This window comes from Macrotis lagotis, chromosome 5 (genome assembly GCF_037893015.1).
Source record: "Macrotis lagotis isolate mMagLag1 chromosome 5, bilby.v1.9.chrom.fasta, whole genome shotgun sequence".
In the NCBI taxonomy this organism is placed as follows: Eukaryota; Metazoa; Chordata; class Mammalia; order Peramelemorphia; family Peramelidae; genus Macrotis; species Macrotis lagotis.
The window spans coordinates 29922847-29994935 of record NC_133662.1 but is presented as its reverse complement, the minus strand read 5'-3'; the positions used below and the strand labels follow the sequence as shown (position 1 = coordinate 29994935).

Genomic DNA, 72089 nt, shown 5'->3' with positions numbered 1-72089 from the left:
CTTGAGTCTTGTATATAAAGATCAAATTTTCTGTTCAGATCTAACCTTTTCATCAGGAATGTTTAATAGACTTATATTTCCTTGAACATCCATCTCCCCCTCCCCCACCCCCGAAAGATTGAGTAGTTGATTTTTGACTGTTAAATGCAAATTCTTTTGTCTTTTTTGACTGCTATATTCTAAGCCCTCTGATCCTTTAATGCAAAAACTGCTAATTCTGAATGTGATATTCCTTGGTACTTGAATTTTTTTTTCTGACTGCCTCTAGTATTTTCTCCTTGATCTGAAAGTTCTGGAAGTTGTCTCCAATACTCATTGGAATTTTCATTTAGGGAGCTCTTTCCAGAGGTGGTTGGCAAATTCTTTCAGTGACTATACTACCCTTTCATTCTAGGATATCAGGGAAGTATTGCTTGAAAATTTCTTGAAAAATTCTGTATGGTTTCTTTTTATCATGGCTTTTATTAAGTACAAGAGTTTTTAAATTATGTTTTCTATTTTTCTAGGTCAATTGTTTACAATGAGTACATGTATATTTTCTTCTAATTTTTCATTCTTTTGAGTTTGTTTTATTAATTATTATGTCTTATAGAATCATTAGCTTCCACTTGCCCAAATTTTTAAATAATTATTTTCTTCATTTCGTTTCCAAGTTGCTCCACAAAGTGGTTGATTTGGTTTATAACTTCACCAACAGTGCACTAATGTCTCATTTTCCTTACATCCCTTCCAACATTTGTCATTTTTCTTTTCTGTCCTATTAGGGAAAAAAATAATATTCATTAATTAAACTTTGAGTTCAAAATTATCTCCCTTCTTCTCCCCCCCCATTGAGAAAGCAAACAATTTGATATAGGTTATAAATGTATAGTCATGCAAAACATTTCCATAAAAGACATATTATGAAAGAAAACAATAGACAACTCCCCAAAAAATAAACCTAAAGAAAAATGTATCAATCTATATTCAGATACCATTTGATCTTTTTCTAGGGATGGGGATCATTATTATACCTTCACAATTATCTTGGGTCACAGCATTGCTGAGAAAAGCAGGCATTCTTAAGTGATCATGCTGCAATATTGCTGTTAATTCGTAGAAGATGCATTTCCCTTTGCATCACGTCATGCAAGTCTTTTCAATTTTTTCTGAGAATATCTTGTTCACCATTTCTTATAGCAGAATAGTATTCTAAAACAATCATGGGTCATAATTTGTTTAGCCATTCCTCAACTGATGAGCACTCTCTCCATTTCCAATTCTTGTAGCTAGAAAAGAGCTACTATAAATATCCATGTACATAGATGGTCCTTTTGAGTTTTTGTTTTTCATCTGTTTTGGAATACAGACCTAGAAGTGGAATTGCTAGGTCAAAGGGAAGACAGGGTTTTATAACATTTGGGGCATATTTCCAAATAGCTCCACAAAATGACTGTATCACAACTCACCAAAAATGCTTTAATGTCTCATTTTCTCTACTTCCGTTCTAACAGTTGACATTTTCCCCTTTTTTTGTCCTATTTGCCAATCTAATAGGTACTAGAATTCAGAATTGTTTTAATTTGCATTTCTCCAATCTATGGTGAGAACATTTTTAATATGGCTATAGATAGCACTGATAACCTTATATGAACATTGATTATTTATTGATAGGGGAATGACTGAGTTTTTAATTAAAGTTGACTAAGTTCTCTATATTTGAGAAAAGAGATCTTTATCAGAGAAATTTTTTCAAAATAATTTTTACCTAGCTAAAATTTCTAATTTCCCAATTTCCTTTTAACCTATTCTGCTTGTCTCCATTTATTCTATTCTCTCTTTCCTTTTACTCTGTCCCTCCCCTTCCTCAAATTCTCTTATCCCTTTCCCCCTCCTGTTTTTCTTTGGACAAGATAGAATTTTATACTCATTTGAGGATGCATGTCTTTCCTTTTTGATTCAATTCTAATTAGAGTAGGGTTCATGCATACCTCCTCCCCTCCCTCTTCTTCTACTACACTATTTAAAATATTTTTCTTGCTTTTCTTTTTTTTTTTAGGTTTTTTTTTTTTTTTTTGCAGGGCAAACGGGGTTAAGTGGCTTGCCCAAGGCCACACAGCTAGGTAATTATTAAGTGTCTGAGACTGGATTTGAACCCAGGTACTCCTGACTCCAGGGCCGGTGCTTTATCCACTACGCCACCTAGCCACCCCCTATCTTGCTTTTCTTAATTGGAATAATTTACCCTTTTTATATTCCTCTTTCCTTTTATCCCTCTACATTCCTCTTCTATCCTTTACATTTTTTTACATATCATCTCTTCATGCATAATTCACACCTCTACCTTTAGTCTATATATCCTCTTTTAAACTGCCCTGGTAATGAGAAAGTTCATATGAGTTATCAGTATCATTTCATGCAGAAATGGAAACATCTGTAAGTCCTTTATCATTTCCCTTTCCTGTTTACCTTTTTATCCTTCACTGAGTCTTCTATTTGAAGTTTGAATTTTCTGTTCAGATATGATTTTTTTCTTCAGAAAAGTCTGAATGGCCCCTATTTCATTGAATGTTCAACTTTTCCCTGAAAATATTTTACTGAATTTTTCTAGGTAGATGATTTGTGATTGTAATATAAGCTCTTTTGCTTTGCAGAATATCTTATTCCGAGTCCTATGATTCTTTTAAGGTAAAAGCTGCTAAATTCTTGTGTTATCCTTGGTTGAAGCTCCACAGTATTTGAATTGTTTCTTTCTCACTACATGTAATATTTTCTCCTTGATCTTGGAGTGACAAAATTTGGTTATAATATTCCTGGGATGTTTCATTTGGTGATTTTTTTTCAGGAGGTGATAGGAATATTCTTTCAATTTATATTTTCCCCTCTTTTTCTAGACTATATGGGAAGTTTTCCTTGATAATAACAACTTGAAAGATTATATATAGGCTCTTAATTTTTGATCATGTCTTATAGATGGTCCAATAGTTTTTAACTTATTCCTCCTGCATGTGTTTTCCAGGGCATTTTTTATAATAAAATATTTCACATTGACTTCTTTTTTTATTCTTTTGATTTTGTTTTATTGTTTCTTGATTTCCCAAAAAATGATCATCTTCCAATTATTATCTTCAATTCTAATTTTTAAGTAATTATTTTCTTCAGTAAGTTTTTGTGCCTCCTTTTTCATTTGACCAATTCTATATTTTAGGATTTTTTTTCTTCAGTAAAATTTTGGATCTCTTTTTCCATCAGGCCAATTACTCTTAAGATATCTTTCTCTTCAGTTTTTTCTTTTTTTTTATCTCTTTTACCATTTGGCCTACTCTGGTTTTAAGGTATTTTTTCCAGTATTTTTTTGTGTCTCCTTTACCAAACCGCTGCCTCATTTTTCATGATTTTCTTGCATCACTTTCATTTCTCTTTCCAAGTTTTTCTCTGCTTCTCTTACTTGATTTTCAAAATCCTTTTTGAGCTTTTCCATGGGCTAAACCCATTCATATTTTTCTTGGAGGCTTTGGATGCAGAAACTTTGACCTTTTTATCTTCTTCTGAGTGTGTATTTTGGTCTTTGTCACCACAGTAATTTTCTATGATCAGAGCTTTTTTTTCTTGTTAACTCATTTTTCTTTTTCTGGCGTAAGTTAGTTAAGGTAGAGTTCTACTTCAAGGGTGGAAGGCACACTGTCTCAAGCTTTTGGAATTCTGTTCAACTGTTTTCTGAGATAATTCTAGGGACCTGAAAGTTTTCAGTTCTTCCATGTTATGATCTAAGAGGAAATATTTGCTATTCTCCCAACCTGTACTGTGATCTGTGGGTTGTCACAAATACTCTTTTCTACCCTCCAACTGTTAGGGCAGTTCCTGTTCCCCTGAAGCAGTTAGCTCTTCTGTGCTACTCCTGCTCTTCATCCTTAGATTCCTACCCAAACTGTGACTCAGATCTAACTATGGGTAAATCAACAGAGTCTTGCCTTAGTACCAACAAAGAGATTTCTGTAATCTCCTTCTGATCTCTTTACTTTCTGTGGATTGAGAGTTTAGGAAGCAACTGTTACAGCTGCTGATTGAATGTCTTCCAAGGCCCTCTGGTGTTGGACTGTTCTGTTGTGGCTTGCGCAATATTGTGTTTCACTTTCCCTGTGGTGTGACACTTTTCCTAATGACATTGCAAGTTTTTTGAGGCTAGAAACTTGTTTAATTGTCTTCTTGTAGAGTCTGCAACTCTAGAATTTGTTTGACATCATTTAAAGGAATTTGAAGTGGTTTGGGGAGAGCTCAGATGAGTTCTTGCCTTTAATCTGTCATCTTGACTCTGTTGATTCTTTTTATCACAATTCCCTTCCTTAATTCTCATTCCTTTACCTTGTTTTTTTTAACCTCTCTTACTTGATTTTTAAAATCCCTTTTAACCTCTTCCAAGGGGACTTTTCAGGCTTGTGAGCAATCCATATTACTCTTTGAGTCTTCACATATAAGAATTTTGATATCATTTTTCTATTCTGAGTTTCAGCTTTGATCTTCCTTGTCAATGTTGTAGCTTTCTATAGTGAGGGGCTTTCTCTGGGGTTTTTTTGTTACCCTTTAAAAGGTGAGCTCTGCTTCTTGAATACAGGCCACCCCTGTCCAAAAGTGCTAGAGGTCTGGTCACTGTCTTTCTGAACTGGAATTTATGGGATTGGTAAGATTGCTGATCTATATTGTGGGTAAGAGGCTCCTACTGATTTTCCTGAACATGGTTTGGAGTGTATTGTGTTACCCTTTTATTCAAGTGAGACACACTTTTCCTGCAGTTTTTCTGTTATCTTGGGCTTGAAAAATGTTTCTTTCCATTGTTTTGCAGACTGTCATTACAGAATTCTTTTAGAAACTTGATTGAATGTTATTTCCAAGGAAAACTCTGAAGAGCTCAGGTAACTTCCTGATTTCTATCCACCATCTTGACTCTGTCCCCACAGAATGGAAAGTCACAGAGGAACACCTGCCAATAACACTAACTTTCACTTGGTAGCCATCTTTCAAAGAGTTATATAAAAACCACTTAGAGAGAACACTATATTGCATGTCATAGCTTATAGAGAGTCTCTGGATACTGCAGAGGTATTGGGCAATTGCTTTCTATTATGTCTTCTCCTGCAATTCCACATATCCTCTGATATATGGTATTCAGCTCACATTCTCTTTTGAATTTTGGGAAATAGCTGTAAGGTGGAATCCAACATTTCTTTCTAATGCTAATCCTCCTGTATTATCCAATGGGTTAGATTGGTTCTTAAGTAAGAAAAAACTCCTGTGTTTAAATAAATCTTTCTCAGCTTGTGGCTGAATTTTCAGTTCTGAAAAGGGAAGGAAACCAGAATAGGTATCTCTTTGGCAAGAGCTGTAGTTCTCCCTTCATGTCTCTAGAGCTAGACTGGCAGACAAGAAACATTAAGGCCTGAAACCATTCCTCTTTTCCATTAATCTTATTGACCTCTGGCTTCAGAAAACATTGACTGTAAAGCAGGAATTCATTCTCACTTTTAAAGGATTCTAAACACCAAAACAGCATTCAGGTTATCTAGAGATCTGGTTGTTCCTGTGTTCCCCAATATTTTAAGGTGGTCTTATTAATTTTAATAGACAATCATAATATCAATTAATCAATGAATGAAAAATGTTTTAAGTAATTATTATATATCAAGCATTATATTAATCCCTAGAGACAAAAGTAACTTGAAGATAAAAGATAAAAGTAACAGTCAAGATAGTCTCTGATCTCAGGATTTTTTAAACTCATTTATAATATTTATTTTGATTTCTATTATTTGTTTATTATAATGTAATGAAGGGGGAAAAGCCACACAGAGATGATTGCTGTTCAGGAGAGGGGATTTGCTCTATAGGGAGGATGGATCAGCACCATAGCAGAATAAAGTAACATAGTCTTCTAGGACTAATGGCAGATATTATTGCTACAGATAAGATTGTTGGTGGGAGTTAGGGAGAAAAATAGTTCCTCAAAAATGTTATATGTCACTAATATCCCCTACCTCAAATCCTGCATTCCTTTTAGACAAAACAATGCTATGAAGAAAGCTAGAAGAAGGTGGTCAGAGTCAGGGAAAAATTAGTTCAATCAGTGTCAGAAGAGATTTAGTCATTGTATGAGGAAACCAGGGTGATATAATAGTAAGAATTTTTGTTTTGTTATATTTTCATGATTGCCATGAATTAATTATCTGCTGGCAAGTTGACATATAGAGAGTTTTTTTAATGTCTAACACAAAAACAGATACCTACAGAATTCACCCTTAATTTTTTATAGAAAAGTTCTAGCTTCTTCCCAATCTTCTCTCCTTCCCCCCTCAACCCCACCCCCATCTCATATCCTTTTAATCAAGCAGAGGAGTAAGGTATGAATCAGCAAGACATTCAGTAATTAGGTTGAAGTGAAAATATGGAGAAATGTGTGGGCAACACATACGAACAGTGATTTTCCTTGGTCAGAACTGAAAACCTCAGAAAGTGAAGACAAAGTTCATGAACTGGAAAGGTTCTAGTTCAAAATTTTCCATGTGAATAATCAATTTTTTTCTTTAAATAAATTATTTATTTATTTTTCCAACAATGTGAAAAGATAGTTTTCAAATTACATGTTTTTTAAGGATTTGACTTCCACATTTTTCTCTTTCCTGCCTTTCCCTCCCCTGCCTTCTCTGGACAGTGAGTAATTGAAGTTATACATGTTTCCATATTAATCATATTGTGGAAGAAAAATCAGAACAAAAGGGAAAAACATAAGAGGGAAAAATATAAAATATTAAATAAATATGAATAATTGAGACTAGTACACTGTGCTCTGAATTAAGACTCCACAGTAATTTCTCTGAGTGTGGATTGTATTTTCCATCATAATTCTCTTAGAATTACCTTTGATCATTTTACTGCTGAGATAAATAAGCCCATCATAGTTGATAATCACACAGTGTTGTTTTTAACATGTACAATGTTCTGCTTCTGCTGTATGCACTTTTTTCAGGCATTTCTATAGTCTGGTTGCTCATGATTTCTTACCAAATAGCAGTACTCCATCACATTCCTGTATTGCAATTTATTCAGCTAAACCCCAATTGAAAGAAAGAGTTGCTAATATACATTTTTGTTCTCATGAGCAACTGATTTTTTTTCAGTAAACTGATAATTAATATACATTTTTAATTTTTCCTATGTATTAGGCACAATGCTAAGTTCTGGGAATAGAAATGTAAAATAGGAGTAGTTCCTGTGCTCAAGTAGCTTATATTGTTGGGGGTCAGGGGAGAGCAGTATGAACATGTGTAAGTATATTCATAAAAATACAAGACAGATCTTTTGGGTGCAGAAAATTAGTAGTTGAGAGGAGGGTCAGTAATTTTCATGAAGAATGTTATATTTGAGCTGTTTTCCTAAGGAAAGAAATTATTATAAGAGGCACAGGTGAGGAAGAATGTCATTATAAGTATAGAGTAAGCATTTTGGTTAAGGAAAGAGTATGGCAATAAGAGATGGAGTGTCATGACTGAGGAACAGCAAGAGGTCACTTTGTTGGTACAAGAAAGTAAAGGAGTAGAGTAATTTTAAATAAAGCTGAAAATATGGCTAGAGTTCTGAAGGACTTTAAATATTAAACAGAGGAGTATATATTGATTCTAATGACAAGAGGGACACTTTGAAGTTTATTGAATTGGATCATTAGCTTGAACGTTTTCTGTCTCTTTTTTTTGTTATAAAATGAGAAGAGTAAGGACTCTAATAATCTGAAATAGGAACTATAGAACATTCAAAACATTGAGTTCTGATAGCACACAAATATATTTACTTTGACCTGTGAAAGTTTCATTTTAGTTGGCATTCAATGATTATTTATAGCTATGGTGAACAGTCATCCTGATTTTCCAAGAGAAAAAGAAAGAATATAAATATTTAATGAACCTTTGAAAAAGAAAAACTCTGACAAAATGGGTATCAAAATTTTTGGCATTAAAAAAATGTTCATCATGATTGTAAACACATAGTTTAAATGATTTTGACAGGTTGTTTACACAATTCTCTGAAAACATTTATTTTTATTTTTATCAGAAACCCATAGACTTGTTTAATGTAATTCATAAATACAATTATATTTCCAGAAACTTGAAGGTAGCAAAATTTTTCGTCACCATATTTGTGATGAAATTGCTTTGCTAACATCATGTGAGGGTGGAGCCAAGATGGAGACAAGAGAGGATTGTCTCTTAGGTGCTCTCTCTTAAAACTTAGAAATGAAGGACTAAATTTTCAAGGGACAGAACCCACAGAGGGATCCAGTGAAGCAGTTCTCCATCTCAAGGTAACCTGGAAAAGAGCAGAAAGGCTCTGCTCCCCAGGGTTGTAGGGGCAGCCAGCCAGAGGGGTGACCCCCCAGAGGGGTGGCTGGCCAGAGGGAAGGAACTTCAGCCTCCCAGAGGTAGCCCCAGGGTGCTGGGAAATGCTGCTCACAGCAGCAGGGGACTTTCCTGACCTACACCCCAGGGCACAACTTTGGGGATCAGCAGGGGGGACCTCTGCCACAGCAAGGACCTGAAGCCCATCCCTCAGGGCACACAATGAGTAGTGTGGCCACAGCAGCCCAGATCCAAGAACAGAAAGCAGAAACCAGTAAGCAGGAACCCCCAAAGCATGAGTGCAGAATCTAGGGAGGGAGCATAGAGAGACTGCAGAACTCTGTCCTCTGTCCTTGGAACAGGACTCAGGGGTTCTGAACACATCAGATCCTGATCTCAGTCTAGGTGCTGCATAGAACTGAAGGGCCCCCCCCCACCTTAGTCCCGTGGCAGAGGGGGGCACATATGGTCATTCACAGACAAGGAGGGAAGACAGAGCCTCACACACTGAGATCCTTGTGGGGGTGTCCCAAAGCACCCCGAAACCAGGCTCAGGCTGAAAAAATGAGTAAGCAGAGAAAAAAAGAGGAACACCATTGAGAAATACTTTGTCCGTGATCCTAAGAAGGATCAAAACATTCAATCTGAAGATGAGGAAGTACAAGTTCCTGCATCTAAAGACTCCAAAAAATATCAGAAATTGGGATCAGGCCATGACAGAGCTCAAAAAAGACCTTGAACATCAATTGAAGGAGATAGAAGAAAAATTGGGAAAAGAAATGAGAGATATGCAGGAAAAACATGAAAATGAAGTCAGCAGCTTAGTCAAGGAAATCTAAAAAAATGCTGAAGAAAATAGCATGCTAAAAACCAGCTTAGGTCAAATGGATAAAACAGTTCAAAAAGTTATTGTAGAGAAGAATGCTTTAAAAAGGAGAATTGGCCAGATGGAAAAAGAGATAAGAAAACTCTTTGATGAAAACAAATCCTTCAGACAAAGAATAGAAGTCAGGAAGTTGGCTGATTTTATGAGAAATCAGGACTCAATACTTCAAAACCAAAAGAGTGAAAAATTAGAAGAAAATGTGAAACATCTCATTGAAAAAACAACTGATATGGAAAACAGATTTAGAAAAGCTAATTTAAAAATTATTGGAATACCTCAAAGTCATGATCAGGAAAAGAGCCTTGACATCATTTTCAATGAATTACTACAAGAAAATTGCCCTGATATCCTAGAAGCAGAGGGCAAAATAGAAATGGAGAGAATACACCAATCTCCCCAAGAAATAGATCCAAAAAAAGCAACCCCCAGGAATATTATAGCCAATTTCCAGAACTCCCAAGTCAAAGAGAAAATATTATAAGCAGCCAGAAGGAAACAATTCAAATATCATGGAGCTGCAGTCAGGATCACACAGGACTTAGCAACAACTTCATTAAAAGCTCATAGGGCTTGGAATATAATATACCTGAAGGCAAAAGAGCTTAGTATGCAACCAAGAATCAACTACCCAGAAAAACTGAATGTCCTCTTCGAGGGAAAAAGATGGACTTTCAATGAACCAGGGGAAATTCAAATGTTCCTGTTGGAATGACCAGAGCTGAACAGAAGGTTTGATCTTCAAATACAGGACTCAGGTGAAGCATAGAGTTTGGAGGCGAAGGGTAAAATATGAGGGACTTAGTGATGATGAACTGCATGTATTCCTGTATAGAAAAGTGACAATGATAATATGCATATAAACCCTCTCAGTTAATAGAGCAGGTAGAAGGAGCTTTCATAGATGAAGCACAGGAGAAAGCTGAATTTGAAGATAAAATGTGGTGTAAAAATGGAGTCAATAGAAAAAAAGGAAATGTAATGGGAGAAAGAAAAAGGAGAGGGGGAATAGGCCAAAATATTTTATATAAAATTTTTCTTTATTACAATAAGATATTGTAATGATATGAAGGGGGGAAGGCAAGGGGAATGAGGGAATCTTCTCTCTCATTAGAGGTGGCTAGGAGAGGAAACAGCATATATACATACATACACACACACATATGTATATATATATATATATATATATATATATATATATATATATATATATATATATATACACTCAATGGGCTATAGACATCTGGGGTAAGAAGGAGAGAAGGGGGACAGGGGGAAGGGGTGGGGATATGAGTGATGGAGGAGAGGATGGCCCATGGTGGGAGAGTGGTAAGACTACCTTGAGCAAGTCGGATATTTATACAAGAAGGAAATACAAGAAGCCTTCCTAGACATCATTCTTTCAAATTCCTTAGGTCAGCAAAGAATATCTTTCTTATGCAATGCTATCTCCTCTAGGGGAGGATGCATTCTTTCCTGAATTAAAGAAGAGGGAGGGCAGGATACTTTTTTAAAAATCTCTTTCTAAATGATTTCCTAAATTTGAAATTTGAAATATGGAGAGATAACTTTACGAAATTGCATTCATTTCCATAGTTAAGAAATCCATCTTTGACCAGAAATATAGTTTGAAGAATTTATTATAATTTGACTTTCCCCTATGTTGATCAAAGATAAAATTATGACCTAAATTATGGATTAACTAAGGAAAAAGAGAAAAATGAAAGTTATCTTGGAGGAAGAAATAGCATATCTTGGAAATCTAGGGTTGCTAGCATGTGAGCAGGCAATATAAGGTCTATGAGGGGCAAAAGAATAGATAATGCAGTGACAAAGCAAAAGGGGAAAATCACTGAGTTCAAAGGGAGAAAGTTTTTGATTAGTCCACCTTTCCAAATATCAGAAAGGGGAGAAAAAATAACAAAATTTTTGTCCATTTTGTTTTCCTCTGGAAACATCTGATTTGCTTCTGTATCTCCAGATTTCAGGTTTTTCCACAAAATATTTTTTACTTTGAGTTATCTCCATTTTTGGTAAAAGGAATATATCAATACAAATTTTATTAGATTGAATCTCATTTTTCTATTAAAGAAATGTTAAATTTCAAACTTCTTAGATCAAGAAAATTACAATTTGATTTACCAATTGATACACAGAAAACTTAATCACATATTAAAAATATGATAACCAAACCAGTTTTATGTAATCAATCCAGCTTTGCTTGGCATTGTTTTGTTATTACCCCATTTGAAATCATTCCACTAACAGAATAAACTTCCATAAAACTAAGTATTCTATTACAAAAGTGAATTCATTAAAAATTGCCAAATTAACTTTTATTTGCAATATTTACATTTTAAAATCCTTTTAGAAAAATGTGGATTCAGAAAGTGATTTACAAATAAAACAATTTTAACCTTTTCCCAAATATTTAAAAAAGAATCAAAACCCTTAACTGAAAATTGAATTTTCTAAACAAAAATGTTTAAAATTGACTATATGTCATCCTTTTTCTACTCCAATTAGCTGACTGATATTCTTTTTATTAAAAAATAACTTGAGATTGTTACAACAGAGAATGTTACTCTGATGTCACAAAAATTGTTATTGTATTTGCTTATACATTCCCTTAGCAATCTAAATAGTTACAAGAATCTTAATTACCACAGGAAATATAGCTGACAATAGATTCTAGAGGCAAATGATTCTTTAAATTGATGTATTGTTTTTCCAAATACATGTTATGAAAGATTTATCAACATTCATCCATATGCATTTGTATAATTTTAAGTAAAAAAAAATCATTCTACCCTCCCTTCTCATCGCCCTCCCTTCTGTGGTGAACAGTCAAGTTAACATTGTACATATATATTTTGATAAAATAGTTACAGATTAGTCATTTTAGGTATGAGGAATTAGGATTAAGGGAAAGAGATATAAGAGAGATAAGTTTTATAAAATGTTCATCAGATTCTGAAGAATTTTTTGTTTTTGTTTTGTTTTGATTTATTTTGTCTTTCTTCCTCTGGATGGGGATAACATTATCAATAGCTGGTCTAATATAGTTCTTCTAGCTCTCTGAAATGTAAAGAGGAGCTGCTTCCATCAAGATTGATCATACCATAGAGTTGTTGTTAATGTGTACATTGTTCTCTTGGTTCTGCTTCCTTTGCTCAGTGTCAGATCATGTAGGTCATTCCATGCTTCTCCAGGGTCTGACCATTTATGGTTTCTTATAGAACAGTGATATTCCATGGCATTCATGAATCATAACTTGTTTAACCATTCTCCAATTGATGGGCAGCCCCTCAAATTTCAATTCTTTGCCATTACGGAAAGAGCTGCTATGAATATTTGGAAACATGTGGGACTTTCCCTATTTTTTATGATTTCTTCTGGACATAGAACAAGAATTGGAATTGCTAGGTTAAAGGGAATGGAAATTTTTATTGCTCCTTGGGTGTAGTTCCATATTGCTTTCCAGAATGGTTGGATCCTTTCAAAACTCCACTAACAAAGCATTTATGTACTAATCTTCTCACATCTTTTCCAATGCTGATCATTTTCTGTTTTTCTCATCTTGGCCAATCTTATAGGTATGAGTTAATACTTCATCATTGCTTTAATTTCTCTAATGAATTATTTGGAGCATTTTTATATGATTACATATAGATTTAATTATTTCAATAGAAAAAAAACTGTTTATTCATGTTTGACAATTTACCAATTGGGGAATCACTTGTAGCCTTATAAATTTAATGCAAATATATACATATATATATATATATATATATATATATATATATATATATATATATATAATGAATTGAGACCTTTATCAGAAGTAGTAGTAGTTGTGAAGAGTATTTCCCAGTTTTCTGCTTTCCTACTAATTTTGGAAGCATTGATTTGATTAGCACAAAACATTTTTAATTTAATATAGTCAAACTCATTCATTTTGCGGTTTATAATGTACTCTAATTCTTGTTTGGTCACAAATTTATCCCCTTTCCATAGATTTGACAAATAGAATTTTTTTGGTTTATTGACTTATCTATGGTTTCACTCTCTATGTCTAAATCCTGTGCCCATTTTTACCTTATTTTGGTATAGGGTGTGAGATGTGGGTCTATGCTTAATTTTTGCATTTTCTATTTTCCAGATCTCTCAACAATTTTTGTCAAATAGTGAATTCTTATCCCAGAACCTATTATCTGTGGGTTTGTTAAACAGTAGATTGCTGTAGTCATTTATTGTGATTTCTTTTGAACCTATCCTAATCCAATGCTCCATTACTCTATTTTTTTAACCAATAACAGGCAGTTTTGATGACTACTGCTTTATAGTAAAGTTTTAGATCAGGTAGAGTTAGGTCACTTTCCTTTACATATATATATATATATATATATATATATATATATATATATATATATGTATGTATATAATTTTTAATTAGTTCCCTTGCTATTCTTAAACATTTGTTGCTCCAGATGAATTTTGTTACTATTTTTTCCTAGCTTGGTAAAATAGTTATTTGGTAGTTTGATTGGTATGGCACTGAATGAGTAATTTGATTTGGATAGACCTGCCATTTTGATTATATTAGTACTTCATAACTATGAATGGTTGAAATTTTTCCAATTATTTGAATCTGACTTTTTTTTTGGGTGAGAAATGCTTTATAATGTGTTCATATATTTTCTGAGTTTATCGAGGGAGGTAGATTCCATAGTATTTAATGTCTATAGCTACTTTAAATGGAATTTCTCTTTTTATTTCATGCTCTTGGGCTTTGTTGTTCATATATAGAAATACTGATGATTTATGTGGGCTTATTTTATATCCTGATACTTTACTGAATTTATTAATTGTTTCAAGGAGATTTTTAGGTGATTTTTTAAGGTTCTCTAAGTATACCATCATATCAGCTGTAAAGAGTTTCGCTTCCTCCTTGCCAGTTCTGATTCCTTCAATTTCTTTTTCTTCTCTTATTGCTACTGCTAGCATTTCCAATTTTTTATTGAATAGTAATAGTGTTAATGGGCATCCTTTTTTCACCTCTGATTTTATTGTAAATGCGCCCAAGTTTATTTCCATTACATATATTATTTGTTTATATTTAAATTCATTATTTTAAGGAAAACTCCATTTTTTCCTAAATTTTCTGTTTTTAATAGGAATTGATGTTGTATTTTATCAAATTATCAAAGTCTTTTTCAGCATCTATTGAGATTATTGATATGATTTCTATTGGTTTTGCTATTGACATATTCAATTATGTTGTGTTTTATTAATATTGAACCTTTCCTGCCTCCCTGGTATGAATACTATCTGATCATGGTGGATTACCCTAGGAATAATTTGCTGATTGTCTTGTCAAATTGTTAACTATTTATTTAAGATTTTTGTATCAGTATTCATTTGGGAGATTTGTCTATAATTTTTTGTCTATATTAGTTCTTCCTGACTTAGGTATCAGTACCATGTTGGTGGCACAAAAGAAGTTTGGCAGAATCCTATTTTTTAAAAGGATTTATGAAGAATAGGAATTAATTGCTCTTTACAAGTTTGGTAGAATTCTTTTGTAAATCCATCTGAACCTGGAGACTTTTGATTAGGGAGTTTATTGATGTTTTCTTCAATTTCTGTTTCTGAAATGGGGTTATTAAGTTTTTTATTTCCTCTTCTGTTAAGCTACCAGTTTGTGTTTTTGTAAATATTCATCTATTTAACTCAGCTTTTTCAATTTATTGGCATAGAATTGGTCAAAGTAACTCTGAATTATCTCTTTAATTTAATTTCCTTCCAGTTGGTGGTTAGTTTACTCTTTTTCTTTTTGATATTGTTAATTTGGCTATCTTCTCTTTTTGATCAGATTAACCAAAGTTTTGTCTATTTTTTGACTTTTCATAAAACCAATTCTTAGTTTTATTTATGACATCTATGGTTTTATAGCTTTCGGTTTTATTAATCTATCTCCCTTGATTTTCAACTTTCTAATTTGGAATTTAATTTAAGATCTTTTATTTGTTCTTTTTCTAGCTCTTTTATTTGCATAACCAATTCATTGATTTCCTCTTTCTCTATTTTATTCATATATGCAATTAGAGATATAAAGTTTCCCTCAAAACTGCCTTGGCTGCATCCCATATATTTTGGTTTGATGTTTCACTAGTATCATTTAATTGGCTATATTTATTGATTATTTTTCTTATTTGCTGTTTGATCCATCAATTATTTTATATGAAGCTATGCAATTTCCAATTAGTTTTTGGTTTACCCTTCCATGTCCCTTTATTACATTTAATTTTTATTGTATCATAGTCTGAGAAATGTATATTTATAATTTCTGCTTAGATATGATATAGAAACAAAATATTGGAAATTTTCCCTTTCCCAAATGTCATAAGTATAATAATTTATTCATTCTCTTATAGAGATAACCAGACCAGTTTCCTGTCTTCTCATGATTGGCTCTGATTGTCTACACTGTGAAAACACAAATGTACAGATGTTATTAGAAGTGTAGGAGGCTGTTTCACACAGATAGAGTCTGCCTTCAGATATACAACTGGAGAACAGAGAGTTGAGGAAGACAGGGGCTAATATTCTGACTTAAAAACCCCAATTAGGGTCTAATAAGCCAATTTTTGATCAGAAATATAGATTTAAAGAATAAAAGAATTAGATAATGTATATATGTGTGTTTATGTGTATGTGTATATATGTATGTTTGTATGTGTATATGTTTACATATGTATTGTCAAAAGTTTTATATAACTTATATTTCTGTTACAAGTGATTGGAATTTCCCTTATTTCATAAGTCTCATATTGATCAAGTTAGACCACAAAGGAGTGGGGTTGGTCAAATCAATATACCCATCAATTAGCATTCACAAAGGGTATTTAGAGAAAACTCCCTTAAGAATAAAACAAAACAAAAGCAAGTTTCAGCCTTTAATGCTGTCAATAGCCCCTAACAGTACTAGATTTCTCACTATATTACCCTCCAGTAATCATCAAAGCAATTTGTTACTTGGGGCAGCTAGGTCACATAATGGATAGAACACCAGCCCTGGAGTCAGGAGTACCTGAGTTCAAAACTGGCCTCAGACACTTGATAATTACCTAGCTGTGTGTGACCTTGGGCAGGCCACTTAACCCTATTGCCTTGCAAAAAATTAGAAAAAAACAATTTGTTACTGGCTAAGAAATAGAGATATGGATCAGTAGAATAGATAAGGTACACAATACTAGGTAGTAAATGACCATAGTAATCTTAGTTTGATAAATTCCCAAATCAAGTTTTTTTTGGCAAGAACACATTATTTGACAAACATTTCTGGAAAAACTGGATAGCAGTTAGAAAATAATAGGCATAGATATCTCGCACTGTATACCATGATAAAGTCAAAATGAGTATTTGATGTAAAGGTTGATATCAATGAAAAATTAAGAGAGATTGGAAAAATTTTATCTGTCACATCTTTAGATTAGGGAGAAGTTTGTAACAAATCACAGGACCACAGGAAGTGAAATACATAATTTTAATTATGTGAAATTTGAATGTTTTTCACAAGTCAAACCAATGCAGCCCAGTGACTTTCAAAGGAAAATAGGAAACTAAGGCAATATTTTTGCTTTTTGCAAGGGAATAACATTAAGTGACTTCCTCAAGGTCACACAACTAGTAAATATCAAGTATGTGAGTTCAGCTTTGAACTCAGGGTTTCCTGACTCCAGGGCCAGTGCTCTAAACAATGTGCCAAAATTTTCCCATAGGGGCCAATTTTTATATTAAGTTTCTCTGTTAAAGGCCTCATTTCTCAAATATATAGAGAACTATATCAAAATTATAAAAATAAAGGTCATTCCCTAGTTGATAAATAGTGAAATGGTATGAGAAGAAAATTTTTAGAAGAAATCAAAATTATCCATAATCATATAAAGACTCTCAACATCATTATTGATTAGAGTAATGCATATTAAAATATGTCTGAGGTTCCATCTCATATCTATCATATTGGCTAACATGACAGAAAATGAAAACAATATATGGACAGTGAGAGAACATATGGAAGAATAGAGATACTAATGCATTATTGGTGGAACTATGAACCAGAGAGTTCTGGAGTTGTTCTGTAAAACAATTTGGAACTAGGTTCAAAGGATGTAAAATTGTGCATATCTTTTGTCCCAACAAAACAATTCATAAGTATGTATCCCAAGGAATCAAAGTTAAAGGAAAAAACAACCTATAGGTACAAAAATATTTATAATAGCTCTTTTGGTGATGACAAAGATTCATAAATTAGAAAGTGTCCATCACTTGGAGAATCATTGACTAAAATGTGTTATACAATTGTGATGGAATTTTTCTCAGCTATAAAAAAAAGATAATGGGGCAGTTTTAGAACAACAAAACAACAAAATAAAATCTTGGAAGACATGAATTGCTGCAACATGAAGTGAACATAAACAGAAGACCATGTATATAGGAATAGCAATATTTTAGCAATGATGAACTGTGAAAAACTTAGTTTTTTATCATGAAAATGATCAAAGATAATTTTCAAAAAGACCAATGATGAAAAAAGGCCTCCAGAGAGAAAGGACTGAATAAATCTGAGTATGAATTAAAGTGTTATTTTTCATGCTTTTTTTGTAAAATGGCTAACATGGATATATGTTTGCATGATTATATATATATATATATATATATATACATATATACATACATACATATAATTTCTGTCATATTACTTGCCTTTTCATTGAATGGGGGAGAAATGATCTTCAACTCAAAATTTTTAATCAAAGATTATTTGATAAATAATGCACTAAAAATGCTTTAGGCCAGTGATAGAGATTGTACTAGTTTTATTGGCCACATTGAGGGTCAGAGAATTTAAGGAAATTATGAACTCTTGTATGTATTTTAAGCTACATGTGGGACTATTCCATTTTTATTTTGAATGTGTAGACTTTAAATGGTGCTTTGAACTTAATAAATATTTGTTTCTTATTTTTAAATTAAGAATATTGGGCTGCCCCAATAAATAAATTCCTTATCACTAGAAGTTTTCAAACAGAGGTAAATAGTCCGTTTTTTTTGTATTAGTTATTTGTGACGGTAGACTTATTCCCATCCCTGTCTCATGGTTTGGCTTTTACTTCCTCTTCCTGGATATCTCTCCACTGTGAAGATAGTCCCATGAAAATCTAAAGTTCAGCATAGTGCAATCAGGTTACACTATAGGGATCTCAGGATTTTAAGAAAATGTCGTTACGTTACCAACGAGAAGTTGGTAGCACCTTGAGAAGTTTAAACTTTTAAATGCAGTTGTTACATTGAACTTACTGAAGGAGATATTTAAAGGACTATTACATTCCTGACTTGGCAGAACTTCATCTGGATCAAATAAAAGACAGAGAGGATGATATTTCACAAAACTCACTAAAATTACTGTTAAGACAACACAGAAAGGTGAAAATGGAAAATTCCTAAGAGGGAAATATAGGTAGATGATTCCAGATGGTAAATCCAATTTTAGACTCCAATTAATCAAACAATCAATCAATCAATCAAAAGCTTTTACTAAGTATATAGACTGTGTCAAATCTGATAGATTTGGGGAATATAAACTCTACTCAAAAGATCCTTATAATGAAGGGTGATTTGAGGGGAGAAGACACTAGTAGTTGGAAGGATTAGAAAGCACTTCATGTAGTAACTGGTATTTGAGTTGATCCTTAAAGGAAAATTAGAGGTAAAATTGAGGAAGCAATGTTGTCCAATCATAGGTGAGTGTCATTAGGAAGGCATAGAGACAGGAGATAGAGAACTAAGTTAGACAAGAAGTTAGAAGTTCCATTTGATTATACCATTGTATGCATAAAAGGGGATTATGCCTAACAAGTCTGAAAAGATCATTTGGGACCTTTAAAGATAAATGAAAAACTTTACAATCTAAACAGAGAAATTTTTATTGGCTCATTAAAATAATAGGTAACACCTGAAGTTTATTGAGGAGGCTATTGGCAAAGTCATACCTAAACTTTAGGAAAATTGAAGGGATATAACTCATTGAGAAAAGAATAGGTTTGATAAGGGAGGGTAATATATCAGATGTTTTAATTGGTCACGGAAGGAGAAAATACATCCTGTCACAGTCTGTTAGGAGAGATTAAGAAGAAATAAGGAAAAATCTTATCTCTCCATTTAGCAAAAAGTGATATCTCTAGCTAAAACTATAGAATAGACTAAGAAGAAGTATAAAATCAGAGAATGTGGCACAGAAAGCAGAAGTGTAAAAGCAATGAGAAGAATTTGCATGCAGTAGAGAATTTTTAAACATCATAAAACCTCTCTGTGTGTTTCTCTGTGTGATTGTGTGTGTGTGTGTGTGTGTGTGTGTGTGTGTGTGTATGAGAACGTGTGCTGGGTCAGAGTACTAAGAATTAGGCTTACACAATACTCAACTCAGATTACTGTAACAAAGAAACCCACTGCAGATGTGATGGAGAATGAATGGGAAGGAATAACCTAGTAACCTGACATTTGTTGGAAGAAATCTCCCTTTTGTTAATGTAAAGTTTGTAGACAAGGAGGTCCACATCACCATTCATTTGCTAATCTCATCCTTTTACCAAAATGGAGTGACATGTGGCAAGTCATGACATATGAAATCACTTGTTGGATGTCTTCTTGATTTTGGAATTTGTTGAAGTGAACTTCATTTAGCATATGTCTTTAATATAAATGCTAATGATCTTTCCTTTTTTTCCTGTGCTGCAAGGTTCAATATCTATTAAATATGAATTTGACTTTTGGGTTATTGAAACTTAACATGCATTATGTAACATCATAGAATTTTAGGATTTAGATTTGGAAAGGAGAGAGTTTATTTATCCCAACACCTTCATTTTATGAGACAGGAAATAGTTTATTTAGGGTCACAGAGGAATTATGTGGCAGACCTGCAGTTTGAAGAGTTTTACTCTTCTGTTCCCTCCCTATCTGCCTCTCACCTAGGATTACAACAGAAAACCACTTGAGAAACTACTCTCCTTTGGATCATAAAGACTATAGTTACTTTTCAACATTCATTTTATAAAATTCAGGTCCTGAACTAGAAAAATTATAGCCTACTAATATATTCCTCTCCTGGAAAATGCACAGAAACCATAATTAACCCACAGAGGAATTATATCTCCACATTAAGAAAATGTATTTCTTCCTTTAAGTCAGGGGAAAGATAAATCCTTCTTCATTTAGAATTGTATCTCTACTTTTCTCAGTAACATAGAACATTCATTTTAAATGCTAATGGGAGTCATGATGATGTCCCAGAGGTGAGCATAACCCTTCAAATTTAGCTTTAACTATCTCTATTTAAAGGTAATCACCAAGGCTGATCCTCCTGGGGGAGGAATTTAGGAGGAAAATACTTTTATCATTACTACTATCAACATATTATGAATGGATTATCTCCACTTTGAAACAAGTACTATGGCAGAATTGAGTGTAGAGTTTAATTTAGGAAACAAATGTAGAAATGTATCCAAGATATAAATTGGAACACCACATAATGATAATTGTCATCATTTGATATTTAATGAACATATACATTATCTAAATCTTATATTTTTCTTTTCTTTTCTTTTTTGAAGATGCAATTGGGGTTGACTGACTTACTAGCTGTAAGTGTCAATTATCTGGGGTCATTTATGAAATCAGGTTCTTCTGACTCTGGGACTTGTCCTTTACTCACTGTACCACCTAACTGTCTATCCTGTCCTTTGTTCAAGGCTCAGGCCAAGTTCCACTCCACCATGAAGGTTTCTCCAACCCCAGATTGCACATTTTCTCCCTTCTTTGAGCTTTTATAATATTTAACTAGAATTCACTACTTAGACATTTAGCATATGAATCTTTCAATCTACCTCCCCACCAACAGTCTAAAAGCTCATTTCTGAATTGATGATGTCATTGACTTGATCAGCTACTGCTATGAAAACTCCCTCTACTGAATGAGATAGGTTATTTGTCTTTAAATTATAGTTTTAAAGGAAACTTACCTCTTGATACTAAAAGGTCAAGGGATTTTCCCCTGGCTACAAGTCAGTATGTATCTCATATAACATTTGAACCCAGATCTCTCTAATGCCTAGAGCCTCTTTAGCAAATGTTCCTATACAGATTTCATGTATGCATGTCTATATTTGTATATATGCACATAAGTGTATGACACTCTTGTATATATGAATGCACATATGTACATACACATATATGGCTACACATTGGACATATACTCATATATGCAGGGCACATAGCACAAACATATATGTATGTCTATATATGTATGCCAAATGAAATAGAAGAAAATAAGGAAACCATGATTACAGGAACAATTACAAATTTATGTTACATTATCTCTACTGGACTTTAATATGAGAAAGTTTCATTTACTTCCTCCCCAATTACTCCCTATCATCATATCAACATTCCAAAACATTTTAATCCTTCTTTTCACTCTTTCCCTTGAGAAAGTCACCTACAATCATTGCTTGCCTTCACTTCATTTCCTGTCATTCTCAACTCAAGATAGGAGTGTCCAAACTTTTACCTCTATTGGGCTTCATTGTCCAAGAAAACTCATCAAGGGCTGGCTATTGAATTTAATATTTATGAATACAATTTAATCCATATTTCTTAGGATAAAAATATATTAATTGCACAAAAATATTAAAGCCCCAAATGGGCTCTGAGGGCCACATGCAGCCCATTGGCCATAGTCTGAACACACTTGCATGTAAAGTATGGTTTCTGACCTCATCATTCACCTTAAACCACTCTCTCCAAAGTTACCAATTATCACATGGCCAAATCTAATGAATTTTTTCATTATTCTTCTTTCTTGATCTCTCTGCAGTCTTTGACATCGGCAGTCTTCCTTTTCTTGCCTTTCTCTTCTCTCTTGGTGTTAATGACAATACACTCTGTTTCTCTCCCTACCTACTTGAATATTCCTTTTCAATCTTCTTTTTTTTAGACCTTCATCCAGATCACCTTACTACTCCAAGACTTAGTTCTGCTTCCTCTTATCTTTTCCCTCTTTATTATAACATTTGTATTTTCATCTGTTGCCTATATAGATTCTGAAATCTATTTATCCAGACTTAACTTTTCTCCTAACCCTCAAGTTTGATTCTCTTAAAGTCTACATGTTCACAACAGAACTCATTATTTCCCCCCACATTCTAACCTCTTCCTTCTTTCTATCTTCTATTTTTATTCTGAGGGCATGGCTATGTTTCTTGGTTTGCAACCTAGGCATCATTTATGACTCCGTACACTGTCTCATTCTCTATATATAATCTGTTGCCAAGTTCTATTGATTCTAACTTAAAAACATCTCTTGTGAGTGACTCCATTCTCTACTCTGACACTTCTGCCACCTTGGTATGGGACATCATACTGAAACTATTTTAATAACCTACTTAATTTCTTTATTTCATATCTCTTCCTCTTCAGTTCATTTTACATTCAGCTATCAAGGTGATCTTCCTAAAGTATAGGTTTTACTATGTCAGACCTTTCCTTCTCGTTCAATAAATTCTAGTATTACAATTTCAAGATCAAATACAAAATCTCTATTTGGCAGTCAAAACACTTCAGGCCCCCTCCTACATTTCCTGTCTTATATCTTACTCTGACATATACTTTATTCTAGTGACATTGATCTCTTCTCTCTTCCTCCACAATGCAGCCCAAATACTGACTGGATATTTCACTAACTATTTCTATGCCTGGCACTTCCTCTCTCCTCATCTCTGTCTCCTGGCTTCCCTGACTTCCTTCTAGTCCCAGCTAAATTTCCATTTCCAACAAGAAAAATTTTCCTATTCTCCTTATTTCGATTTTCTGTTATTTCTTGATTTTTATCTATTTTTTTATTTTTCTCTATCTCTGTCTCTGTCTCTCTCTCTCTTCCCCTTTTCTCCATTGCCTCTTTCTTTTCTTCCTTTCTCCCTTCAACCCCATCTCCCCATCCATCACTTTTGTACATTACTTGCCTATACAGAATGTAATAGAAAAAAAATTCCCTATTTAATAAGAGTTGGAGTCTTATTGTAACATGATGCCTGTCTGTGATTACCCTAGAGAATAATTGAGCATTTTGTTTTTGGTGTAGACATACTGTATAATCTCTTCCTATCCCATTTCCGTTAATGTGGAAGTCTAATACTCCAATTCCCAAAGCTATGTGTGCCTCATAGATCTAGCATGGCAGTAAAAGGGCATCTTTCTTACTAAAAGGAATGCTATTGCATTCTTTCCTGGTCATTGCAGGTAAATTTTATAAAACAAGTTCCAGGTACCAGCATCCTCAAGCATTTCTTTAGAGAGTTTATCTAATTCTTAAACGTCTGTACTTTTTCTAGCATTGATATCAAAAGTTCTAAACGTTAGGCTTTCAGTTTCTTCTTCTATAAAATGAAAGAATTGAACAAGAAGATCTCTGTTTTTTTTATCAACTATAAACCTATGATTATATGAGGTTATTATGTACTTATTTAGAGATTGTAGAACAATATGGATATTATGCTGAACAAAAATCCTGTCACAGTAAACTTGAATTCTCAGTACTTTAACTAAAGTGGGGTAGCTGAAGTTTTGCTCAAGAAGATTGAAATTCATGAGGTTCTAAGAATATTTGAAGTATTTTAGTAGGAACAACTGAAATTAGTAGCTAGTTAAATTATTAGTTAGATTAGAAAATTTAAAGAGGGCATGACTGCAACTATTCCCTGGGCAACTCTGTCCTGGTCTACAGACTCATACTGCCCAATTGTCAATCTCCCCCACCATCTCCACTTCTTGTTGCCTTGACCTCCTTTGTAGGACCTGAAGAAGTTTTTTATTTGTTTACTTCTTGCCTAACAGTTGTTTCTACTATTTGTCCCAGATATATTTAAAGATAACTCTTAATTTTGACTGTGTGAATCACTCTAACATAGGGTCCCCTCTTCTGTTAAGTGAAGTCTGCTGACAAGTTGTTACAAATGGCCTATCCTGGTAAAAGATAAATTGTGGCAAAAAAGAAGCCTTTTTCTCACCAGTGGATAGTTTGAATATCAACTTGTCACCAGTACCCCAAATCTCTTCTTATTTCCTCACCTCCTCCTGCCTCCTGGAAACATGACACCAAGCCCAAGCTCCCAATGTCTGGGCATTCTTGACCCAGAAAAATTCTTATTAAAACTCCCCACAAGAAAAATCTGGTTTTGCTTCCCAATAAGGTTTGAGACCTGAGAACATCTGACTTGTGTTTGTCTTACCTGGTTTCATGTCATTTCTGACATATAATCACATTGTATTTCCCCTCAATAAAACTTCCTACCCTGATTTTTTCTCTCTCTGATAACTTCTCTGTCACTCCGTGAAATCTTAATCTTCACTCAAATTTCATTGACAGTTCCATTACCAAGATTTTTTTTTGGAAAGTTCATCTGCATTCTTTGATATTACTTTCCAACTAATTGAGAAATATTGGAAAGTTAAGCATATCAAATTAACATCAAGTAGGACTATATCTTAATAAACCATGACTATACAACCAATTTCTTTTAAATGAAATCTTTATGATGATTTTAAAAATTATTTTTCTTTTAATAATTCAATACACTACAGGAAAAATCATCACAGAAATGAAAAATCTGACACCCCCCTTCTTCCTCCAGTATATATAATAAATTCTCAAATAGACTTCACCTTCCATATAGGAATTTAGGAATCTGATGGTTGGTCTACTGTACTTATTCATTCTACTCAGTGGAGATTTATGAACCTCCAGCTCTATCAAGTTTTAATTTGGGAATTTTTTTTTCTTTTCAGCAAACAGTATAATATAAAGTTAAATATCTTTGAGATAAAGACCAGCAGGAAATATGGTTTCCTCACACAAGGCACTCTCCTCTTAACTCCTAGAAATTCCCAGTAGTAACTGCTTCTTTTTGGATAGTACATAGTTTGGCAAAGTTATCTAAAATAATAGTAGGCAATTTTATAGTCAAGTGTTATTCTTTCAGAGCCACTGCTAGAGGAAAATCCATCCATCCATCCATCCATCCATCCATCCATCCATTCACTAAATGCTTTTGATGCATTTTGTACCATACTACAGGAAAACTCAAAGTCAAAATATATCACATTCTATGTTCTCATAGAGATTGTATTCCAGTAAGGGGATACAACATCTAACTATATGATACTTATTATCTATTATTAGATAAATAATATTACAAGATGAGTACACAAGAGAGATATAAAACAAAATAAAGTACAAAAGGCAAGCTCAGGGAGGATAGAGGTGTAGCAATCATTAAGACCTTCTTGGAGAAGGAGGCATTTCAGAGGGAATCTAAAGGACAGTCAAGAACTAAGCAAAGAGGCGGACAGAATATTGTAGTTATGGAGAACAGTGAAAACAAAGGGCCAAAACAGTAGTGTAGCTCTTCTTGAATCCTCCAGTAGAAACTTTCATGGTCTAAAATAGTAGTCTCAAACTCAAATAGAAACTAGGGCTATTAAACAATACATAAGGATCCCAAGGCCCCATATTTATCTTTAAAAAACCCATTAACACAATCTATGTTCTATTCTATTTCTATTTGTTTTCTTAAATATTTTCCAATTACATTTTAATTTGTTTCTGGAAGTACTCAAGAGTGCTGACTGTGACTTCTCATCTAAAGAATTTGTAATAAGGAAATCAGATCTTATAATCTCATAATATATTTCCCTTCTATTTCTCTGCCCACTTCACTCTATAAAAATACATATATGAGGCATTAAAGTTTGCAAAGTACTTTAGGTCTGTTATCTCATTTGAGCTTCATGATAATTGTATAAGGTATACCATATTGCTTGCTTTTTGCAGATGAAGAATTTGAATCTTAGTGAATTTAAGTGACTCATCTATGGTTACAGAGTAAATATCCATGCTGGGATTCAAACACAGAAGTTTCTGCCTCCAAGTTTAACACTGTTCTGACTATGCACATTTATAAGGACACTCCTGACTTTATCACAGGTTTATGATGTTGTGTGTGGTAGAACTTAACATTCATCATATTTTTGCTCTCTCAGTGGACTCTATCAGACTATTATAATATAGACAGAATCCATTATCTGTTTCTGGAAGGTACTGATCTTAAGACATCAGGTATCTAAGCAACAACCCCAAATTCTTCTTCATAGGCTTCTCCATAGGTCACAATAGGAATGTATACCACTAGAACCCCCCCCCCCCCCAACACACACACTGGATTGTTTCCTCAAGTGAAATATTCAAGTCAAATTCTAAAGGTGATCTGAAATTTCAATGCTAAATGTAGGTTTGCAAAGGGAAATAACACTTTTTTTTTGCAAAGGGAAAAAACTGAGCCACACAGAGTGAATCTTACTTAACACTTCTGTCCTCAAAGATAACCTGCCTAAAAGACTACATTTTCTAAAGATCAATTTTCTTTGTTAGAGAAATAAAGTATTTGGGGCCTATGCTCAGCAACTCTTTGCTTAATGACAGCCGTGGGAAGCTTACAAAGTGCATCAGGTGGTGAAATAATCACATTAGGGATGGCTGTACAGGTAATTCAAAATGGATTACAGCACTTTAATAGCAAATGCTTACTAAGAAAATTCACTTCTGAAGCTTCTGGGATTTAGGGTCAGCAGTGAAACATTGATAACCAACAGAACTAAAAGCAGAAAACAAGGGACAATGAAGGTCAAGGGGATTTCAATTGGATTGAAAAGCCTCATGAATAGCAAAGAAAGTCCTGATCTCATCAGCTTTGTGCCAGTCACTTCATTGTGGGTGTCAAATCCTAGGTAGGGTCAGCTTCTAGAAATTCAGTCTCCTTATGGTACTAACCTACTTCTTAATCCAGGATGGGTATGGTAGGGGAGTCACTCAAACTCCTTGCAGGGCATAATGATTGAAGGTGAATTGAAGAAATAGTGAACCAATACAGAAATTTCAAAGTATCATTGCCTCTGCACAGGGATAGAAGGAGGCTGTTTTTTTAGGGGTTGGGGTAACAGTAGAGAAGAAAGGATCTAATTCTCATGTTTACAACCATGGCCAAGTCATCTATACTGACTGGCCATCATCTGTAAAATAAGAAAATTGGATGTCCTCTGCTATACTGATTTCATAAAATTCACCATAGGGAAACAACAATGAATCTTTCACTAAACTAAGAGTATTCTTCCATTATTCTTCAATTCTTAATGTTACATTTATGAGTTTTCCAAGACATAGATATAAATCTGAGAGGAGGAAGATTTTTTGTTCTTACTGTTTTACTTAGGTCTCATATTCTTTGTACCAATAAACTTTGTAATTAGGGTCAACTAACTTATACATCTATAAGTTCAAATCTACTTTGGTACAAATTTGGGCAGTCAGTGGTTTAGCAAGCATTTATAAAGTGCTCACTGTAAATTGGGCACTGGGGTATGTCATAAAAAGAAAGGCAAAATCTTCCCCGCCCCCATCTCCCCTCCTTTACCCTCTTTTCCTTCCCCCAAACTAACCATGGCCTTTGTCTTCCAGAAACGTCAATTCTAATGTGAGACAACATTTAAGTAGCTAATTACATACAAGATACATAGTATAAATGGAATAAGAAATGTAAGAAGATTCATGACTCAACAACAAACAACAGCTTTTTTAAAGAGAAGGAAAATTCCCCTTAGTCTCTCCTGGCTTTAGCCTTGAGAGGAGTATATAGGAACATAAAAACCCTAAAAGACAGGAATAAGTTCCTGACTCATTTCATGGCTCAAACAACATTTACCCTGGACTCAGTCTTTACCCAGTATTTAAAACTCCTCAGAGTCTGTATTTTCTGCTTCTGAATTTTTCTTTGGATTCACATCATTATTTTCCTATCCTGTTTAGTAACCAATCCCTTGCCACATTCCCACATCCTAATTTTTTTTTGCTGCATCCTGTGGATTTTCTAGGACTAGCAATCCCAGTCCTTTCTTGCCTACTTTATCCTTTCACCTTTTGAATATCATTATGGGAAACCTTTTCAATATATCCCTGCCATGCTCTCTATGTCTACACAAATCTAATCATGTTATGTGTTGTAAAGTGTAAGCTAAATATCTAGTGTAGTGATGATTGAACTCATTAATATTTATATTTCAAGGGCTTAGTAGGGTCTCATTGGGGCAAAGGTTATGGTCCTCTGGTCTCAGATAGTGGAATGGGACTAACAAAAAAACTCTGTTTAAGAGAACCTTAGTCTTTCCTGGCTTTGGCCTTTGAAAGGAGTATGGAGGAACATATGAACCTAAAAGAGAAGAATAACAGTTTTGACATTGGGGTTGAGCGAAGTGTGATATCAATTCCTAACCTCAAGGAGAATACTCAAAGATAACTGTAATTCATTGGCAATGAATCAAAACGAAGAGAGGAAAAAAAGTTCAGGGAGGTTTTTTTTTTTTACCACTTCCCTCTGAGATATTAAATGGCAGAAGACTTTTCTCCAAGTGTAATCTCTCTCTCTCTCTCTCTCTCTCTCTCTCTCTCTCTCTCTCTCTCTCTCTCTCTCTCTCTCTCCTTATATTATCACTGTTTATTAGACATTTCTACCTGAAAGTCCCAAAGGCGTGCAAAATTCAACATATCCAGATAGAACGCATTAATTTTCCTTCTTTTCTCCCAAAGACTTCTCTAATTAACTTCCCTCTTTCTGTTAAGGTTACCACAATGCCTCCAGTCATCTAGTTTGTCTGTCTAATCACACAGATTGAACAATTATAACCTTATGTTACCTTGGTGTCATCTTACAGTTTCACTCTGATTCATCCCTGGTATTCAATGAGTTGCTAAATCTTGCTCTTTCAATCACCATTTCTTGTATCTATTCCCTGTCCTCTGATTGTAAGGTCACCAGTCTAATTCAGGCCTTATTAGCTTTTATCTGTGCTACTTGTATAACCTCTTATTTGGTCATCCTAATTCAATTTCCCCCCATATATCAATTCATTCTTCATATAGCAATGTCATTTTCCTTCTATTTATATGACTATGGCAATGCCCTACTCTATTTACTTCATTGGCTGTCTTAAAATATCTAATATTATCATCCACTGACATTAAACATTAATTTATCTGACATTTAAAGTGATTCATGACTTGATCTCAACTTATAATCCAACATTATTACATATTGCTCCCCTTCAAGCACATTATGATTCAGTCAAACTATGTCATGTTGTTCATATAGTTCCTCATACCTAAGACTCCATCTTCTATTCCTTGTGCCTTTTCACTGCCTGTTCCTCACACATAGAATGCACTTTCTCCTTAACTCTGTCCCTTACAGTTCCTCCAATGCTTAGCTCAAGTCCCACCTTCTATAGGATGCCTTTTCTGAGTTACTGATACTATCATCTAATAATCATATCTATTTTGTATATCGCTACGTGAAAGCATATTGACACACCATAATCTGCCAATCCATCCCTCTAGATTGTGATATTCTTCATTTTCAAAACTGCTCTTTTTTGTCTCTGTATCATCAGTGCCTAGACAAATAGGATGCAGTTATTAAAAACTTGATGATTGTTTTCTAGTTAATGCATTATTATTTCTAAGATCATATAATTCGGAATCACCTTGGATTTGCTAAGATTAGGCAAAATTCCTCCAAACATACATATATATCAGAGTTGATAATATAACCTAAGTTGACAATATAACCTAATATAACCTAAGTTGATAATATAACCTAAGGACCCCTGAACTTTTGACATTTGAACTTCTGCTTTTTCTTTATGTATTTCAGGTCTTCTATGAACCAGATAGCTACAATTTGTTCCTTATTCAATTTGAGAACATTGAGATCAGGGATGGTTTGATTTCCTATTTTCATCCTCATTGTTTAGCTCAGTTCTTGGTTAATAATAGTAAATGCAATAAATGTCCTTTTATTCATCTATTTATTCATCTCTTCACTACTATTACTCCTGTCAAAAAGTTGGAGAAAGATATGCCAATATTTGATATACCATACTGGTTGGGCAACGCTGAACTAAACTCCACCATGAACTCTGAGAATAAAATCTACAAACTAATGTTCCAGGGCCCCTTGTTCAAAAGGCATCCCCCTTCCTCCAAGCTTGTTTATGCTTGCTTAGCTTCTTTGGTATGGAGTTATTGATAACTCTTTGTTCTACCTCTTTACTTAATAAAAGCTTCACATGGAAACATCAGGAGCCAAAGCCAAATATTGTTGCTGTCACTGCTAGCCAAGGGTTATTTGGCTAGATGATAAACCACATAATTCATAATAACCCTTCCCACTTATTTTGCCTTTAGCAATTATGCCTGAGCAGTCCAAGCTGAGTAGTAATCAGAACTGACAATGCCGAGCTAATTTGAAAATATATGGACTTCTTTTTAATATTTTTATTTCTCATTCTCTATCATTATGCTGCTTCTTGATAGTCAATGACTTTTTTGCATAATAATAAAACTAGAAATTGGACCCCTGCCTGCCTGCATTTTGTTCTGGGAGGTAGCCAGAATACTGGAATTACAGGAACCAAATAATAAATAGGTTTACCAATACCTAATGTTACTTCTTATCCAAAGAGCCTAGATCGTACAATTAACAGTCTGACTTTTACAGATAGGGAAACTGTGGTTCAACCAAATAAAACTAGGACATATATGCTAACATAGAACATAAACAACCACTCTTCTCTGCTACTGAAATTTATTATTCTAATCATTGTGTTTTTAATATATATGTTTGTGTTGAAAACTGGAATCCTAAAAATTTTGTTTCTTTAAGAACCCAACTATGACTACTACCAGACAGATACTTTCTTTTTACCTTTAACTTTTGGAATTACAATGTCCTTCAGAAATCTACTCAAATAAGGTAAATTTCTATATACCTTTTAAGATTCCCACCATTTCTATAGTGCCTTTCTCACTTACCCTTGTATTTAATTGTTTTTGGACACATTTCTCTAAAAAAATTGTGGTCTTTTACAATAGAACATAAACACTTTGAGATCAGTCACTGTTTCATTTTTTTCCTTTGTATTGCTCTGAAAAAGAATAGTGACTGGCACATAATAAGTGTTTAAAAAGTAATTATTAACTGATTGATTTACCTAAATATGTCACTAAATAACTATATAAAATTTTTAACTAAATAATATAAAAATCATAAGATGCTTAAATATTTTTATTTATAATTTCTGAGAGTACTGTTGTGGATCCTTTTATTCTTGCAGTTAAGTAATATGAATGTTCCCTTTGATTCATTAAGTAAAGAAATATGAATATATCATTTAGGTATGTTGGCAACTGATTGAAACCTTGCCATGAGGTGTTTTGAACTTTTTTTCCCTCTTATATAAACAAAGTCAATAAAAACCCCACTGAAATTTTAATTTGAAGAATTATCATAACTTGGAAGTAATGTTGGGATTTCCAAAGATCAGTAGACCATAAATTCTTACAGGTTCTATTAAGAAGAAAATTAATCTTTGAATTTGTGTCATTGTGTGTGATTCAAAGATAAGCCTAGCTGAGTTCAGAGTGGCTTATCACTATGTGGTTGAATAATGGATTATGAGTGTATGAGGGAGTCTTTGCTCTAGCAACTCGAAAACATTCTAAAAAAGTTTAGAGGGATTATGTTAACAATCAGTGGACAAAGGGGGCGGCTAGGTGGCACAGTGGATAAAGCACTGGCTCTGTAGTCAGGAGTACCTGGGTTCAAATCTGGTCCCAGAAACTTAATAATTACCTAGCTGTGTGGCCTTGGGCAAGCCACTTAACCCCATTTGCCTGGCAAAAACCTAAAAGAAAAAAATGAATCAATGGACACATCACCACCAGAGTAAATTAATAAATAACTTTTAATTTCTTCATTACTTCAAAAGTCATTGCTTTAATTGGTGCGAACACTCTTTCATTGAGGCAGTATTGTGAAAAAAGAAGGATGATAGACATAAAAGTGAGGATTTGGAGACATGAGACCTGTGTTCAAGTTTAAATCAATCAAATGAACTATATAATTTGGACAAATTCTTTATCTTTTCTTAAGCCCCAGTTTCCTTAATGTGATGAACTTTAAGATCTTTTCCAGTTTTAAATACAATTGTCTCATGTTAACTCTTCAGACTTGATTCATACTTGAAACTTTTCTAGGTTGGTAAGATTTATTAGGAGTTAGAGTTTAAAGGATTTATAACTGAAAAAGGTTTTAGAAAAAAAGTATTCATCTAGCTCATTGATTCTAAAAAGTATAGTATAATTTAATCATCTATGAGACTATCAATATACTTTCAGAAGTCAAAACTATTTTCAAAATAATATTGAGTCATTTTGATTTCTAATATGGGAAATATCAATGGACATTTAAATAGATATTGAAACACTTCAAATAAAGGATTTTTAGGGGTCTTTGGTAATTTTATTTATTTATTATTTATTTATTTTTATTTTGTGCAAATAATGGCTTTTTTATACATTACTAAAATATTCTTTTTTAAGAGTAAATATAATAACCCCTCCTCCCAAGAAAATATAGACCTACAATTATTATTATTATTATTATTTTTAATTTTAATCTTTGGTAATTTTTAAGAGGGCAAAGAACTTCTGAGAACAAAATGTTTGAGACTAGATGATCTTACCCAATGTTTACATTCGACAGACAGACATAGGAGATTAAAAAATATTTATTTTTCGAATTTCATACTAATTAAGTTTTCAGCAATTATTTTTATAAGGTTTTGAGTTTCACATTTTGCTCTCTCCTTTCCTTGCCTTCCTCCTCCCCTGATAAAAAGCAATCTAATATATGTTAAAGATTATAACAATATTAAATATATATCCATATTAATGATGTTATGAAAGAAAAATCAAAACAAAATGGGGAAAAACATGAAAGGAAAAAAATTACAAAAACAAATTGTAAAAATTGAAAATAGTAAATCAGGGTCTGCATTTAGTCTCCATAATTCTTTCTCTTAATGCAGATATTTTCCATCACAAATCCTGTAGAACTGTCTTTGATCATTGTACCACTGAAATGACCAAGTCCATTGTAGTTAATCATCACAGATTGTTGTTTTTAGTGTGTCTGATGTTGCCCAGTTCTACTCATTAAACTCAACCTTAATTCATGCAAGACTTTCCAATCTTTTCAGCCTGTAATGATTTATTATAGAACAATAGTATTACATCACATTCATATACCACACTGTGTTCAACCATTCCCCAAATTTATCAATTAATGAATATCCCTTCATTTCCAGTTTTTTGCCTTCATGAAAAGAAATACTATAAATATTTTCTGTGTGTGGGATTTTTACTTTTTTTATAATCTTTTTGAGAATAAAATCTACTAGTTTATTGTTGATCAAAGGGTATGCACAGTTTGATTGCTCTTTAGGTATAGCTCCAAATTGCTTTCCAGAAAGGTTGAAGCAGATCACAACTCCACCAATAATGCATGATTGTTTCAGCTTTCCTACATCCCCTCCAATATTGATCATTTTCCTTATCTTTTTTTTTCTTTTTTGTCATATTGGACTATCTGATAGGTTTGAGGTAGTATCTTAAAGTTGTTTTAATTTGCATTTCTTTAATAAATAATGGTTTAGAGATTTTTTTCATATGAGAATAGGCAGACTTACTTTCTTCATCTGAAAACTGTTTGATCATATCCTTTCACAATTTTTGAAATGAGGAATGACTTGCATTCCCATGAATTGGACTAAATTCTCTATATATGCTAGAAATGAATACTTTATCAAAAACACTAGCTGTAAAAAAATATTTTGTCAACTAACTGCATTCCTTTTACTTTTGGTTGCATTGGTTTTATTTGTGGAAAAAACATTTCAATTTAATATAATCAAAATTGCAACTAATTGTACAAAGTACAGATAATCTACCCTTTGTTCACCTAATTGGCTCATGGTATAACCTTTTTTTATCTAAACCTGTATCCATTTTGACCTTATCCTGGGTTAGAGTGTGAAATGTTAGTCTATGCCTACTTTCTGACGTTTTCCAATTTTTCAGCAGTTTTTATCAAAGAGTGAATTCTTATCCCAGAAGTTAGAATCTTTTAGTTTAGCAAATAGTAGATTACTATAAACATTTACTACTGCTTCTTTTTTTAAATCTAATCGATTTCACTGATCCACCACTCTATTTCTTAATCACACAAAAAAGTTTTGATGACTGATGCTTTACAACTTAATTTTACAACTACTATGACTAGGCCACTTCCTTTTCCTTTTTTTCCCCATTAATTCCCTCAGTATTCTTGGCTTTTAGTATCTCCATATGAATGTTGTGCTATGTTTTTCCTAGTTCAATAAATTATTTTTGTTAGTTTGATAGGTAAGACACTGAATAAGTAATTAATTTAGATAGAATTGTCATTTTTTAATATATTAGTTCAGTCTACCAATGAGCAATTGATATTTTTCCAATTGGATAGATCTGATTTTATTAATATGAGAAACATTTTATGATTGTTTTCACATCATTTATGAGTTTGTCTTGGAGGGTAGATTCCCTAGTATTAAATTATCTTATAGCTACTTTATTTTTTTTTGAGAAAGCTTTTTATTTTTATCCAAAATATCAGTAACAGACACAGAGAAAGGCAACTACAGAAAGGCAGGAAGTGCGTACTCCCACCACTCAAGTTACAGTAGTGGGCAACAGGGAGTTAGGGGGTGGGAGGGTTATCAAGGGGGTAACAAGGCAGAGACCCAGCCAGCTGGAGTCCTGGGGCAGGTAGGAGACAGGGAGGACCAGCTGTCCCAAGAGAGTAAGAATAAAGGCAGTTTGGAAAGATCTACCAACCCCAACCAGCAGGGTGGTGATAGGAAAGGGAGTCCCCAGAGTCCTTGGGGCTGGCTCCATGGGATTTTTCTGCTCTCACATAAGGAAACAGCTCTGGACTGTGTTTCCATCTACAGTCCCAGGAAAGTCCCCTCCCTCCAGAATCTCAGAACAAGGCCAACCAACTCTAAACACCATAGCTACTGCCATCATCCAAATTGGGAGAAGGCACCAGAGAAAAAGACCAGGTAAGAATTGAGAGTGGAAGTCAACCATTCTTGAATTCCCACTCACCCACCCAGTCTATATTATATTCTTTAAATCATATACTTTACTCAAAAAATATATCTATCTAAAACTGAGGAAAAAGAACAATATATTACATACTAAGATAAAGGCCCATCATTGCCTACAACACCAACACAATTTGGGATCTTGATGTGGAGGATAACCTTGGAAGGGGCTGAGGTTGAGGACAGTATCTGAAGTATCAAAAAGGAAGGTATCAGAGAGCTAAGTGTCCATAAATAATAAAAAAAATTCATAAAAATCACACCCCAGTCTCTCCCCTCATTTCAAACAAAAACAAAACAAAAACAAAAAACCAAAAAATATATATATAGATAGATACATAAATAGAGAGGCCACAGCAGGTGCTAGGAAGATGCTAGAGGCAAGGGCCACCCAAGCTGTTATCTCCTACCATGCACCAGGGCAGAAGCATCCTCCACCCCAAGGAATGAAGTCTTCAAAATGGAAATATAAGTTCTTAACTTTTTTCTTCTTAAGAGAAAGTTTGACAATGCCCTTTTATATAAGTATTCACCTGTGTTTATATGCTCTCTCTTACCTACTCACCCATCCCCCATTCCTCAACAGGCCAGTACATCTTATCCCAGGCCTGTTTTTCCTTGCTTTTACTTGTTTCCCATTATCTCTTCTCCCTGAAGTCACCCTAGAGTAGTGAAATCCACTATCTGTTAAAACTCCATCTCCCTCTCTTTCAACAAATGCAATGCCTTAAAGATATAGGGTGACCACCCTAACATAAAAGGACAGCTTGCCCTGGACAGAAATAAGGGACCTGAAGAATCCTCTCCTACCCCAAGAAATGGTTGGGGTCCATCTAAACTGTCCCCTCTCAAATCAGACTCCAGAATGCCAATAATAGATAAAGTATGATCAAATTCGAAGATCAAAGAAGGATTTCAAGAGATTTCCTTATCCAGCTCTGACTTTCAGGCTAGAGAATTATTGTCATTTTTCATATGAAACAATGAGGATTGGAGAGATATGAGGAACTGATAAAGGAACAGGGGAGATGAGGAAGAGGAAAATTTTCTCTTATGTAACCTACCCCCCCCACCCCCAATGTAAAAGCAACCACTCTGTGGGAAGAGGGGGAAATAGAAAGAAAGAAACAGTGGACACACTCTGGATGGTCAGTGCCTCCCCCTCCCACCCAGGGGTACCAACCCTCCCCTATCCACCCCTAAGTCTATGCTTTGCTGCCCCTTGGAGGGCCTCATGCATAGAATTCCTGGGTAGGGGCTTTCTTGTAGATGGGTTTCTTGCCCAGATCGTAGCTGCCTTCATCCTTTTTTTATTTGGTAGATCAGCAGCAGGACCAGGAATATGGCAAAGAGAAGACCTATAGCACCACCAGCAATCAGAGCTACCAAGACTTCCGTCTTCTCAAAGATGCTGCCTTGGGCAGTACTTGACATTGACACATTGTTGCTTATATTTTCTTCCTCAAAGGAAAAGCTTTTCTTGGAGAAGATCTCATTCTCTTCCAGTTCTTCAGAATCCTTGGGATCCTGACTTGAAGGGTCCTCTTTCACAAGAATGTGGTTATCAAGAGTATCCAAGGGTTGAACTGTATTAAGGAATGTCTCCGATGACTCATTATCATCAGTATCTCCTGAGCCTGACAGTTCAAAGTCATCAGGTTCTTGTTCCAGAAGGGCTCCTCCCACATCCTCATCATCTGGTAGGGCACCAGAGAAGTAGCAGGCTTCATAGAGATCCCTTGGGTCTATCACTTCTGTCTCATGGATCGATTCGGCTAGGGCACTGGAGGCCAGGAGCAAGAGAGCGAAAAGGCCGAGTGGGGGCATAGTGCCAACCAGCCTCCCGGTAGTGGCAGGCAGGCTTGGGGCAGGGATCCAGAGAAGTCCTATAGCTACTTTAAATGGAATTTCTCTTTTTATATCTTTTTGCTGGACTTTTTTTGGTAAAATATATAGAAATGCTCATGATTTATAATTTTTTAAATTATATATCCTGCAACTTTGCTAAAGTTGCTAATTGTTTCAAGTAGTTTTAGTTGATTTTCTAGATTCTCTAATATAGGATTCTCCATAAAATCTGCAAAGAATGAGAATTTTGTTTCTTCATTGCTTATTCTAATTCCTTCAATTTATTTTACTTCTCTCATTGCTAAAGCTAATCTTACTATTACAATACTAAATAATTGTTTTGAAAATGGGCATCCATGTTTCACCCTTATCTTACTGGAACTGCTTCTAGCTTATTCCCATTATAAATAATGTTTGTTAATTTTTGTAGCTAGATATGACTTATCATTTTAAGGAAAATTCATTTATTTATATGCTTTCCAGTATATTTAATTGACATAGTTACTATGTTTTGTCAAAAGGTTTTTCAGCTCTTTTGAAATATTCACATGATTTCTTTTAGTTTTTTTACTGATTTTATCAATTACACATTGTTAGTTTTCTAACATTGATTCATCCTAGCATTCCTTATAGAAATCTTACCTGATTGCAGAATATTATCCTAGTGATAATTTGCTATAAAATTGCTTTACTAAAATTACATTATAAAATTTTGTATCGATATTTATTTATAAAATTGTTCTATAAATTTCTTTCCCTGTTTTGAGCTTTCCTGGCATAGATATTAGCACAATATGGGTGTCAGAAAGGAAACTGGTAGAAGTCATTTTTTTTCAAATACTTTATAGAAAATTTAAATTAACCGTTCTTTAAATCTATGGTAGAATTAACTTCTGAATCCATCTGGCCTTGGAGAATTTTTTTTAGGGAGTTCATTGATGACTTGATCAAGTTCTTTTTTCTGAAATGGGGTTATTTATGTATTTAATTTCCTCTTCTATTAATCTGGTGATTTGCAATTTTGTAAATATTAATCTATTTCATTTAGAATGTCAAATTTATTGACAATGTTGGGCAAAATAGCTCAAATTATTATTTTAATTACCTCCTCATTGGTTGTGAATTCATATTTTTCATTTTTGATATTGACAGTTGATTGTTTCCTTTTAAAAAATTTTTATTAACAATATTTACCAATTTTATTTTTTTCATAAAACCAACTCAGTTTTATTTATTAGTTCCTTGGATTTCTTGTGTTTGATTTTATTAATCTCTCCTTTGATTTTCAGAATTTTTAATTTGATATTTAATTAGGATTTTTAAAAATATGCTTATTTACTTTGAATTTTACATTTTCCCCCCAATCTTTCTTCCCTCCCCCCTCCCCCCATAGAAGGCAGTCTGTTAGTCTTTACATTGTTTCCATGGTATACATTTATCTAAGTTGAATGTGATGAGAGGGAAACCATAAACTTAAGGGGAAAAAAAGTATGAGATAGCAAAATTACATAATAAGATAATGCGTTTTTTTTAAATTAAAAATAATAGTCAAGGGTGGCTAGGTGGTGCAGTGGATAAAGCACCGGCCTTGGAGTCAGTAGTACCTGGGTTCAATTCCGGTCTCAGACACTTAATAATTACCTAGCTGTGTGGCCTTGGGCAAGCCACTTAATCCCATTGTCTTGCAAAAACCTAAAAAAGAAAAAGTAATAGTTTTCAGTCTTTGCTCAAATTCTGCAATTCTTTCTCTGGATACAGATGATATTCTCCATCATAGATATCCCAGAATTGCATCTGATTGTTGCAGTAATGGAATGAGCAAGTCCATTAAAGTTGATCATAACCCCCATGTTGCTATTAGGGTATACAATGTTCTGGTACTACTCATCTCGCTCAGCATCAGTTCATCCAAATCCTTCCAGGCTTCCCTCAATTCCCTCCCATCGGTCCTGGTTTCTAATGGAATAGTAGTGTTCTATCACATACATATACTACAGTTTATTAAGTCATTACCCATTAACTGGGGATTTTTAATTTGTTCATTCTCTACCTTTTTTAGTTATATGCCCAATTCATTGATTTCCTCATTCTCTATTTTATTCATGTAAGCTTTTAGAGATATAAACTTCCATTAAATATTACTTTGACCGTATCCCATGAGCTTAGTATTTGTCTCTTTATTGTCACATCTTGAAAGAAATTATTAAATAATTCTATGATTTGATGCTTGATCCATTCATTCTTTAAAATTTGGTAATTTAGGTGGGGTGGAGACAAGATGGTGGCACAAGAATAGGCTTTCCTAGGACCTCTCTCCAAAATATTTCAAAAAACCTTAAAATTATTACTCTAATTAAATTTTTGAGAGACAGAATCCACAGAAAGATCTAGTGAGTCCTCTAGCCCAAGGTAACCTGGAAGATTGTGGAAAGGCTCTGCTCCAAGGGGTTGGAGAAGACAGCAGTACAGCCAGGATCACTGTGCCAGAGCACAGGAGCTCCAGTCTACTGGGAATAGCTCAGGACACCTTGATCCCTGGGGGGTGCTGGGTCCTAATAGGAGAAGAAATTTTCTGACCTGTCAAACCAGTGAATACCAATCACAACTTGGAAGATCAGGGGAGAAATCTCTTCCAGAGCAAACACAAAGCCCAGGTCAGCTTAGTCCTCAATGCAGGTGTGGTTCTCAGCACAACTCAGATCTCAAGAAACAGAAGTAGGTCTACAGAGCCTCCCAACAGAGAACTGCCTGGCAGCTGCTACCAGAGTGCTCAGCTCATGGAAGGTAAGGGGATGGAGGGAAACTGTTGAAGTCTCTCTTATGTCCCTGGGACAGGACTCTGGGGCTTCATCCATATTTAGAATTTGAACTCAGTCTGGGGCCCTCCATTGCCATAGAACAGGGACACATCTCATGGCTACAGGCCAGAGGGGTGTGCTTGTGGTCATCCACAGAACAAAGCACAGTCCAGGAGAGCAGTCATAGCCTCTTATAAGAACTTGAAGGGACTGAAGATCTTGCAGAGGTGACCCCAAAATACTTAAAACTTGGTAAGCACTCCAAAACCATGGCACAGGCTGGTGAAATGAGAAAACAGAAAAACAGGAACGTTACCATAGAAAATTGTTTTTGTCCCATGGAGGATCAAAACCCACACTCAGAAGAAGACAAAGTCCAGGTTTCTGAATCCAAAGCCTCCAAGAAAAATAGGAATTGGGCTCAGGCTATGACAGAACTCAAAAAAGATTTTGAAAGTCATTAGGTAGGTAGAGGAAAAATTGGGAAGAGAAATAAGAGATGAAGGAAAAACAAAGAAAACCAAGTCAGCAACTTAATCAAGGAGACGCCCCCCAAATGCTTAAGAATACAACATGTTAAAAACCAGTCTAGGTCAAATTGAAAAAGCAGTCTAAAAAGGTAATGAGTGGAAGAATGCCATAAAAAGCAAATGTGACCAGATGGAAAAGGCGATAAGAAATCTCTGTGAAGGAAACAATTCCTTCAAAGGTAGAATAGAGCTAAAGGAAGTTGATGACTTTGTGAGGAATCAAGAAAAACAATACAATACCAAAAGAATGTAAAAATAGAAGAAAACATGAAATATCTTATTGAAAACACAACTGATCTGGAAAAACAGCTCCAGAAGAGACAATTTAAAAATTACTGGGCTACCTGAAAATCATGATCAGGAAAAGAACCTTGATTTCATTTTTTTTTTTTTAGGTTTTTATTTTGCAAGGCAATGGGGTTAAATGGCTTGCCAAAGACCACAGGTCTAGGTAATTATTAAGTGTCTGAGGCCAGATTTGAACTCAGATACTCCTGACTCCAGGGCTGGTACACTATCTACTGCACTACCTAGTCACCCCTTGACTTCATTTTTAAAGAATTTCTATAAGAAAATTGCCATGATATCCTAGAAGCAGAGGGTAAAATAGAAATTGAGAGAATCCACCTATCTCCTCTGTAAAAAGATTACCCTGAAAAACAAAACCCAGAAATATTATAACCAAGTTCCAGAGCTTCCAAGTGAAAGAAAAATATTACAAGCAACCAGAATGAGACAATTTGAATAACATGGAGATGCAGTCAGGATCACAAAGAACTATCTTTCTGCAACTCATTTAGCTTATTCTCTATGAATTTGGATGCTTTTCTTAATTTTCAAAAATTTTTGTTTCTGCAAGACAATGGGATTAAATGAGTTGCTCAGGGTTACACAGCTAGGTAATTATTTTGTGAATGAGGCTGGATTTGTGCCATCCCCCCCCTTTGGCAAATCTTTTTTTACATTTTTCAAGGCAATTGGGGGCTTGGTGCATACATGTTTAGTATTGAAATTACTTCATTGTTGGGGCAGCTACATGGTGCAGTGGATAGAGCACTGGTCCTGGAGTCAGGAGTACCTGAGTTCAAATCTGACCTTAGACACTTAATAATTACCTAGGTGTGTGGCCTTGGGCAAGTCACTTAACTCCATTGCCTTGCCAAAAAAAAAGAAATTACGTCATTTACTATGGTATCTTTTAGGAGTATGTAGTTTCCTTCATTGTCCTCTATTTTTGCTTTTTGTTTCTTCTCAGATCAGCGTTGTTACCCCTGATTTTTTCACTTCAGCTGAAGCATAATATATTCTACTCCAATCTTTCAACTTGACTCTGTGTGTATTCCTTTGCTTCAGTTGTGTTTCTTGTATTTTATTAAAGATTTTATTTGAGTTTTACAAATTTTCTTCCAATCTTACTTCCCCCCCCCCACGGAAAGCAATCTGTTGGTCTTTACTTTGTTTCCATGTTGTACATTGATCCAAATTGAGTTTGATGAGAGAGAGAAACCACATCCTTAAGGAAGAAACAAAAAGTATAAGAGATAACAAGACCAGACAATAAGACATTTGTTTTTTTTTTTCTAAATTAAAGGGACTAGTGCTTGAACTTTGTTCAAACTCTACGGCTCTTTAGATACAGATGGCATTCTCCATTTCAAATAGCCCAAAATTGTCCCTGGTTGTTGCACTGATGGAATGAGAAGTCCATCAAGTTTGAACATCAACCCCATGTTGCTGTTCGGATGTACAGTGTTTTTCTGGTTCTGCTCAACTCACTCAGCATCAGTTCATGCAAATCCCTCCAGGCTTCCCTGAATTCCCATCCCTCCTGGTTTCTAATAGAACAAGAGTGTTCCATGAAAAAATGTGGAATGCTTCATGAATTTGCATGTCATCTTTGTACAGGGGCCATGCTAATCTTCTCTGTATTGTTCCAATTTTAGTATATGTGCTGCCAAAGCAAGCACAGTTGTGTTTTCTGTTAACAGCATATTGTAGGATTCTGGTTTTGAATCCAATTTGCTTTCTGCTTCTATTTTAGGGAAGAGTTTATCTCATTCACATTCTCAGTTGTAATTATTCTTTATTGCTCTCCAACCTATCTCCCCTCCATTTATACTTTTTCTTTCTCTTTTCACCCCATCTCACCTCACCAGTATTTTGCTTCTGAATACCATCCCCTTATATCAGGCTCCCTCCTTTTTCTTTCCCCTTTTATATCTCCCCTACATTTTCCCTTTAGTCCTCCCCCTTTCTTTTACTAATACCTGAATTTAAAATAAATTTCTAAATCCAGCTTAGTATTTGTGTTATTCCCTATTTGAACCCAATCTGCAGAGAGTAAAAATCAAGCAATTCTCACCTCTTCTCTTCTTCCCCTCTACTATCTTGGGTCCTTTGCTTCTCCTCATGTACTAAGTCTTTTCTGTTCTATGGGCTATATCTCTCCAAAATCCATTTAGAGGCTTGATTAATGTTATTTCTGAGGTAAATCCAGGAAAATTTAAGAAAGTTCCTAGCTTCTCTTTGTCCCCAAACATTGAGGATTTAGGTCATTGAGATACACATTTTGACAAAGTTTCAAATAGACAGTCAGACATAGGTTAATCTCCCTGGCATAAAATGAAGCTCTAGAAGGACCTTAGGAGAAATTACTTTGTATTTAAAAAAAGATCAAAGTCCTTCCCATGAAATATCAGAATTATATACTGTAAGAACTTAATTTAAAAAGCTGTGTATAACACAAAAGAATTTGTTCCTTAATTCCAGCATTATGAAGAAATAATTATACAATTATTTCAAAGAAGAGAGAATTCATCAACATTGGTAAAAACTTTAATCACTGAGTTTCTAATGTTCTCACATAAGAAGTGCAAATAAAATAATTATTGGTTCATATTCATAAAGCACTTTGCATATATTATCTCAATGTAATTCTCACAAATGTCCTTTGAAGTATATTGTATAAGCATTATCCATATTTCATGGAGGAACTGAGGCTTTATGTATTAAAGGATTTTCCCAAGGTTACAGAACTAGCTAATCTTAGATCTGAGACCAAATGCATATCATTACCTCTACTCACTAAAGACTGATACTTTTACATGCAGAAGTAAATCCTATTTTATGATCTGATATATTTTTTCATAACTGATCAATGAAATCAGGAGAGTGAAGTCTTGACTTGCAAGTGATTTAAATTTACGTGCGTGGTTTTGTTTCACTTTCTCCACTAGAGTCATTTGCAGTCCCGTGACAAGATAAAGATCTGGATGACTGATGCTGACCATTGCTGCAGTAGGAGACCTTGACTTTTTTAAACTAAAGAATAGGTCTCAGTTTCTGGGAAGCAACATGTATTCAGCATTAAAGGATAAGTATACCCCTTGAAGTTATTTCAAAGGAAGATATTTACCTTTACTTCAGGTTTCATGAAAGCAGTAGTACATGCCTATTTAATCTGAAGACTAGAAGATTAAAACTGGTAGATCAGTGAAACTCAGGAGTTATAAGTTGCAATGGAGTTAAAATTTCTACAATAAGACCTTCAACAATATGTTTAATCATGGAAAGCAAGAAGTATGTAGATTGGCAGGACAGAAAAAGAGCTGGTCAAAACTTCTGTGCAGATTCATATAGGAACTATGCTTTTGAAAAACACTATACTTCCACCTTGGGCATGACTGAGTGATCTCAAAAAACAGGTTTGGTTTTATACATATGCCCATAAATATATCTATACATATATATATGTATATATATATATATATATATATATATATATATATATATATATACACACACACATATGCATCATATATATGCATATATATCTTCTCCTTACATATGTACATATGTATGCGAATGTATATAAATTTTATTTATTTAATCATCTTTCTTTTTCTTACAAATAGATTTCAAATTTGTAATTTATGGGTAACAGTGATGCCTTTGAAGATATAGTCATTGTGCTATATACCTTATATCCTTAGTGATCCCATTGTAATTTTAATACCCAAGATCTATTTAAAAGATGCTTCTTACATTCACATTATTCATATTGCATGAAAGTTTTGAATAATTGTATATTTGCAATTTTAATTTTTATTTGTATATTTTTGATTGCATGTGAAGATAACTTTCAAAATTCATTTTTATAATGATTTCTCCCTCTTTCTCTTCCCTCTTCCTGCCTTATGATAACAAATAATCTAAGAAAGTTTATACATGCTTAATCATGTTACACATATATCATTATTAGTCGTGCTGTGAAAGAAGAGTGAGTACAAAAAGGAAAAAATACAAGCAAAAACCAAAAAAAGACAAATTTTAAAAAGTGAAAGTAATATGTTTGATCTGTATTCTATATTCTGTATTCTATAATTCATTCTCTGGATGTTGATGGAATTTGCTATCACTTGTATTTTAGAATTGTCTTTGATCATTGTATTACTGTGAAAAGGTAAATCTATCATAGCTGGTCATTATAGAATGTTCCTGTTGAATTGATCAATGTTCTCCTGGTTGTGCTCACTTCAGTCAGCATTATTTTATGTAAGACTTTCCCAGTTTTTCTGAAATCCATCTGCTCATTACTGTTCTTATAGAACAGTAATATTCCATTTCATTCATATACTACAACTTATGCAGTCATTTCCCAATTGATAGTCATCCTTTCAATTTCCAATCCTTTGCCACTACAAAAAAGAATTGTCATTAATACTTTTTTTAGTTTTTTTTTTTTTATCTAAGCAATGGGGTTAAGTGGCTTGCCCAAGGCCACACAGCTAGGTAATTATTAAGTATCTCAGGCTGGATTTGAACTCGGGTATTCCTGACTCCAGGGCCAGTGTTTTATCCACTGCACCACCTAGCCACCCCCATTAATACTTTTGTACACATTGATCTTTCCTTCTTTTTAATTATCTCTTTGAGTTAAAGACCTAATGGTGGTATTGCAGGATCAAAGGGTATGCACAGTTTCACAGCCCTTTGGATATATTTACAAATTATTCTCCAGAATGGCTAGATCAGTTCTTTTTTATACCAAAAGTTCATTGGTGTCACAGTTTTCTCATATCCTCTTGAAAGTTTATCATTTCCCTTTTATGTCACTATTAGCCAAAATGATAGGTGTGAGGTAATACCCCAGAGTTAATTTAATTTGTATTTCTTTAATCATCAGTAATTTACAGCATTTTTTCATATGACTATAGATAGCTTTAGGTTTTTTTTTTTTGTTCTGTTTTGTTTTTGTTCTTTTTCAAGGCAATGGGATTAAGTGACTTGCCTAAATTCATAGAGCTAAGTAAGTATTAAGTATTTAAGGCCTAATTTGAACTCAAATCCTCTTGACTCTAGGGCCAGTGCTCTATCTACTGCAAAACCTAGCTGTCCCAATAGCTTAAATTTCTTGATCTGAAAAATTGCCATTTCATATCTTTTGACCATTTGTCAATTGGGAATGATTTGATTCTTAAAAAATTGATTCAGTTCTCTATATATTTAAGAAATGAGACTTTAATCAGAAGCAATAGTTGTAAAAATTGTTTACCAATTTTCTGCTTTTCTTCTAATCTTGGTTGCAGTGGTTTTGTTCATGCAAAAACTTTTCAATTCAATGTAATAAAAATTATCTACTTTACATTTCATAATGTTCTGTCTTTCTTGTTTGGTCATAAAGGGTTCACTGATTTTTTAAAAATAAAATTGAAGGAAATTTTAAATCCATGTTATCAACTTCTTTTAACTGTTTAATATAAGGAATTTCAATATAGAGCATAGTGCTTTGCAAACAATAGGATAAGAGTAATTTATGTGAATAATTTCAGGAGCACATCTGGTTTTCTTTCTGCTTTCTATTGTGTTTCATTTAATTTTAAATTTTTAGTTCTTAATTATTCTTTTAAAATTCTCCATATCTCTCACTTTAATTTAGTGTTATCTGTGGAATGTGAAAAAGAGGATTCTTTATAAACCAAAGTTTCTAGATTTCATGTTGTACATGGTTGTATGTATTATGATTATACATGATCATAGGTGAGACAGTGAGGTGAAATGTAGTGAAGAGAACATTATATTCCAAATCTCAGGTCTTGGGTTTGAATGCTGTTCTCTTATAATTACTACATGTATCATATTTTCAAGTCAGTTAAGGTGTTGAGCTAGAAGAAACCTAAATTATCATTTAATCCAACCCAATTTTTAATATAGGAAAAATGAGATTCAGAGAAGTGTTCTTCAGTATCTTTTCAGATACCATTAACTTTATCTCTGGGATGGGTTGCAATCTTTATCATAAGAGAAGTTACTTCAATATTTTTCCTACAGTTCATATTTTTAACTGTATTTCCTCCATTATATTCCTCTCCATTCCCATTTATTCTGTTCTCTCTCTCCTTTCACCCTATCCCTCCTCAGAAATATGTTGTGTCTGATTATCCTCTTCCAGAATTTTGCCTCTCTTATATCAACTATACCTCAGCTCCCCTCCCCGATTTCCCTTCTGCCATCCTTTTTCTTTCCTTTTTTCCTCTAGGGAAAGATGATTTCTATACCCTATTGTGTATTTTATTTCCACTCTGAATCATTTCTTATGAAAATGGTGGTTCACTCATTCCCTCTCACCCTCACACTTTCACTCCACTACAAAAGATTTTTCTGGACTCTTTTAAGTGGAATATGTTATCCCATTCTTCCCCTTATTTCCATTTCTTTTAGTATATTTCTTTTTTCATCCATTGACTCCAACTTTATACTATATTAAACCATTATATTCAGCTTCCTCCTGTGTCTTGTATATATATATATATATATATATATATATATATAAGATATATATATATATGTATGTATGTATATGTATGTGTGTGTGTGTGTGTGTGTGTGTGTGTGTACTACTTTTAACTCCTCTTATAAATGAGAAGGTTCATATTAGCTATTAGTATCTTCTTCCCATGCAGAAATACATTCAATTCAACATCATTAAATCCATGATTATTAGCCCTTCCCTTCCACTCTCTCTATGCTTCATCTGAGTCCTGTACTTGAAGATCAAACTTTCTGTTCAGCTCTGGTTGTTTCAGTAGAAGAAAGAGGATGTTCAGTTTTGTCGGGTAGTTGATTGTCAGTTGTAATTCAAGCTCTTTTGCCTTCTAGAATACCATATTCTAAGCTCCATGAGTCCTTATGTAGATGTTGCCAAATCCTGTGCCAAACTGCCACAGTAACTGAATTGTTTCTTTCTGGCTGCTTGTAGTATTTTCTCTTTGACTTGGGGTTCTGGAATTTGGCTACGATATTCCAGGGAGGTGTGATGATTAGTGGATTACCTCAATTTCTATTTTACCCTCTGGTTCTAGGATCTCAGGGCAATTTTGCTGGATTATTTCTGGAAAAATGAAGTTTAATTTCTTTTCCTGGACTTGACTTTCAGGTAGCTCAATAATTTTTAAATTATCTCTTCTGTATCTGGTCTCCAGAGCAGTTGCTTTTCCAATGAGATATTTCACACTTTCTTCTAGTTTCTCATTCTTTTGGGTTTGTTTTCTTGTTGTTTTTTGACTTCTCACAAATCTATTATCTTCCTTTAACTCTATTTTACATTTGAAGGGGCAATTTATTTCAGAAAACTTTCTTTTTAATTCCTCTTTTCCAACCAGTCAATCCTGCTTTTCCTCATTGACCTTTTGGATTGTTTTCTCCATTGACCTAAATTTGTGTATCACATATTATTTTCTTCAGTAGTTTTTGTATCTCCATCACCAAGTCTCTGTCTTGGTTTTCATAATTTTTCACATCACTTTCATTTTTCTTTCTGCTTGATTTTCAAAGTCTTTTTTGAGAATTTCCATTGTCTGAGACTAATTCCTATTTTTTCCTTGGAGGCTTTGGATACCGAAACTTTGGCTTTGTCATCTTCTGAGTGTATATTTTGATCTGTCATGTGACCAAAGTAGTCATCTATGGTCAGATACTTTTTTGCCCCCTGCGGTTGCTCATTTTCTCAGCCTAATAAATTATTTACTGTACTTCCAAAGTTTTGAATTTTAATGACTCCAATGTCTTCTAAGTGGCTCTGACTGCTCTCCTGGCTGGTGTTCTGGTCTATGTATGACCACAGGACTCCCCTCTACCCTGGAGCTATGAGGGCTTTCTTCTCCTCTATAGTTGTATGAGGGCTATAAATGACTATATATATATATATTGAAATGACTATTTGTTAAATCCAAAGACTTATCTGGGATAAGAATTCATGCTTCTAAAAAACTCCTGGAGAAACTAGAAGTTAGTATAGCAGAAACTAGAAATAGATCAACACCTCACACACTATACCAAGATAAGTTTGAAATGGGTCCAAGATTTAGATACAAAAGGTGCTATTGTAAACCAATTAAGGTAACCAAGGATAGTTTACCTGTCAGAACTATGGAAAGGGGAGAAGATTTTGACCAAAAAAAGAGATAGAGAACATTAAAAAACAAACTGTATAATTTTGATTACATTAAATTAATTTTTTTTTGCAAAAACAAAACCACTACAACAACTATTGAAATGAACATAGTTTGCTGGGTAATAATTTTTACAACTTGCATTTCTGACAAGGGACTAATTTTTAAACTATAGAGATAACTGAATCAAATTTACAAAAAAATTCAAATCCCTCCCCAAATGAGAAATGGTCAAAAATATGGAAAGAAATCAAAGATATCTATAATCATATGAAAAATTGTTCTAAATAATTATTGATTGGAGAAATTACAATTAAAGCATCTTTAAGGTTACACCTCAAACCTCTCAGATTGGCCAATATGATGAGAAAATATAATGATCAAAGTTGGATGGGATATGGAAAAACTGGGATAGTAATGCATTGTTGGTCAAGTTGGGAACTGATCCAACCTTTCTGGAAAGCAATTTGGAATTATTCCTAAAGGATGACAAATAACTGTAACAATGCCACTATTCGGTCAATATTCTGAAGATATCATGAAAAACAATGTAAAAATCACACATGTAAAAATATTCATAGCAGTTCATTTTAGAGTGATAAAATTTTGGAGAGATAAAGTAATTGAGGAGATACTATCATCTGGGGAATGGCTGAACAAATTGTGATTTATTTATGTGATAGAAAACTAATGGACTATAAGAACTCATGAGTGGGCGGGGGGGGGGGGGTTGGAGATGGTGGCCTGAAGACATGAATTCCTGAAAGCTCTAATCCCCCAAACTTTCAGATGACATAAAATTCTGACTCTAAGAGCAGAGCCAAGATGGTGGACAGAGAAAAGCCTTTCCTAAGTGCTATCTCCAAAATATTTCAAAAATCTTAAAATTATGACTTCAACTAAATTTTTTGACAGACAGAACCCACAGAATGATCCAGTGATGCAATTCTCCAGCCCAAGGTAACCTGGAAAATAGTGGAATACTCTGTTCCATGGGGGTTAGATCGGTGGTCCCACCAGAGTGAAGAAATTTCAACCTCCCAGGAACAGTGCCAGGGCATCTGGGAGCCGTGGCTCCGGACAGCCCAAGGAGTTTCTTGACCTGCACCCCAGGCTGAAGTAAGCACAACTTGGAAGATCAGCAGGAAGACCTCTGCCAGAAGGAGCATGAAGCCCAGGCCCTGAGAGAGGTTGCAGCACTCAGCTCAGATCCAGGAAAGGGAATCAGGTCTACAAAGCCAGCAAGCAGGAGCCTCTAGGCAGCTGCAAGCTGCGCCCTGAGTGCTCAGCCCACTGAAGCTAAGTTAGAGGAGGAAGACTTCCAAGGTCTGTCCTCTGTCCCTAGAACAGAACTCTGGGACTCTGACCACATGCAGATCCTGATTTCAGTCAGCCCCCCCCCCAATAGAGCAGGGACCCCTTCCCCCACCTTGGCCCCATGGAAGAGAGGTGTGTGCTTGTGGTCATTCACATTCCAGGAGGGCAGTCAGAGCTTCACACAATGAGGTCCTTGTGGGGGTGTACCAATAAAACCCCAAAGCTCAGGAAAAACCCCCAAACCAGGCAAAGACTGGGAAAATGAGTAAACAGAAAAAGGGAACCCAACCATTGCCAAATGCTTTGACTATGATCCCAAGGAGGATCAAAATACTCAATCTGAACATGAGGAAGTACAAGCTTCTGCATCTAAATACTCCAAAGAAACCCAGAAATTGGGCTCAGGCTATGCCAGAGCTCAAAAAAGATTTTGAAAACCAATAAGGGAGATAAAAGAAAAATTGGGAAAAGAAATGAGAGATATGCAGGAAAAACATGAAAACAAAGTCAGCAGCTTATTCAAGGAGATCCAAAAAAATGCTAAAGAAAATAACATGTTAAAAACCAGCATAGGTCAAATGTATAAAACAGTTCAAAAAGTTATTGAAGAGAAGAATGCTTTAAAAAGCAGAATTGGCCAGATGGAAAAGAAAATAAGAAAGCTCTTTGAGGAAAACAAATCTTTCAAATGTGAAATGGAGCTAAAGGAAGTTGATGACTTTATGAGAAATCAAGACCCAATACTTCAACATGAAAAGAATGAAAAATTAGAAGAAAATGTGAAACATCTCATTAAAAAAAACTGATCTGGAAAACAGATTCAAGAAAGATAATTTAAAAATTATCTGTTCCACTGATTGACCATGTTATTTTGTAGCAAGGATCAAACAGTTTTGATGGATGATGCTTAATAATATAATTTTAGATCTTTTATTGCCTTCCTTTGCATTTTTTCATTAATTCCCTGATATTCTTGACTTGTTACCCCATATCAATTTAGTCGCTATTTTTTCCAGCTCACTGAAATAATTTTTTGGGAGTTTGATTGGAATGGCACTAAATAAGTATTATAATTTAGGTAGAATTTTCATTTTTATTATATTATTTCATTCTTGCCATGAGGAACTGATACTTTTGCTCAGTTATTTAGATCTGATATTATTAATGAGAAAAGTGTTTTTATAGCTGTTTTCATGGTTTCTGAGTCTGCTTTCACAGATAGACTCCCAAGTATTTCATGTTGTCTGAAGTTATTTTAGTAACTTAACTTTCTATCTCTTACTGTTGTATCTTTTTAGTAATATATAAAAATGCTCAGGATTTATGTATGCTAAAATTGCTAATTGCTTCTAGTAGTTTTTTAGATGATTTTTTCTAGGTATATCATAATATCAGGTGCAAAGAGTGAGAGTTTTGTTTCTTCATTACCAATTCTGATTCCTTCAATTTTATTTTTCTTCTCTTAATGCTAAAGCTAACACTTCTTATATAATATTGAATAATAGTGGTGATAATAGGCATCGATTTTTCACCTCTAATCATATTGGGAATGCTTCTAGCTTATCCCCATTACATATATTTGTTGATCATTTCAGATAAATACTGCTTGCCAATTTAAAGGAAAAATCCTTTTATTCCTATGCTTTCTAGTATTATTAGAAGGAATGGGTGCTGTATTTTGTCAAAAGCTTTTTTAGCATCTATTGAGATAATCTTATGATTTCTATTAGTTATGGTCAATTATGCTGATAGTTTTCTTAATATTGAATCAACCCTACATTCTTGCTACAAATTCTGTTTGATCATAGTGTATTTTTCTTGTGATAATTGCTGAAATATCTTTGGTAATATTTTACTTAAAATTTTTTCATCCATATTTATTAGCAAAATTGATCTATAATTTTCTTTTTCTGTTTTGACTCTTCCTGGTTTAATTATCAGCCTCATATTGTTGTTATAGAAGGCAGACTTCATTCTTCACTTTTTTTCCAAATAACTTATACATTACTGAAACAAATTGCTCCTTGAATGTTTGGTAGAATTCATTGGTGAATCTGTCTGTCAATGGAGATGTTACTTTTGGGAGTTCGTTGATGGTTTATTGAATTTCATTTTCTCAGATAGGGTTATTTAAGTATTTAACTTCCTCTTCTTTTAACTGGGCAATTTAAATTTTTGTAAATATTCATCCATTTCCTTTAGATTATCAAATTTGTTGGCATGTAGTTTGGTAAAATACTTCTGAATTATTATTTAAATTTCCTCCTCATTGGTGATGAATTCACCTTTTTTCATTTTAGACTCTAGTGATTTGGTTTTCTCTTTCTTTAAATCAAATTAGTCAATTTGTCACTTTGTTGTTATTTTTTATAAAACTAACTCTAGTTTTATTTATTAGTTCAAAGGTTTTCTTGCTTTCAATTTTATCAACATCTTTAATTTTCAGAATTTTTAATTTGATATTTAATAGGGAATCTTAAATTTATTTTTTCTCTACATTTTTGGTTGCATGTTCAGATCATTGATCCACTTTTTCTCTATTTTATTTATGTAAGCATTAGAGATATAACATATCCTCTAATAACTGCTTTGGCTATATTCCATATGTTGCCTCATTATTGTCATTGTCTTGAATGAAATCTTTAATTCTTTCTATGATTTGTGGATTGCTCCACTCATTCTTTAACATTAGGTTATTTAGGCAGCTAGGTGACACAGTGGATAGAGCACTGGCCCTTGAATCAGGAGGACCTGAGTTCAAATTTGACCTCAGATATTTTATAATTACCAAGCTGTGCTACCTGGGGCAAGTCACTTAACCCCATTCCCTTGAAAAAAAATTAAAATTGGTGTATTTATTTTGAAATTAATTTTAGGTCTCTCTGTTCATGGCCCTTTATTGCATGTGACTATTATTTTTGCATCATGGTCTGAAAAGGATGCATTCAATATTTCTGCCTTTTTGCATTTATGAGATTTTTTGCCCTATTACATGGTCATTTTTTGTATAGGTTCCATATACCACAGAAAAAGAAATATTTTCCTTTCTATCCTCATTCAATTTTCTCCAGAGGTATATCATATCTAACATTCTATTCACCTTAACATCCTTTTTATTTTTTTATGATAGATTTAACTAATTCTGAGTGAGTGAGATTGAGGTCCTCTCCCCAAAAGAGTTTTATTGTCTCTGTCTTCCTGTAAATCATTTAATTTTGATAGCATATTGCTTGGTGCATACATAGTATTGAAATCACTTCACTGTCTGTGGTATCTTTTAGGAGGATATGACTTCCTTATCTATTAAAAATCTATTTTTACACCTGCTTTGTTTGAGATAAGGATTGCTACTCTCTCTTATTTCACTTCAACTGAAACAAATTCCTCTCTAGCCTTTTACTCTGTGTGTCTCTGTTTCAAATATGTTTCTTGTAAGCAGCATATTGTAGGACTCTGTTTTAGACTTCACTCTGCTAATTGTTTCTGCTTTATGGGAAAGTTTATCCTTTTCCCATTCACAGTCATAATTACTGGAATTTTATTAGATTCTATAATATGCTTCTTCTGTTTGTACTTATTTTCCCTCCCTTTCCACCCTTTCACTTTTCTTCTTTTTGTCATTGTTATATTTTGGTTTGATGAGAGGAGGGTTAACCTTAGAATACACTCTCTATACCATCTTTTCAGGATTGCCATGTCTTTTACTTACCTTCTGGAGATGTCCCAGTCATTCTTCTGACCGAAAAGAAGGTGAAAGTTATAAGGACTTGGAAAAGAGTGTATGAAAATTAGCTTTCATAGGGTCATTGAATTATAGATTTAAATTTGTAAATGATTTTGAGCTTCCTCAAATTCAACCTTCATATATTATAAATGAGACCCAGAAAATATAAAAGACTTGTCTAACGTCAGGTCAAGTAACATTGTAAATTAAAATGTCTTTCACTGAATCAAACTAACTCAAGATATGTAAAGAAGAAAGTGATGGTGATGATGAGATGAAAACAATAGACTGGAAAGAGGTGTCAGAAAAATCAAAGAAATGAGAAATATAATTTCATACTCAAAAGTTCTAAAAGAAAAATATTTCAAAGAAAATAGATGTGCAAAAAGTAGATTCCAATTATATGACTCCAAAGGAAAGTAAAGGATGCAGCATTTATTCAGATATTTCTGATGAACCTACATTTAAAAAGTATCCAAAAGTTTCAAGAAAAGAAAACAAAGAAAATATACTAAAGAAAGAAATTAACAAGTGAATTAAGCTATGAGAATGGTGTCAGAAGAGAGACTAAAGCTCAAGATGTGTTGAGACTTTTGAAAACTGGTCATTAGAGGGAAGAATACATTTTTGTTGCTTTTGCTGTTCTTTTTTTGTGTTTTTGTTTCAAGGCATATTAGTGATAAGAGAAAAGAAAGGAAAGTTCTTATAATATATTGTTAATAAACACAAGGCAGAAAACAGAAATATTCAATTCTTATTTTGTTTACAATTTCTCTCTCAAAGTGAAAGATCTCTAGAATTCAAAAGGATGAACAACTAATTGTGGAGAAAAAGAACTAAAACCTTAGATGGACAAGGGTATGGTAATAGCCATAATTTATAGAATACTTTAAAATTAAGAGCAATTATGACTGCTTTTATTCACAAAATAAAAGAATATCAACATTGGAAAATCAACAAGTCTATCCCCTTTATTTTTTAAATTAGGAGATAAGTTCAAATTTTGTGGGACATATTATTGAACGAACATTATTAAATGAGATCCTTAAATCACTATTCATAGAATTACAAATTCTCAAAGCTGACAGAGACCTCAAAGGCCATTTAATTCAATCTGTAATTGAAAATAAATTCATTTCCATCATCAATTACAGGTGGAAATTCAAGAAATGGTTTGAAACACTTTTAAAAATGGATTCTTTTATTTCTTGAGGAAGGCTGTTCCATTCAAAAGCAAAACAAAGTTTCTTATGCTATTCTTTCTATTCAACTTAATCTACCTTAGGAAAAAAATTAAATGTCTCATATTTTATAGGAAAAAAACTGAAGTCATTTACCATGAAATCTCTCTTCTCCCCTCTTCCTCACCTTCTATCTCAGGTGCCTTCCTTCAGTATCTCCTATTTTATTTTTGTCTCTTGAAAAAGTGGCTTTATTCCTTACAAGGCTAAATCTTCTAACTGCTCAAATGATCCCATTCCATCTCCTCTCTTCCAAAAAATTGTTCCCCATGTCATCCTCACTCTTTTTTTTTTAATTTTCAATCTTTCACTGTCTACTGGTTCATTCTGTACTGTCTATTAACATGTTCAAATTTCCCACATTCTTTAAAATTGTTCACTTGAGCCTTCCTTTCTAGTTATCGTTTGTTATCTCTTCTGCCCTTTGTAACTAACCTTCTCAAAAAGGTAAATACAATAGATGCCTCCATTTTCTTTCCTCTCACTTTCTTCTGAACTTCTTATATTCTGAATTCTAACTTTATATTCCACTGAAATGGCTCTTTACAAAGTTATTAATTATCTCTTAGTTGCAAAGTCCAATGATCTTTTCTCAGTCCTAATTCTCATTGATCTCTTTATTGCCATTGACACTGTTCATCACTTTCTTCTCCTTAATATTATTTTCTGTCAAGGTTTTTGGGACACCATTGTCTCCTAATTCATCTTCTATATATGTGACAATTCCCCTACTGCTCTTCCTATTTTGCTAAATCCTCTTCTGAGTCCCTAAGTGTCCAGGGCCCCTTTTCTTCTCCCCCTAAACTATTTCACTTGGTGATTTCATAAACTGTCTTAGATTTAATTATCTTCTCCATACTCATGATTTTTAAATCTATTTATCCTGCCTCACATTCCCTGTGTATTTCCAATATAAAATCTCTGCCTTTCAGACATCTAACACTGGAAGTCCAATAAACATCTTCACATAACATGTTCAGAATGATATTCATCTTTGCTCCAACACTGCATACTACAACACTCTATGTTCTCTGTTACTACAGAAAGCAATAGCATCATCTCAGTCCCTCAAACTCTCAACCTACGAGTCAAACTGAATTCTCTACTATCTCTGACTCTCTTTACCCTATATGTTGCCAATGCCTGTTGATCTTCCTTTTGCAAAATATCTTGAATATGACCTCTTCTCTCTGTCACTATTGCAATCATTTCATGTCTGGATTATTAAAATAGTCTGCTGATGGGTTGGTCTGCCCCAGGTCTTTCCCAAATCTAATCTATCCTTTATTCAGCCATTAGATTTTCCTACAATACAGATCTGATCATGTAACACTTTCTAATCTCATTCCATAAACTACAGTGGCTCTCTATTTTCTCTATTGATCAAGTACAAAATGATTTGTTTGGCAAAGTATCTCATAAACTTCATTACCTCACCTCCTTTTATCTTTCCAGTATTTTTACAATTTATTCCCCAACTGTGTTCTTTAATCCAGAGATAATGACCTCCTGGGTGTTCTATGAACAAGAAGCTCCATTAGTCATCTCTTGTCATTTTTTTTGTTGTTCCCCTGCTTGAAATACTCTCCCTCTGATCTAAGTGTTTTTATTATGAACTAGCTAAAAATCCAATTTCAAAAGGAAGCCTGGGTCAACTTTTGGTTTATTCTAATGCCTGCTATCTATTAATTATTTTTATTGGTCCTTTATATAATTATATATACATATATATATATATATATATATATATATATATTTGTATATACATTTGCAAGTTATCTTCCTCCCTCCCCCCACCCCCAGATTGCAAGCTCCTTGAGGGAAGGAGCTCCTTCTATTCCTAGGTCTTAGATCAATGTTTTAATAAACTTTTATTAATTTGATTGATATTAGCTCCATGAGCCTCTGTCCCTTACCTGTAAAATAAAGGGGTTAGACATGAGATATCTCAGGTTTCTTTTACCTCTGCTTTTCTGAAGAGGAAATCACATTTAGTATTCAAATTAATTGTTTAAATATACAGTCGGGGAGTTGACTTGATAGTAGTTCCTTATGGAAACAAATCATCAATTTAGAGATTAAATTTGTTGGCAGGTACATTCGGAAGTTCAATAGCATTCTGTGAGAGTCTAAAAATAAAATGCCACCTTCAGATGCATTCATGGAATTATTATGCCCAGAGAAAATGATGTAATAATTGATCTCTTTTCTGATAAGTTCAAATCTGAATTATTTCATTTGATTCTGATGATAATATTTTAAGAAGATATTATATTAGTGGACTAGAGAAGGTACAGAAAAGGCTGAAGAAAATTTTGAGGAGAATTGAAATCTTGAAATATGATAGAAGGAATTGAGGAAGTATACATGAATAACAGCTTGTGATCATATTCTGGAACTCCTGTGATTTTATCTACTGAAAGGGGAAAACTTCCTACCTTACATTTAATGCAATATGTAAATGTGTGTTTGTTTGTGTGTGTGTGTGTGTGTGTGTGTGTGTGTGTTTGTGTGTGTGTGTACAAAATGTTGCTCTAAAATCACAAGCTTCTGGATTTAGAGTTGGATTTAGGAAGTGTCCTCTGAGGTATTATGGTACAATTTCTTCAATTTACAGATGAGGAAATTATGTCATTAGGAGGTTAGGTAACTGGCTCAAAGTCACAAGTAATAACCAGCAGCAGTGGGATTTGAACCCAGCTAGTCTAATAAAGGAGTATGGTTTTAAAGTTTAGGGATACTGCAGTTTCAGGGCAGCTAGATGGTGTAGTAGATAGAGCATTGGCCCTGTAGTCAGGAGGACCTGAGTTCAAAACTGACCTCAAACATTTAATAATTGCCTAGCTATGTGATCTTGGAAATCACTTTACCCCATTGCATTGCAAAAGAAAAATAAACTAAAAAAATACTACAGCTTGAGAGAAGTCAAAATCATGGAACATTTAAAAGGTAATGTTGAGAGGATCATGAATATAAGGAACTTGCAGTATCTTTTTGAAGAAGACATAATAAAAATGGGAATGTATGACTAGAAAACAATTTGTGATAAACTTTCAATAAAAAGCAAGAAAATTGCCTATTTCAGGGATAGCAAAACAATAATCAGAGTATTCTATTGGTGTCAACTTATATAAAAAATCCTGGAGGGTGGTCTCAATCAAGTTGAATGTATCCATTTTGGAAAAGTCTATAAGGAAGATGATAGAAATTAAGAATTGCTCATGATCCATTGAAAGAAGTGACCACATTAATGAGATCACAGATCTGTTAAGGTGGTGTAACATGATGAGGTAACTGGAAAAAATGAACTCCTATCATATCAGGGGAAATAGTGTTTTTGTGGTTTTGTTCATGGGTTATTAATCTTATAAACTCAAGATAACTCAAACAAAAAGGTCAACTCCCACAGGTATCACTTGTCTCTGCAAGAAATTTATATGAAACATCCTTCTTGTCAAAAACCAAGTCCTTTCACTTGAAATGTCATCCAGGTTTTTCCAAAATATCCACAGGCAACTCACTTGTATTAGAATGTCCTTAGAAGTTTCTCTTAGTGTTTAAAGAACATGATAAAACTCCCAGAGTCCATTCACATGGCATGGGAAAAGAGAAGTGGAAGAAGTTATTTAAACTTTATCTTCTTTCCTTATGGCTTATTGTCTTCTCCACTCCCTTGGACTCCATGGAAATGATCCCATCCTCCAATGAGTTTGACCTCTGCCTTCAAAGTCCCCTCACTCATCTCTGTCTGCTCCCCTACTACTGAAATCTCCAAGGTACTGCCACTGACACCTCCTGGACCTCTAAAATCACAAGTAGTCCAGGGTTATTTTGTTTCCATCAATCTTGTTTCCTCCATGGCCTCTTTCATAACTTTGATCCTATCCTCTAAATTTAAGTCCACAAAGCCAATTCCTTTTGAGATCCCATCTCCTTGCATGTGACTATCCTAGGTCACTGAGCCTTGAAAGAAATCTTTAAATATTTCTTCCACTCTGTCTTCAAATAGATCTTTGATGAATTAAGTTTTGTAGGATTGCTTCTTTGGGGATGCTTAAGAAGCCTTCTATTCCTTCAGTGATAGCCAGAAGGCTCTGACTTCAATCTCTATGTTCCTACAAGAATTGAAAGCTCTTTTTGCATCGTCCATGGAGGCATATTCTAAAAAATGTATATCCTTTATACAGGACTTGGTTGTTCTGGGCCAAGGTAATGGATGTTACTTTCTCAAACACTTCCTGCAGACTCTCCTCCATGGAGCTGTTGTTCAGTACAGAGTCTTGGGGGAAGATATTTGCTATTGCTATTGTTCCAGGAATTATTCTTCCTACTCTGGATTTCTATGAGCTTTCTGTCATCATTATCAATGATGTTTCTCTTCCAAAGTCTTCTCCATATCTGATTCTGTCTAAATTCAATGGAGGCAGTTCTTTTCATGTTCTATCTTTGGTGCAAGGCAGTGAGGCCTCAACAGTGTCTAAAAATACTCCCCTGAGCTCATCTTGACTTACTGTATAAGGAAGATTCTTGACAAAAAGTCTCCTTGTATCACAGTCTTTCTTGTTTTCTTTTGCTTTTTCTAGGTTAATTTCATAGCCAAGCACGTTGGAGCCAATGACTCCTAGAGACTTTTCCAAGCTTTTAGATGATTAAAATTTCATATAGTTAAACTTCCTAGTAGCACTAGTAAATATCCACAACAGTAAGGTCCTTTTATAGCTTAGAAACTTGTGATATTGGTTTTTAGCTCAAGATCACTTTTGTTGAAATTTAGATTACCAGTGAAGAGATGAAAATTTGTACAGGCTTCACCATCTAATGTTCATTTCTTGGCTTTTTGGCCCTACTGTTTGCCTAGTTCCTGTTTCCTCTTTATGGTGCTTCTTTCATGATCACTCCCTTTTCTTCCTCCCCTTCTTCCTCAACATCATCATCTTCATCATTTTCTTCTTCCCCATCATTATTATTTTCTCCTCCATTTCCTCCACATAATTCTTGATCTTCCCAGATTTCCCAGATGCAGTTTTCATGGCAGCAGTCTTCTTTTTGGCAGGGGTGGTATCCATAAATTTTCTCCTGACTCATGCTCATTTTTATTCTTCTCATTGCCCTCCTCCTCATCTTCATCCTCCTAAAGGTCTAGTTTGGTGGGATCTATTTTGGTGTCTTTGGGAGGTTCAAAGTTCCCATCATCCTCATATTCACTGTCCTCTTTTTCAGATTCACTGTCTTCCCTTTTCAAATTATTCCTGTTGTTTGTTGCTTTGTTTGAGGAAACTACTGCTTTGCCAGGGTGATGGTGTTTTAGCTGTTTGCCTAGCATGACAATAATTTTGACTGGTGTAGCTGTTTCTTTTGTGGGGATCATGACAGTTGCCTGCCTACCTGGAGTCACAGCTGCTTTTCTTGGCAGGTGTGATGGCAACATCAGATTTTTTTTAGTTGGTGGTATCTTCTTTGCTGGTCATGGTCATAGCCTTTTTGCTCTTCTTTTGAGGGAGCATAGCCTTTTCCCCATTGCTTTCTTCCTCTTCTGACATGTCCGCATGCTCACTATATTCTATTTCTTTGGGGGAGAAAAGGGCATTTTTCTTTGTTTCAGATTGATTTTTAGCAGCATTCCCTACCATCATCATAGTGGTAGAGTGTGACTAGGGCATGAAGAGTACAGATCTATCAACTGAGGCCCAGGGCACAATAATGGTGACAGAGAATGCTGAGAGTAGTCTATCTACCAGCAACCCTTTGCTTGTTGAAATTGAAGAAGGAAATGGTCTTATTTTATAAAACCCAGAGAGTGGAGGCAAGGTGAAATTTCCAAGGAATTAGACTTTGATTCTATATAAGGAAGAGTTTTCTTGTACATATATAACTATTAAAAAACTGAACAAATTATCTTGGCCAGTATTGATTATCCCCATTCAAAATGATGGATATAACTAATATTTACATAGCTCTTGAATGTGTACACTGAGCTTTCCAAATATATTATCTTAATACTAAGAGGTAGAACTAAGATTAAATATTGCCTGTGACATTTAAGTCAATGACTCTCTTAAACTGTACCTTTACTCCTTCAGTATGCCTTTAAGAAAGAATTTACTGGGAATTATAAAGAAGGAATTCTTGGTCAATCTCAACCACTATCCAAGGCAGTACTGTAAGTCACAAAGCACTGCAATCCTCCCCTGGAGGAGATGAAAGGAAAGAGATGCCTACCAAAAGGTCAAAGTGACCCTCTTGATACTCTCTTCTCTCTGGCATGAGTCATTTAAGTGATTATTTATTGTTACAGTTTTTTGGTTGATAAAACTGAAATCAACAAAAGTTACAAGACTTGTCCACTATCACAGTGTTAATAGAAGTTTATACCCAGATTTTAACTGGTAAATTACTTTGACTAAGTTTCTTCAATTGACAGAACACTTTGTCCTCTGCCACCACCTAGATGTTAGATATATTGGAGGCATGTTAGATCACATATTTAGTGGTTAAAGGAATTTAGAGGCCATTGAGTTTGATCAATCATTTTGATTGAATATGATCATCTTATTTATCATGAATATAGAAATTGAGAAACCCGGAGAGCTTCATTGACCTGCCCAGGTTTACCCAGTTAGTAAGTAGACTAAATTATGATCTTTTTAATGTCCAATCTAATGCATTACACATATTACAAAAGAGATTGGTGAAGGTGTGAATACACTACAATTAGGCTTTTATGGGCCTTCCATTATTTCTGAGAGCAAACTATTAGTGAACTAATGTCAATGTTCTCAGCCTCTAAAAGCATATTTGTTTTCCAAAAGAACAACCCCAAATATGATTTTTACAAAATATAATTTTAGATACTTTAGGAACTATCAGTCATTTTTAGTAGTGTCTGACTCTGACTCTCTGTGACCCAATTTGGGGTTTTCTTGGCAAAAATAAGTTGTTTATCATTTCCTTCTCCAGCTCATTTTACAAATGAGTCAAGTAAGTCAGACAAGACTAAGTGACTTGCCCAGGTTCACACAACTAGAAATTGCATGAAGCTAGATTTGAATGCAGTAAAATGAGTCTTCCTGACACTAGGACTTATACTTTATCCACTGTGTCACTTAGTTGGCTATATTTCTATAGTAGGCATAAGATCAGCAAATCCAGTATATTTGAAACTATAAGATTTGAAGGACTAACATATATATTTTTAATCCATGTGGGAAAAAAACTGGAAAAGGTGAAGGAAAAAAACCACTGGAAAGAGGAAGAAAAATGGGGACCAATCTTTCTCCCTTTCTTGACCCTGTATTTTCCCCTTTCCTCTAGCACTAGAGGTGCTGAGATCTGTTATATATACAACATAGAGTTGTCCAGGATATGTTTCATTTTTAAATTCAGGATGTTGTGTAAGATCCTCATGTGCCAGTATACCCCCTCTCCTTTTTGTCCACACTTCTCTCTATATTTGCCTCTTTCCCTGTCTTCTTCCACTTATTTCTCTTCCTTTCTATATTGCCTTTCCCTGTCTTCTCCACATGTGTTTAGGAAAAGGGGATTGTGTGGGACAAGGAAAGTTCAGGGGTGGCAAAGTCCAAAAAAAATCACAGAATCATTGGGCCAGAAAAATAATTTCAAACAATTTCTAGCAAGGTCTAATTTGAGGCAAATTCTCACATGCTATCACAAAACTCAATTGTCTTCCGTATTTTCTTCAGCTAGCCTGTTTACCACTACTCAGATGCAAGTATTAGTACATGATACTATCAAAAAGGCTTACTTCATCACCACTCAACCTTACAAAGCATTAAAATACATGATAGACTATGCGAAAACAAAAATTACTTAAAGGACTGATGCCAGAGAGAAGACAGTATCAAGAAGGTCACTTTGACTTTTTGGTAGGCATCTCTTTCCTTTCATCTCCTCCAGGGGAGGATTGTAGTGCTTTGTGACTCACAGTACTGCCTTGGATGGTGGTTGAGATTGACCAAGAATTCCTTCTTTATAATTTCCAGTAAATTCTTTCTTAAAGGCATACTGATGGAGTCAAGGTACAGTCTGAGAGTCATTCACTTAAATGTCACAGGCAATATTAATCTTAGTCCTGCCCTGAGCAAGTTCTTTCTTTTTCTCATTATATTGCATATGTATATTCCTCAGAATGCTGAAAATGTGCCTTCTGTAAAGGTACTAGGGGATAGGTTTCATGCTTTATTAAACACATTTAAAATCATTATGGGATGATAGAAATCTTAAATCATTACTTATTCAGTTTTTAACTTCCAGCAACATAGTTCCAGAATTTCTGAAAAATGACCTTGAATTTTCCTTTTCCTTTTTTGTTAAAATCACTGAAGATAACCACCCTTAAGGAAGAGTTAAATGATCTCTTTCTGAGTTAAATTGGGACAGAATTAATTTCCTGCCTGTAGCCTTGAGCAAAAGGGCAAGTCAAGTGTCAGCCTGATTGTATCTCTAGCTATTTTCAGCACAATTGGAAAGAGGGGGTAAACAAAAACCTAGCAGCTGCAAAGAGCTTTTCAAGGAGAATTTCCTATACTCAGTACCCTGTTGGTATTTATTCTCTGCTATCATTCATCAATCAGCAAACATTTGGGTGAACTTATACCGTGTTTTGCTAGTACCCTGGAGATACAATGATATATGAAACGGTATGTCCTCAAGAAACTTAACATCTACTAATTGCAAAAAATGAAACAATAGTAAATGATCTGAAGATATAAGGAAACAAGCATTTATTAGTGTTTACTATGTACCAGGCACATATTTGTGTTTAACACTTTATACAACTATTATTTCTTTTGAACTTCACAATAACTACTGGGGGGTGCTACTATTACCTTCATTTAAGAGTCAAGGAAACTGAGGCAGAGAGTTGACTCACCCTAGGTCATAAAATATGGCAGTTTCTGATGCTAGATTTGAATTCAGGTCTTTCTGACTCCAGCTTCATTGTTCTATTTACTCTATATGCTCTATTTATGGTACCAGCTAGCAGCTATAAGATTACTGTGAGAGGTGCAGGGCAACTTCTTGTTGCAATAATGTATTAGTAAGAGTAGTACTTAAAACAATACCAGAAAATTATAATAATTCTCAGAGGAGATGATATTTCCTAGAATTTTAGAAGTATCATTTATATAAAGGTAGCTTAAAAGAGGATACATATGGTCTCTTCTCATGAATGCAGGTGTAAAGTTCATTTTCAATAGGATGTAGGAAGATGGGCTTCTGATTTACATGGTAATAAGAGCCAAGAACCAGCAGAGACTGTTGGGACAGCACCAATGAGTTCGATGGTACTGTATAATCATGCTGAGAAATGACGGCAGCAAATGTGAGCTCAGATAAAGGCAGGGGAAAATGGCACAAGGGAATGTAGAAGGATGGCAGTTGTCTCTGAGCCAGTTTGATGACTTCCAAATAGCAATGAATGAAACAAAAATTTTACTACTTGGGGTCATGAGTTAAAAGTACTAAAACTATTAATTTGCAGTAAATAGGTGCAACCATACTCTAAAACAGTATGGAATTATGCCTAAATAGTCATTTAGCTGTCCATATTCATTTGAACCAGAAATTCCATTGCTTGATATAACCTCTAAGAATTTATAGAAATATTCCATGCTTATTTTTGTAAAGGGTAAAAGTAACATTAAATGTGACCCATGAAATTTCAATCTTGTTTTCTCTGAGACATCACTAATGATGTACAGATATGAACTTTTCCATTTTCATGTGCATTCTAATAAATCTTCATTGTTTTTAAAGCTTATTGGCATACTAATGCTTTTGAAAGATTCACAGATTCACCCCCCCCCCCAGTGGAGTGCTAGAAAAAGAATAACTTCAGATGTCCCCAGAGTTTACCTAGGTAGGGATAATAATCCACTAAAATTTTTGTGAAACAGTAAACTGAACTCATTGTGAACCTAGAGCTGTGACTCTAAGCAACAGATTAGTAAGACATTAATATAATAGAAAATAATAATGATAGAAAAGCAAGACTTTCTTTTTGGAAAGGCAAGATATCTATACACATAAGACCCAAAGAGATGATGTGGTTTCTTTAGAATATGGAGCTAGCTAGTAGGAGAAGCATAAATAGAACTAGAAAAAAATTTCATTAAGTTGGGTAGCAGGTAACTTACATTATTGAACTAGAAACTATTAAAAACAAAGAAATTTGGTGCAATATTTTTCTATTTGCTATTGAATAGCAAACTTCAAAGGTGCATTGAAAAGAAATTTGTTTTCTAATTAGCTTTGACAACTAAGTGGAAAATTATACTAAATTTAAATTGTAATCTCTTGATGGCATGAAATTGGTTCTAAAAATTGTTGAAGAAAAGTTTTAGTTTCAATTTCTGCTTCTCAGCTTATCGGCCAGAACTTTTAAACTATTCTGTGGCTACCTGGATCCCTCAGTTTGGTATCCACCATCTGTGCTGGGGTAGCTATGTGGTATAGTGGGAAACAGTGCCAGACCTGGAGTGAGGAAGATAAAAATCTTCCTGAGTTCAAATTTGGTCTTAGACACTGACTAGATGTATGACCCTGGGCAAGTCACTTAACCCTGTTTGCCTTAGTTTCTTTTTCCATAAACTGAAATAGAAAAGGAAAAGGAAAACCATTCCAATTTTTTTGCCAAGAAAATTCCACATGGGATCAGGAAGAGGCAGACACTATTGAAACTAGTGAATAACAACCAATTCTAGTATTCTTTGATAATACAAATAATTGTTTTAGGACCTATTCTATATTTATGCCTCAAAATTTTTCTTATTTTTCTTCCTTTTGCTAAAATCAAAAACTTTTTTGATATCCTTTTTATATCCAATCATATCATCCATTGTAAAAATACTAAATATAAAGGGAAAAAATCAGTTAAGCAAAATTACACAATGCACCAAACTTGTCTAGCATAAAATGCCATTATTTCATACTTGTAAACCCTAATTTCTGCAAAGAGGGTGAAAAACATATTTTCTAAACTTTTCTATAGAGCTAAATTCAGCTTTTGTTGTTAATGTTTTTTTCCATTTAGGTTATTGTGGTCACATATATTGCTTTCTTGACTGCTTGCTTCAACATCATTTCAAGGCTGTATAAGTTTCTCTAAATTCCTCATATACATATTTTGGCATAAATAGAATCATTTCTATATTTAACTTTCTTGTCACTTACCTAACACTGGAAAATACTGTCTAAAAGTTATGTACATATAAAGAAAAATCTTATGGACAGTTTTATAACAGTTTTCACAAAATTCCCAAAGGTTTTCTACAAGAGGTGGACCAATTCAAATGATATTAAATCAAATAGAAATGGGGAGGGGCACAAAAGTATTTACAAGCAGCTCTATGGGTCACATATTGATTTTAAAAACATATTTAAATTATTTATGTTTTATTGTATTTTTATTTTGATAAATATTTCCCCATTACATTTTAATCTGATTTGGTTACACTCCCTCATTTTGCCAAAAAACTGTGTTTGACAATTCTGGATCAAAACAAACTCCATTCACATATCCTTCTCTACACCTGGTCCTAAATTTGATGTTATTTGAAGTCAACTATCTGAAACCAGTGATAATGGGTATATGTCTATTAGAGAGGTTTATCCTTTTAGTCATCTTCCTGTACCAGACCCAAAGTAGAGTGACTTCAATGATAGGAATTTTAGATCAAGAAAGTAGAAGGAATAAGGAAGTATAATACTCTAAAATTCCTTTTAGGTTTATTATTCCATGGTTCTTTATTTTGAGAATTCCTGTTCTTGTCAGTTCTTTTACTACTGGGTGATACATTGAACTACATTATGTTTTTACATTCCTTTGTGACCAAAAGGTACCCCTGATGCTGAAATATTTTAGGTTATCTAGTTTTAGCTAGTCTCTCAGAGGACATAAAATCAGCAACCTTTGTAATACTTTTGTTTAGGGGAAGACATACTGATGAGATCAAACTGTCTTATCTTTTCTAATATTGCAAATAGGTTATAACTACTCTGTGAGTGTTCACTTTTTTTTTTTTGCTTTTTGCAAGGGTTAAGGAGACTTGCCCTAGGTCACACAGCTAAGTACATATAAAGTGTCTGAGGCTGGATTTGAACTCAGGTACTCCTGACTCCAGGGCCAGAGTTCTATCCATTGTACCCCTTAGTTGCCCCACCTCAGCAGTCTGAAGATATTCCTATTGTGTTGTAAGAAATGATTAGGGTGGTAGTTTCAGAAATATCTCAGAATATCTATATGAATTAATGAAGAAGGAATTGAGTAGAAATAGGAGATTACTATACACAGTGATAGCAAAATTGTAAAAAGGATCAATTGTAAAAGACACAGCGATTCCAGACAATTTTGAAAGATCTATGATGAAAATATTATCCAATTCCAGAGATAAAACTAATGATCTCTGAATGAAGATTGATACAAGCTTTGGTTGTTTTAATTTTCTTGTTACTTTTGTGAGGGTTTGTGTGTGTGTGTGTGTGTGTGTGTGTGTGTGTGTGTGTGTGTGTGTGTGTGTATTTCTTTTTGCAACATGGTTAATTGTGGAAATATGTTTTCTATGACTTTGTACATGTAATCAATATGTTGGATTGTCTAATAATGGGTTGAGGATGGGCTGGAAATAGAAAGAGTATATGAAGCTAAAATTTTTAAAAAATAATTATTAAATTTTTAAATTGTAATTGGAAAAATTTAACAAAATGAATAAAACATTAAAAAATTTTAAATTAGTCCTTTTAGGAAAGAGTCAGTTTTCATTCCCTTCCCTTTTAGTATAGATAAATTTTTATTCCTTAAATTGCTCCTTAGTTGGAGTTTCTATTCTGTTTTGTCTGAATATACCATGCTTAGAAACCTCTTGCTTTCAGCACTTTATTTCTAGAGCTGGGTGGGACTTAAAAAGTGCCTATTTAATTTTTTCAAATTTTCAGTTCAAACTTCTTATTGTATACTTGAAGCAACTGAGTTGCAGGGATAGTATGACTTGCTTAAGGTCACACAAGTATTTATCATTAAAGATAAGATTTCAGGCCAGACTTTTGGATTTCCCTTATACCATGATGCCTTTTCAGATTTAGTACATAAGAAAATAAGAATTGGAAGAGAATTAATATTTAATGTATCTCCTACTTGATAAATACTGTACAAGATGCAATTTTTTTAAATTAACAAACATTATTTTCTCTAATCCTCACAACTGTGAGAAGTATGCATATATACATTTATGTAAATGTATATATATATATATATATATATATATTTTTTTTTTTTTTTTCAGGGCAATAGATTTAAGCAACTTGCCCAAAGTCACAGTTAGGTGTCTGACTGCATTGGTACTCAGCTCCTCCTGACTCCAGGGTCAGTGCTCTATTCACTGTGCCACCTAGCTTCTCTGAGTATAAGTTGTTTTTAATCTCCATTTTAAGATCAAGAAAATTAGACAGAGGTTAAGTAACTTGTTCATGGTAATACATCTAGAAAGTGGCTAATGTTGAATTTGAACTCAATTCTTTCAAATTCATTACATGACACTCTATCCACTATGCTACTCAGCTGCCCAAAGAAGATAGTGAGAATACAGGCATATGGTTGGTCTGTGGGGTCTTTTCAGTCACATAGTAGCTCAAACCACATTTCCTTACTACATGTGAAAAGAAGTTAATTTTAATCAGGTGAGACTCTTAGCTGTGAAGTCCCCACTGTTCCTTTCCAAGGTAAAGCACATAAGTGAGAAAACAAAAGCTAATTTTAACAAAGTGAGAGGCATATCTGAGAAAAAAATGCAAATTGTCTCTGCCAAGATGGAATTGAACCAATTCCACACAGAGAAAGACTTATAAGGCAAAGAACCACTGAGAATTTAGCTCCCTGAGACTTAAGAGGCCTCAATAATATCATCAGTTAGAAAAGCAAAACAATATTTTTCCCAGAGTTTTTGTCTGAACAAGAGAAAGATTTGGCTTCCAAAATAAAACACTGGGGACAAACCAAAGTCAGTACTTATTTATTCTTAGTGCTTCATAAATTATGACTACTTTGGGAGCATTTTTTCTTTTTTTTTTTAAGAGAAAGATAAACTCTAGTCCTTCAACTTAGAAAGACCTATTTAACTTGGGCATAAAATCATATAATTAGCCTTTTTCTATATGAATTGAATTGGTTGTATCCATCTACTTTAACTAAATCATTAATCTTGAACTGTTAAAAAAGACTTTTCTAGAAGCAGTCATCCTGAAGGAGCCTAGATAATAACTTTCCTCTGTGTGGTGGTCCATATTCAGTATGTGGATAGGCAATGGTAATTTAGGAAGATCTTTGACCTCATAGAAAGGAGGGGGGGCAGCATGGCACTCTAGAAGGAATATGAGATTTAGACTCTAAGAACTTAGGACTTTATACAGTTTTTATTATTTTCTTGTTGTGTGATCCTAGGCAGGTCACTCAATCTCTTAGGTAACCAGCAGCATCCTCTGTAAAATAAGGGTCTTGGTGCAACATAGTCCAGTGGAATGCATAGCAGTTTTGAGGTCAGAAGACTAAAAACACATCTTTTATGCTACATTTTTATACCTTTTTAGTGTTCTTGGGCAAGTTATTTATATTCCCTCGGTTTCAGTTTCCTTAACTGTGAACTGAGAATTTTGGACTCAATGGTCTTTTGAAGTCTCTGATGCACTTTAAGGACCAAAAACACAAGGGTTCACATAATCCATTTTTTCAGTGAAGAGATAGTGGATTTAGAGTTCATTTGATGGAAGAAGGGGGAAAAGAAGCACAGAATGGGTCAGAGAAGTCAGTAAATCTGACTCTCCTATAGAGTAAGATGGATCAAATTGTCTCAGATTAAACTCTCAATCAGAAACAAATTGAGGCTGATGTTCCTAAAAGTCCCATCTTTTATCATTATGGATATGAATCTTGAAATCTGGCAAGATTTCAATATTACCCTTTACAGGGAGGGTGGAGTAATAACATAAGAGGAAAACTTTAAAAATTAATATCAATATTATAAACAAAACCTGCAATAAAATATCTATTATAACATGGTAGACTTCAAAAAATTTATTGTATGAATATTGGAATAAAGAAAGAGTAGTATATAAGATCCTACTCTATATAGTAGTATATAATATCCTACTATACCTGAATATCAGTGTGAAATATGGCTTACAATTTTTAGTATTATGAAATTTACAAAAGACTTTTTTCATACATTACATTTGACCTTCAAAACAATGCTATGAAATGGTTTGGGCAGTTAATATTGTTTCCATTTTATTGACATAAAAATTGAGGCTAATATTTTTAAATAAGGTCACTACTTGTGAGTGGCAGAGTTGAAACTGAATCTAAACAGGTCATTTAAATCCAAGTCTAGTGCTCTTTCAGTTCCTCTAAAGTAGGACAAAATTTCCCAAGCTGAGACGTATTGATTTTTTGAGCTGATGTTTAAATGATTTTAACAACAAAAAAAGGAAGACATTCAAAGCTAAGGGAGTAGTCTTTTCAAAGATACAGGGTAAGAGGATATGGGACATATCTGATAATTGGAGAGCAGATAATAAACTCTATAAGAGTCAGAGCTGGAAAATCATAGAGAACATCAAGTCCAAGCTATTTATTTTAAAAATGCATGAAATGGAGATCAGAAATTAATTTATTTGTCCACGTTCATATAGGCAATATGTATCAGAGTTGGAATTGAATCTAGGTATCCTCATTCTATTTGTCACATGCAGGAACATAGCATATGTGGAGGGTAACAATTTGACTCTATGTGGACAGGCAGGGTAGTGTTAGATTGTGAAGTGCTTTAAAAAATGACCATTGATGACTTTTGAACAAAGAAATGATGTGATCAGATGTATACATGAGTAAAGATATATTATGGCAAGTATAGGAAAGATTGATTGGTCATGTTAGAAGGCAGCAGAGATAGGAAGACTTATTAGTGTAATGCAGTACATGGATCAGTCTAAGGATAATGGGGCCTATGCAATAGTAAAAGAGGAGAGAACGCATAAAGAAGATATCACAAGGGTGGAACCATTAAGTTTAGGCAAGGGGGAAGGAAGAGCCATAACTCAGAACTCCAACATGAAAATTGAAGACTGGACCAAAAATGCAAATAAATCAGAAGGAGCAGAAAATTTGAATGGAAGAGTAATTTTAACATTGGACTTATTGCACTGGCCTGCTGGTGAATCACCCAGGTGGTAATTTCCTGGAAGCATCCCTGAAGTAGGAGAGATAAAATCACATAGTAAAGTTTACCAGGAATAAGGAGTTGTGGTTTATGAATGACAGAATGGCAGATATTTTATGTTAGGAGTTAATGAAATAAAATATATATTATTACAATATATAGTAAGCATCATTATATTATAATAATTACAGTTTTATTTATTTTGATTTTATTAAATTAAATTATAATGGTATAATATATGGTCAAGGTTAGGTGACAAGTTCAAATTCTTATTTTACCACTTTCTAGCCACATAATGGGAAAATCTCTTAATTTATCTGAATCTCCTTATCTTCATCTGGCAAAAGGGAGAGATGAACTACAAAGCTCCAATTTTTGATGAATCATAGGATCAATTAGTCAAAATACTAAACATAAATAAAGGAAATAAGGAAGGTTCTTGAGAAATGTGAAAAGTGGAAGGGAGAGCTGTGTTTGAATGATAGCATATCGAAGTTT

At 34.0% G+C, this 72089-nt stretch overlaps 1 non-coding gene and 2 pseudogenes across 1 annotated transcript; all 3 read right to left on the bottom strand.

Annotated features, from left to right (window-relative positions):
* Window positions 1-36706: 36706 nt before the first annotated feature.
* Window positions 36707-37281, bottom strand: LOC141489656 (syndecan-4 pseudogene; annotated as a pseudogene).
* Window positions 37282-42490: 5209 nt separating this feature from the next.
* LOC141490368 (U6 spliceosomal RNA) lies at window positions 42491-42597 on the bottom strand. The gene has a single exon (XR_012469195.1). It is a non-coding gene; the product is annotated as a U6 spliceosomal RNA (small nuclear RNA).
* Window positions 42598-59171: 16574 nt separating this feature from the next.
* Window positions 59172-60447, bottom strand: LOC141489234 (nucleolin pseudogene; annotated as a pseudogene).
* Window positions 60448-72089: the final 11642 nt, after the last annotated feature.